Below are 58,687 nucleotides of genomic sequence, written 5' to 3' on the forward strand. Positions count from 1 at the left end.
CACATAGTGGATTTAATATAGAGACAATATAATAACACATACAACTCCAAGCAACATCTAAAAAGGACTCACCCTGCCAGGCTGGACAATCTCATGGTGGCCATTGAGACTGCACTGCACCTGAATCAGTTTCTGGAAGTTATCCTGATAGAAACAAGCAGACATGAGCAACCTATATGAAGCAATATCAACATGTTCAAATAATTAACCTGATTGTTGAATCTTAATTGGCTCTTACCCCTTGTTTCATGATGTCATTGGCATGATTGGCCACTTCTTTCACTATACCAAGAGCAGCTAAGTGGAACAACATATGTAAAGGTGTCACATACATTACATGCATGATATACATTTCTATTCTATACACTACACAGATGTAAAATGCCTCTTGGTTTACCTTGTGTGTCCTTGTAATCATCTGAGTCGTCAGACAAGTTTTTTAGATAGTCTGAAACATGATTAGAAACATTTCAGGGTCAGGGTCAACAGTCTAACAAAACCAGTCAAAACTGCTAATATACTATGTAACAAGTGCTCAGTGTTGGGTAGTAAATTCTTGGAATGTAATCTGAAATTAAAACCCCCGGATAAAAAGGTCTACAGGTGCTTACATAATACGATTATACAAGAGTGACGTGAGGAACATTCTTCACATTTTGGCACCGAGTGAGCGACCCTGATCCATTAGACTCATGGAACGGTAAGCTCACTCATGTTAGAGCTCATGTTATGTCACCAAATCTGATTTGGGCTGCACTTCAAAAATCTTATTATATGAGACAAGACAGAAATTCCAAACAATTTTCTTATTATGGACAGCAGAGGGCAGCATGATGCCTACAATGACACATCACAGCTTTGTCAAACTGGATTTAGGAGCCTACTTCTATTTTAATATGGTGCTTTTTAAGTTGAATATGAACTTGATTTCTCATGGTGAATAAATGTAATGCTGTGAATACAACTCTTCTTTAGATGTACCTGTGAGCAGCAGCTGATACTGAGGTATCCTCTGAACTGGCTTTAGTAGGTAATGCTTCAGAGCCAAGTTGGCACAGCGTGGACTAGCCTGAGAAGAATAATTTACATTCACAATTTTTAGAAACAAACTCACATATAAATCTTCTTCACTTGCATAAGCAATTGGAAACTCATTGACCCAGAAACCCAACCCTACAGACAGAGAAAACAGGTTGGACAAGCCTCATTACCTCAAATTCCCGTACCACTGCGCTGAATGCTGGGTTCTTCTTACTCTGCTCTTCCAGTAGAGCCACATTCTTGTCATACTCTCGAATGTAAGTAGAGTACATCTTTAGATAGGGGCCTTTCTTCAGGAATATGTCTGCCAGCTGGGCATTGTCATCCCTGTCAACAAAAGAAAGCAGAATGTGATAAACTAGAAACTCTGTCACCTTCTTGAAGATGTGTGCACACTACATGTAACGCCTTTGGAAAGTCTGATGTGTTCAGGATTGTGATTTAAGTATGTTAGAGGGGGACAATAGTACGAAGACACCAGGACATTACATCTATAGGTGAATGTTGAACATCTAATGTAAAATACACAGACATTAAAATACTTTATAAACTGTCTTGAACAACGTTTTGGAACCTGGCTGCAGGGATTTGCACACATTCAGCCACAAGTACATTAGTGATTTAGGGCACTGATGTTGACTAATAAGGCCTGACACTTGGTGGTCCGCTTCATCCCAAATGTACTGAGGTACAGTAAAGTAAGGTAATTCTTTATTCTTTATGTCATTTTGTGAAACGAAATGTTGTTTCTCACCAGCTTCTGACATGGCAAATAATAATGTAATAAATAGAAGATAGCAAATAAAAAAATAATAAACTAAAAAAATAAAGTAAAATTAAAAACAAATTTAAGAGTGCCTGAACATGGACACACTCATTTAGTAGCAGTCCTCTCATGGAGAGGGGTTGATAGCAAGTTCTTAATAGCAAACTCAGAAAATGATTTTGTTATGGAATCATCTTTGTGCCTGCTCAGGTTAAAGCAACTGGCACAAAGTTAGAAGCCCATAATAATCTAAAATCATTGTCAGTAAATCATACAAAGAAAGTCTCTTACTAACACTATACAAAAATGTGAAGACACCTGTGTCCACATCTTTTTGGCCATGTATTGCAGGTGCATACACTGCTGTTTGATCCAGTAAATGTAATCAATACACTCATATAAATGTAAAAAAAAAACTTGGTTGTGCAGGTACCATTTGGCCACTCTGAGCTGCAGCTCTCGGAGCAGGTCTTGGTTGAGTTCATAGAGCTGGGGGAGGTAGTACAGGATCTGGTTGAGAAGACGCTCCTCAATCACAGGCTTCTGACGGGATGCTTTGGATACTGCCTCACGGAAGTCCTATAGTCCAGATAGTCAGACAGATTGGACTGAGATGGTCAAAAACAGAAAGACATGTCTGACCGACAGGAACAACCTGGTGTTTGTCAAATATAGTATTTTCTGAACTGTTATTGTTGAACTGATTTTCTTTGCATTTTTTTTAAAAATGCAACCGTCTGATAGCACAAGATCACATTAGTCTCCCCGTCTTGGCTCTCTGTGTTCTGCCTTGCAAAATGTGTAACATGGTCCCAAAAAAAAAAAGCACAGAAAATTGGCTAGGTTCAAGGAACCAGAAGTAGAGATGTTGTCACATGAGCTACGCATAAGTAACTTGAAACATTTGCTTATTTCCAGTATACCATGAATCAGAGCCTCAGGATGATGTTTCTGCTTCTTTTTCTGATGATGTGGAACTTTTTTGGTGGTTTATGGAGACACAAGGCAAATAAAACTGCTTACAGACTTTGTACCCAGTAGAGAGCTCCTGTGGTTAACATGTTTGATCTCCTCCTGCTAAGACAGCTGACAGCGAGGGAGTGGGCCACATGGAAAGGATTTGGCAGGGAATTAGAAAAAATATGGATGTTTCATGAGATAAAAAAAAGAAAGAATATTCTGAATGAATATTCTTTTGATGATAATGAAGTGGACACAATTAGCACCAGGGCTGACAAGAAGCTGTGATGCTTCAGTTTGGTTTCATATTCTGTGTATTAGAAAATATGTAAATGTTTAACTCTGTTCTTCTTTTCCTCAATTGAAAACTCATCAGATAGACAAACAATGCCTTTTCATTAAGTTAAACATTGATATTATCAACCTTCTGTTTTTGGGAAGTTGACATTTTGGAGACAATGGGGTTTTCACCTGACAGCAACACAACATGCAAAACATAACACACGCATTGCTAAAAATATGGCTCAACTGATAACTTTCATAACAACACACAACAACCCATGTTATCATTAATCAGTTTGTGGAAAGCTGGCTGAGTTCCTGGTGGAGACGAACCAATAATAAGTCACCTACATTCTTTTGAATCATGTTATGACTGTTTCTCATTACTGAACCTGGTGCCTCTACAGTCCACAGAGACCAGCGTACTTCCTGTCTGTGCTCTTAGTCATTGCTAATGACTCATGACAATTTCATGATCTTGTGACTGTACTCATCTTTTTATGAAAACAGTGATAAGAAAGGTTTGATGTGGTTATCAGGATATTGTACTTCAGGCCTACCTGTAGTTTTGTTTAGGTGCATGGCCTTGCTCCTTCTGGCAGGGGGACTGCCAATGGAAACTAGCCTTTTGGCTACAATTGGGTGCATTGTTTTTCATACAAATGTTTATTAATGTACACTGTCCCTCTTGAACAAATAAAGATAAATACTAAAAAATACTAAATGTTGGAGGATATAACAGTTCATCACATAGGAGTTTAAATTTCCAGTGAAATACTTTAATTTTGAGGTAAACAGACAGATTGCATTACAGTATTGTTAGTCTTCCATATGTCTAATCATCCCTGTTGGTTACTTTCAGTCTGTGACCCCTGTAACTCTTTTGTGTTTCCTTATGTGTAATATCATTATTTTAGTTTAGTTTAGTTTGTGTTTTAATTGTCCCACCATTGTGACTGTGTTTGTAACTGTGATTACATTTTTGTCAGTCTGATAGTGAGTCTGACCACCACTTTAGCAACTATTGGATGAATTTCCATGAGATTTTTTTTAGTGTCATGGCTTTGGTTTATGACAAATGATGTTGTTTCCCAAACACGTTTTGTGTGACGTACAGAGAAACCAGATCATCGTAATCATTTTGGTGACTTTGACCCATTGCAGATTAAATTCTCTGAAACATAACACCATCCATCCACAAACTTCCAGACAAGCATAGTGTTACTGTCAGATCATACTACTATGGAAATTGTGGGGGAAAACCAAGAGGAATGTGAGCCATGTGGGTGAGACGGGTGTACACACAGTCTTATCCTGCATGGGGTGTGCCCCAGTGGCTAGCATAATCAAACACATATGGAGAATGTGGGCTCACACAGTGGACTAGCACTAGATAAAACATACAGAATAACACTTGCCTCTCATAAAGCAAACATGGAACTGGTTTTTGTGTAAACCAAATGTAGCATTAAGCATTATGTGCATTATGTGTGTTAGTACTTACGACGTGAAGCAGTTTCAGGACATCAACAAACCTAAGTAAACAAAAAAAAGTTCAATAATGGATGAGTAAAGTAACAAATAAAGTAACTTCACCCAATATTTTCTCTCTACTTTAGCCACACTGATCATCTGTGCTTTTTTAAAAACATTTCAATTTTAAAAAATTAAACCGCTACATGTGTTTCCAAAAACATTGTCTTTTATATAAACACACAGGAAGGCCTGTGTGTTTTCATTTTGTACCAAAGAAACAGTTCCTATAAAGCTATTATCCAGAGTGATGGGGACACTGACTCTAGACTGAGGTGCTGCTGCTGAATTTCTTTTTTTGTAAATTTTAAAGGCTCTGAGTGCCAACAAAACAAAACAAACAATAACAAAACTGCATGGCTAGATACCACTAAATTTAAGTGAGATTTTTGTAAATCAATGCTCAATGCTGGAAAAAAAACAAAGACTCTTACACACTCTCAGAGCTCATGATCTCTGTAGCGATGTGGTGTATCTTGCTCTTCTTCGGTCCACTCGGCGTCTACCACAGGTGCAAAAACACAGATTTACAATCTACTTAAGCAGACCTCATTATAAATGTGTTCACAGGAGATAGGTGCTATGCATAATACACTCACCAGCCACTTTATTAGGTGTACCTGTACAATATAATGCAATCCAATACAACAGCTCTGACATATAAATTGTACTTTTACAAAGCTTATACATTCTTATTTTTGGTTTGCCATGTCAGAAACATCATAATTCTACTTTATGTTTGTTACTGAGGTCGTAGTAGGTGGTGATAGTAGAATAGATTATTATATCATTATATGGAAAAGTGTTACTGATATTTTGTCCACTCCATTAAAATTAACATGAGGAGGGCAAAATACACTTTTCAATGAATAATCATATAGACTTTCATCATGATCAGTGAAAATGAGGGCACACGTGTCAAAAAGAAGAGCGGAAACTGTTCCCCAGTGGACTATAACCAAACCATCAGACCTCACAAAGAACAAACCCTGTGAGATAAATCCAGGAAATGTTTCCAAGCATGTTGTTGGGACTTAAGTCATGAATCTAACAGTGTCTACTCCTCACCGCACTCTCCTCTGGCTGCTCAGGTTCCCCTTTACTTGAGATGGAGCTACTATCGTCCTCATCTGAGGTATGTGCCATAATGTCATCATCTGAGAGCCCATCATCCAGGGGCGTCACCTCCTCATCCACAGAGCTTCTGTTAAAAGGGGAAGGATGTTAGGATCAGAGGAGATAAGAAAAGGATGATAGAGGATGGACAGACCATATTTTGCACACATAGAATCAGCTGATGGTATTTCATAAAAACACTGTTAGTGCAGCACATGATGACACACCTTTAAACATGCACATGGCTTACGATTAGTGTAAAATTTACAAGAAAGTGAGGATGGGGGAAAGAGTTGGGGTTTGGAATAAAAACACTCTATGTCAGCATATAGTGTGAATAAGTCCAGCAGCATTCTAACATTTCCTGATCTGACAAAGTGAGTCATGAACAAGAGCACACAGGAAGGGGGGTGCTGACACAGCCGGAAAAAAACTTTAAATGATAACCATCAGCACTGTCACATAATACTAGCCTTGGTCCAGCTGCCTGCTTTTGGCCAAATTCACCCATGTCCAACATTAACAAACTCCAAACCACAACACAAACCACTAATTATCACACATTTCACATCACACATTTTACTTTGCAGCTCTAAAATCATTATATATGAAAGGCTAAATTGAAACAGCACCAAAGAGAGACTGCATATCTAAAATGCCACAACTCCCTGTGGGAGTACTAAATGTGAAACAACGGCACCTCCCTGAATAAACTGCAAAACAAGAAATAGGCCAAACAGCCCACCGAATAAGTTAGACTCTATAGGTCTTACACATTGTGGCATGTTTATAGGGGCTGTTGCAGTTAACTGTGACTAGTCTCTGTTTGTGAGCTGCTTAAAGTGTTTTAACATGTGACTGTTGAACAGTGTAAAATGAAGAGGGCTGACACCCTAAGCCATCGAGGCAGAGTGTACAGTTACACAAACTGTAATCCTATTTTTCACCAATGCAAGCTGACTTCTGCTCACTTGGATTGTTTGCTTAAAGGAATATTACTCCCAAGAATACACACACCACACACAACTAGTTTAATTACATTAATTAAGCACAAAAATAAAAATAAAAAAATAAAAATCAGCTACCTTTAGGGCAATTGTATTTAGCCATACTTTTTTCCTTAGGTTTTTTGTTCCCAGGTTTTGGGCACAGAAAAATTCAACAGCAGTGTATCAATGTAGCAACAATGACCCTGTTTAGGTTAAAATTATTATATTTATTTTTCAAGGCCTGTATACAAAACCCATTAAAGAAGAGATGTACTGTGCCAACTAGGCACTAATTTCCATTTGTAGTCCATGGGAAGGTAGACACCAATTTTACACCAGTTAATCAACAGATCTCACTGGCAACAGTTTTCATAAGGACTCATTCTTATGATAAAAAGTAGTTCATTTTAAAACAGCTGACAGTGAGCTGAGTGGGATATCCTGAGTAACCTGCTTCTGGATAGACACATGCTCTCTAAATTCTTTAAACACTGCATTGAGTAAATGAAACAATCTACTTACTGCTAGATACCACTGAAAGTAAATGAGAAAACATGTATTTTTGTGATGTGGGTAAACTGACCCTTTAAGAATTGAAACACTTGCTGTTTCAGTGCCCTCTTAGCCTCAGATAAGATAAACTGCTGAGCTACGATGTCCCAGTGACACACGTCATTACACAAAAACAAGGCTCCAAATTTCTTGACAAAGACATTTTGAACTAATTACCCAAGCACACACTCTCGCCTTGTAGTCCAAAGGTTGTCAAGCAGAGCTGACTCTGTTAATAAGTATAAAGTACTAACTTAAATAATTCATGAGCAATCTAAATTATGAAGTCAATCCACAATCCATCAACACCTGAGAGGCTGTAAAGGCACGCGTGCCAGCATACGAGTCAAACTCCTCTAACAGGAAGCTGCAACAAAAGACACAGTGTTGCATGCTTCACGGCAAATGATCCAGAGTCACTCTCTGTAAATAGATTTTACAGATTAATAGTTTTAAAAAGATACCAGTGATTTCCTGACCTTCTTTTGAAAACAAGAGCAATCACCAGCAACATATAGATCATGATAGAGACAAGAGAATTAGAGAGATACAGAGACAGTAATGAAACTATCATAATCTACCTGTCATAGTCTCCATGTCCTAGTTGGTGGCCAGAGTCTTTCTGCAGGGACATATATGGCTCCTGCTCCTCATAAATGCCATCATCATTATACATAAAACTCTCCCAGGCTGCAGGCTGTGAGGCCTGAGGCGATGCTGTCCCCACTTGCACATTCACATAGTCTGAGATCTCCTCATAATGAGGGATGTTCTCATAGTCAACAGGTTGTTCGATTCCAGGTGAAAACTCATCTCTATCCACGTTTTGCTCTACTCCAATCAGCGGGCAGGATAATTTTCGTTGAGACCTAACATGCACGTGGACACTCTGGGGTCTATCTTGATCACTGTCCACACACTGCTCTGTTTCATTCACAGTGCACTCTGATGTCTGGCCTCCTTTTACTATCAGCTTGGGCAAAATCTTCACTGAGAGCTTCAAGTCCAGCAGTTTCCGGAAAGAGTTTCTCTTTTGTCCATTAGAGCGAATCAGGTCTGCATCAGAGAATGACTTGGCTCTCACGCTGACACGAGAAGGTTTACTGGTTCCAGCTTTTAAGAGGCATCTTTTTGGTTTTTCATCTGGAGGCGAAGGAAGCTCCCTCTTCACTCTCTCCTCCAAAACACAATCCTGCATAGGAAGATCCTGCCTCTTCTCATTATCTGCTAATCTCCCCTCTTCTTTCTCCTCAGATGATTCCTTCTTCTGCAGCCATGCCATTGGGGTGCTATGTCTCTGGGGCTTCTTCGGAGCTACCTTGACCACCCCATCTTCTGCTGCCACAGACGGCAGGCTGATCACTGGCTGACTGAGCAAATAGCTGGAGGGAGGACAGTGTGTTAGATCACTGTAAACTGCCTCCTGATCATCCCTTCCTTCCCTCTCCACCTCTTCATCCTCCTTGTCAACCGATATCTCCATCTCATTGATGTTGCTGTCCCAACCCAGGTCTTCTTCCTCCAAATCATTTGGTGGTGTCTGAGGAGCAGAGGTTGGCGACCTCTCAGGTGTAGACAGATACAGCTTTTTCCTGGGCGGAGGGGCTGGTGGGGCGCTGGGTTTCCTTGCAGACATAAAAAACAGTGGCTGCCTGTTTTCACTAACAGGTACGCTGACAGACAAGGATGAGCTGCCCTTCCCCTCTGATGACAACTTCAACTCTTTGACGTTTATTTCCCTCCCCTCCTGGCTTGAAATATCTTCCCTGTCCTCCTCCACCTTTTCCTGACGGGTCAGCACAACCTTTCTGGGTTTCCGTGGTACAGGGACAGGGATGGGCTTCCTAGAAGCTGCTGGGACTGGTTTGGGTTGGAGCACACAACGCTTCTCCTCTGAGCCAAGAGCATCTTCCTCTGGTCCTCGCCCAGGTGCACTCAGATGTATGACATTACCATTTGCCTCATCACTCCAAGTTCTGCGAGGAAGAGACGGCCTGACTGTCACCTCGGGGCTGGAGGTATCTGTGTCTGTGCTGGGGCTTTTTTCAAAAGCAAGTGTCTGTTGGAGCGATTTATGGTCTGTGAGGTGGGTATTGGATGAAGTAGTATTCATCACTTGGCAATTAGCATTGTCCATCTTCTCTGTGCTGTTCTCCAAAGTGCCTCGAGATGTAGGCATAGCCTTTCTGTTCTCTGCAGTTTTACCCCTCTGTGAGGTTTTCAAGTCTTTCTCAATTTTGTCTGTGAGTGCTGTGTTCTTGATGCACAGGCAGTTCTCCTGGCTACACAGACAAATAGGAATAATATAATCCCAATCTGGCTTTTTGTTCTCTTGCTGTATTCCATTTTGGGAATTAAGGAGACCAATGGGGACCCGTGGGGTTTCTGTTACAGGTGTTTGGTGCAGGCTCTTTGAAGCGAGGGGTTTGGACTCCACAGCACTGAGTTTGGAGAGGCAGGGTTTGGGGGCCAGTACTGGTTTAACCCTCCTCTGTGTGCCAGGCGATGGGAGCGAGAGGCCATCTCTTCTGGGGGTTGAGGGAGAAAGCCCTGGCCTCTGGGGGTGGACTAACTTTGGTTTAGGGGCCAGGGGTGGTTTGTGCATGCCTGAGGAGAGAGAGACAAAAGATAGACAGTAGAAGTTCAGATCAGATGTAAAAAAGCAAGCTGTAAGACTAATTTCACACCACAGAAAGCATGTTCTGAATTGCAGAATGGCATATTTGATGCATTTGTAGACATATGACAGATGTGGCCTTAATGGGAGTTCGCTCTTTAACTCTTAAAATCTGCTTGGCACCACTGATCCTAGCCTAGTGACAGCTTAGTATAAAACCGCCATAAAGCACTAAACCACCTCTCGGGGGGGTTCAAATATCACATGGCTTTTGTTTTCCACAGCACACAACAGCACAATAATCCGGCTAATGGTCCATGTCAACAGGCAGAGGAGGAGAGATGGTAAAATGAAGAGTGGGGGTGCAGGGGCTAGAAAAGATCGTGCAAACTGGTAGATCTGGCTGAACTGGTGTCCTAATTTTTTCTGTGACACACAAATTAGTAGCTTGCTGAGGATTGTTGTTGTATTTTTCCCCTAGTGAATCACACATCCCCCCTATTCAGCAAGTTTGACCACAGTTTGACAGACAACACATCTCCAAAACAAAAACAATACTTTAATTTGTAGATTCTAGGCACAATAATCCATTAATTGAAGGACTCAAATATGAGCGAGTTATGCTCTAAATCAGTGGTTCTTAAAGTGGGGCTCAGAGACCCCTGAGGGTCCCTAAGCGGGTTTGCTGGGAGTCCCCAGCAAAAAGGGGGAGTGATTGAATTTCACCTTAGTTCTATCCATAAGTAACACAATGACAGAGTATCTATGGCTATTTTGGTCATAGGTTTCATACACTTTCTGTAATAAAACATATAAACATCTTATCAGAGGTGGGTTCATGGGACAACATTTTTACCAAATGGGGATCCGTGATCTAATTTGTGTCAGTCCTTGACATGAAAAAGTTTGAGAACAACTACTATAAATGAGTGACACAGGTTAAATGACAGGACCTATTCCCCTGAATTGACATAATACAAACAGCAAGTACTTGTTCAGTAGTGAATACAAAGTCAGTTAAGAAACTTCAACAAGAGAAATCTGCGAGCAACGAGGGTCGCTTACCTGAGTTCATCATTGCTTGACTCTGTTTCGTCCACTCTTCATAAGTCAGTGCAGCGGAATCAAACCATCCTTTATATCCGGATACACAGAAAGCCGTCAACTCAACATAAGTTACCTGTCAAAATCAACATTTTCTTCGCTTCGTTGGAGCAACTCTGCGATCCTGCCGCAAACACTTTACTCTCTCACTAGAGCTGCACTGGCTGCCAGCGATACACCATCGAGCTTCCTCTTTTGTTTCCACAAACAATCCACTAGAGGTCCCCACGAGCCACAAACAAGCAGAATCAATGTAAGAAAAACTAAGTGTAGCTGTATTTTAGTACTACATTATTTAAGTCTGGCTTAGTCTGTAAAATCCTGAATACTTTGGCAAAATGTTAAGTTATCACTACGTAAACTACTACTATCTGCTCCCAATTATCAATATTTCTAACTAAATTGCATTAAGACGTGACTATTCATCATTACACAGGAATTTTCCAGTGATGCATTATCTTTCCACATACATCATCATCATTGCTAAAATTAACACCTTATTACTAAGAACCAGAAATGTGAGTGGGAGCCAGCTGATGCTTTGCAAGTTATATTTGACGTACCATTGAGGAAGTAAAACTCAAAATACATCATTTATCTGCGGCGCTTTCATCATGCTGTCACTTTGTCACCAGGTCAGCGGTTTTAACCCCATTTGACAGGAAGGAAGACGGATGCATCACAATAGTTGGCGAGGCTGTGGGTGTATTATATTAAAAAGAAGACCACATAACTGAAAGTGTTTTGTTTTTTTTATTAAATCCGTTCATGTTTACTTAAAATATCACCACATATTTCCGGGGTATCTCTTATTTATGTAAAAGTATATCATTCAGAAAACAAATAAACATCAGCAGTCACTGATTATCTTTGATGATGGATCTTTTGCCCTGATGCCCACAGTGCTTCCTACTGCCAGAAGATAAAAAGCATTTTCCATCTCAGTTATTGGACTAATTACTAGTGCCAACCTGCAGCATAAGCAAAGGTTTCTGCAGTTTTATTGCAAATTAACTTAAGTGTTAACCCACAGTTGATGCGATTTGGAGACTTTGTTTCTGAAATGAACACAAGTGGGCTGATGCAGATAAAATCACCCAATGAGAACATATTCAGTGCATGATAACAGGAACATGAGGAAATGCAGGAGTCTTTCTCGGTTTGATAGAAAGATCTCTCTGTCGTTGGTGTGATGCTTCAGGAACTTGATTGTTTCTTCTGTTCATAGAAAAAAATGTTTTTAGTTGGATAAAGAAAGTAGAAACACATAAGATAAAACATAAGATAAAAACAGAAAGGCAAAGATTTATGAAAACATAACAAATAATAGAAATAATATCAAAATATGTTTCAAAGCCAATATTCACACAGAGCAATAAATGCTCAGGAATTTTAAATATTATGTCAATCACATACATGTCATTGGCCTTTTCCATTTCCACTAAAGCAGACAATGTTGTGTCAACTCTGGTTAGCGTTACATCTTGTGAGATGGGTGCATCAGTGGCTGCAGGGATATTCACTGTATCACTGCAAGTAAAGGACAGAAAATATAAGCAGAGTCTGAGGTTTAAACTTAATTAAATCATCTTCCTAATTTCTAAAATGTTTATTAGTAAAATAATTACCCTGTGCTTTATTTGTACAAATTCCATGATGACCCTCAACAATAATTTTAATTTCATTCTTTGTCACTTTGACACAACTCACATGGTTAGTAGACTACCGTAAATAAGATGTGCACTGGGTGTGCTGCAGTAGTACCTGAACTTGTAGTCTGAAGGGAGGCACAGACCTAATCTGTAGTCTCCCCTGGTTCTGGAGATTTGCTTTTGAAGGTCCCTGACTGAACAGCTGTGACCACTGCATATGTAGCCAACAAACAGCAACTTCCCTCTGATGTACATCTGCCACATTAACAAGGAGAATTTACATTATATGTGTGGAAAATTGGGAAACATGATTCACATACTGATTGATTTCACATCAGAGGAACCTACAGTGTGTGAACTCAGTATCCTGTCAATCATAATGGCTGCTCTTTCTGATTTCTGAGTAACACCTCTGGGCCTTCAAGTGCAAACACAGTTCCATGTCACAGTTATTCTTGTAGTTTCAGTTTGATTTATGGACTGAAGGAGGGATTTTCATCTTACTGCAAAAATCAGTGGAGCAGCTGTCATGACTTTGGGCAGCGCTTAAAATTAAAGCTCCCTTTTGTAATTAGGAAGTGCCATCCCTCACTGCTTGTCAGCCTACAGTACCTTTATAATAAATGACTGGGTTTGTTGGAGAGGACAGCATCTTACTATAGTCTTCCTCAGCCCATCCCCCAACTGCTATCGCCTCCCGTGCTTTAGTCGAGCATTGCTGCCACCCAGTGGGATCCCTGGAAACATGCAGTGTGCAGAGGATGCAGCCTTTGGCCAAAGCTGCAGTGGGTTTACTGACCAGGATCATCCCAGGAGCAGCATTGTGCCGTTGCTGCAGCAGGATGTTCTCGACTCCACAGCTGCTTTTCCCTGTTGACATCTCATATCTCACCAGGCGAAATGAGTCCATCTGGCACTGGATTTGAAAAAACAAGAAAAACAGTTACCAGAAATGCAGACAATAGCCTGCTGACTATAGGCTGCCTTTCACTGACTCTTTGTTTTGTAGCCTATGCAAAGCTTTGTTGTCCTTGTAAAATGTGCATCAGTATCCAGACAATTCCTGCACACTTGATTATTAATCTGGATGTTATTTTTAACTGATACAATGAATAAGTAATGCACACACTGAGACAGACTGGGTATCATATATACATATGGTTGCATGTGTTTAACACATACAGCATGTGAACAAAATAGCAGAAAATTGCTGCTTTTAGCATTATATAAAGACAGCATTTACACCTGAGTGCAGGGCATTGGTCTGTGCTTATTCCTCCTCCTGTAAAGCTGCTCCAGCGCATCTTGGTGGGGTGCTGAGTGTGTATTGATGGGTTGGCGTTGTGGAGTCACACACACCACCAGAATCTGTTGACTGTGTGGAGGCTGGCCCATGACGAAGGCATCGTACTCCAGGTCTGTTACCACTGGCATCACTGTAGTGCTGCAGCAACACCGCCTCCGCCCTCCCTCCCCCAGCATGGCAGCTCTCAACAGAGGAGGGCACACTGTGAGGGGGATGGACGGGGTGAATGACGACTGGGCCGGACAGTGGGTGACAACGGATAGTCCAGACAACTCTGGATTGTTTGGAATAATCACTGACCTGGGAGGGTGAGGTAGATTGTGAAGCTGTCACTGTAAATAAGGCTTTTATGGACTGCAGTAAACAATAATGTTTGAATGAGTTGTGGCGCCTGTCAGTGATACAAGTGGATCTTACTCCAGTTTGATGTTGCCATGAATCTGAAGGGGTCCAATTTGTGTGACACGGGACTCCTCCTTTGCTCGCTTTTTAGATGTCCTGGCAACAAAAATGTCAAATAGTGAAAAGACCCCTTATTTGGTCTTACATAATGCATCATACAACCATAGAAAACCCATAAAAAACTCAAGCACATCAAACTGATAAATAAACTGCCTGTTTTATCATTATTATAAAATAATTGGTTTCTGTTTAAAGATAGATAGATACACAAATACTATCCTATATCTATCTACTATCTTATATCCTAAAATATCCATAATGCCATTCTTTTGTTTCACATTTTCTGCCTGTCTTGTGCTTGTCTTTCATGCCCACAGTTTATATCGCTTGTGTTAAAAGTTTACAGTCCCCAATCCCTGGCATGGTCCCCCTTTAAAGGAATAGGTCAACATTTTGGAAAATGTACTTATTAGCTTTCTTGCCAAAAGTTAGAAATTGATACTACTCTCATATCTCTCATGTCTTAGAAAGAAAACAATCATTGGTCAGAAAATGTCAAATTATTCCTTTAACATTTTTTTTACTCTAAAGACCTTAAATGTTGACACAGGACTTTCCTCAAACATCCTGGTCCTAAAGTAACTGAGCACAGTGTGCACCTTGGCAGCTTGACTGAGGAGTCCATTGGTCTCTCTGCTGGTGGGCTCTCTGCAGTGGTCTCTCTGTGCAGCTCCTGTAGCTCACTCCTACTCTCCTCTTGCTTGACAGGCTCAGCATCTGCACATCTAGGTGGGTTCAGGGAGGGCAGAGTAGCTAACTGTACCTCTCTCCTCAGCCTGGTCCTCAGTGGGGCATCTGGCATCCGCTTCGTGTTAGGACACTTGATACCTGAAGGAGAGAAAAAGGTCAATCAGAAATGCACAGAGATAGTGAGTGACACAAGTGACCGTGAACAAGATCCTGATGGAACTATTCAATAATGTTGAGTTTGCAAGATGAGGTGATACTGTAACTTTTTGCTTCATTCAACTACTTGAAACAACCTTAGCAGGTCAGATTGGCTCAGAGTTACTTTTATTTGCACTGCGAATTTCACCATGAAGTATTTCAGTTTGATCACATATTTCAATAAAGCTTGAAAGGCTGTGTTCACAAACTCAGAGCTGGTACATACCAATAGCCACACGATAATAGTCCAGCCAGTCATCCAGGGCCTTTCGTGCTCTCTGCTGAAGTCTCTTCAGATCCCTGCCAGCATGTCCTCCTCTTCTCCACTGTGCTGACGGCTCCTCCAGCCCCTCCACCTCTCTGACCATCTGGAAGGCATCCTGGGAGCACACAGACACCTTTCAAACATCATTATATGCATGGTAGCTTACATGATATAGAACAACATAAGACATTTAGCATTTTTCTCTGCAGAACTGTTAGATGCTCCAGATTTTAGTTCTTTCTTAACATCAACACACCTGATCGTCAAAGGACAGTCTAGAACTGGCCTGATGTCATTAAAGTCCTTATCCTTAATACACTCAAACATTAATATCATAAAAAGTCTCTTACAGGCGTTAGAGTCAGGTTCCTCATGCTTTCTATGACCACAACAGGGGATTTCACATTCCTTGTCTGCAGGTCTTGAGCAGTATCGGAGGTGAACTTCCCATCTGTCTGCAAACAAGTCTGCCAAAGCAAAGTAGCATTGTTTGTCATAAATCTTTTAGCTTGTTTTTGTCATCTATTAGACAGTCTTATTCTCACCATTTCCTTTGATGGATTCATGTTAGACAGAGCAGAAAGAGGGAGTTGAACGCTTTCATCGTCACACCTGAAGCTGAGCGTAGCAGAAGTTCCACTGAGCAACTCCACAGAGATCGGATCTGACAGCTGTAGCAGCCAAAAAGACACATTTACAGGATACTTTAAAATGGCAACAATCTTGAAAAAATACTTTTCAGTATTCTGAGCGCTCATAAACTGTGCTGAATTCATTCATTGCCATCTAATCTGCATGCAGTGAACACGCTCTAAAACAAAGCAAGCAGCCATGATGAACGATGATGAGATCTCTTGAGTAGGTCATGCGTCATACCCAACATCTCCTGCCTAAATGTGACATTTCCCACGCATACATCTTACATACATCCCACATGACAGGTGCGCCTTAGATCTTTAGTCCTACTGACTAGGCTTGTCACTAAATATCTTTCTTGTCTGGAGATTACCTCTGGCTTGTTTTCAATGCAAGATATTTTTAAGTTGATGCACAGCAGTTTAGACACTGACACAGAGTCGTTGCACGAAAACAAGTGAAGATTTGACTTCACAAGAGGAAAGAAATTCTTTCTTTCTTTCTTTCTGTCTAAACTTTGACTTTATTTATAACACAAAGACAGTGGACATAATTCCCAGCTGCTTATGTGACTTACATATTAAAAATGTAGTGTTCTCAAATGTTAAAGCACTGTGACTGCTCTCTCACGTGTATAACAATCTTTTCCCTCGGTGAACGGTCTGCCTGCCAGCTCCACTCCTTAGTTATGTTCCCACAATGGTCACAAATGAATCCACCATCCTGGTCCCACACTGCTGTAATGGCGGAGCTGCAGGAACAGACAAGGAGGGATTACATTGTAAAGCTGTCACACATAAACGATTAAAGACAGGATGTTTAATTTATACAGAAGATCTCATATATCAGCTATGAACTCACCTCAGAGGATGTGTTACAGACCCGCACCCAAAGGCTGTGATAGTAGCCAGGATAACGGGACATTCGCTGTCACTGAACACGTTGGTGTATAAGCCTCTGCAGGGCAGACCTGAGTGGCTCTGGCACACTGCCATACAACCAGATGGGTAGCTGAGAGACCAGGATCAAGGGTCAAAGGGTGAGGTGCAGTGACACATTTCCCATATGCCCTACACAACATTTATTTCTTGGAAAACTACAAGAAAAAATTATGAATAAACATGATGAGAGAAGGATACTATATGAATGAGGAGCCGTCGTTGATTCTATAGTGTAGTTTCTTCCGGGCTGGATCCTGCTGCTCCGCTTCTGGTATCTGGGGCATCCCGTTAACTAGAGTGGAAGGTTTACTCCTCGTTCTCTTGTCCTTCAATTTTTCCTTTGTGTCACCATAGTGACGGAGTATGAGTGGTTTGTTCAGATCCTCTTCAGCTGTGTGCAGTTTTCTGTGTGAAGATTAAGTCATGTTTATGCTTAAATCACTGCTTTCCCACAGAACTGAGTAAGAGTTAGCATTTTTGAGAGGTATATTGCAAAATGAGACTTGCAAATGTAAAAATAAGTAAGGATTTCTCATGTGGTAACTGAGAGCCATCACTCACCAAAACTGAGAGATGAACTTCAGTTAGGCATTATCAGGTATCATGTTTATCATCTTAGTTTGTTTTAAAGCACTTTGTGATTTTCTAACTGTGAAAGGGGCTACACAAATTAAATTTTACTTACTTACTTAGTTCAGCATGCTAACATTTGCTAATGAGCAGTAAGAAAAAAATTACAGTTAAGATGGATGGGTCCTGCAGATATTTGATTGGAAAGTCTTGGACAAATTGATGTGATGATGAGACTAGATGAAAAGTCAGGGGTGGGTGAAGTTGAGGGGGGTTACAAAGGTATTATAATTTGTCCTGAGGGGGACATGAAAGTCTTTACCAAATTTCAAGGCAATTCATTCATTAAGACATTTCACTCAAGACCACAAATATCAACCTCATGGTGGTGTCAGGATCAACAAGTTAGGATTCATCATCTGGCAACATGAATACAAAACTGTTGTGTCAGTCCATCTACTTGATGCTGAGGCACTGTATGTCACTGGATTAGAGACCTGCTGTGGGCACTAGAGAAAAAGATAGGGCATCATCAAAGTCTGTAGGATCCTCTGGGAACTGCGAATATATGTCCCAAATGTCATGGCAATTTATCAGTTAGTTATTAAGATAATTCAGTCTGGACTAAAGCTGTGGACGAACTGTCTGATTACATTACATTTTGGAACATAACCCCTTATTTGACACACTTTTATAATGAATGCAGCAACACAGGTCAAAAACATACTCTGGATTTCTTGCCGCCTGCAGTCGCTGTACCACCCACTGACATAAGCTCATCCTCTGACGTGCGTCACAGGAGGGCTGTTTTGGCTGAATGATCCACCCTGGACATGACTCAAATTCAGTTGAAACAGCAGGGGCACAGCAGTCTGTAGCTGTCATTAACACAATGCTTCAGCCCATTGCCATACCTGGATCCTTACAGCTGCTGGATGAGATGGAGAAGCTGATGGTTGTGGAAGTGTGAGCTGTTAGGAAACAAAGAGAAATATGGCACAATATATCACCCATGTCTTAAAATCAACTGTATCTTATATTTAGTCACAACCTGTGACATCAGGGAACTTAATAATGTAACTCAATAGCTCTGTAGCTGATTAACAGGCTGAAGTACATCTGTGCCCATGCAGCTACCAGCTACTTTGTCCTATCCGGTAAACCAATCCTCTCACTTCCCCAAGCAGCTCTCAAGTTCAGTCTTAAAAGGTCGGGAGAAATTACTTTTCATTGTCATTTTCTGCCTCGACTGAGTCATACAGAGACATATTTTCAGTCAAAATGGGGGACTGTATAGTTCAGTCATACTCACGGCTAATTTTCCACCTTTGAGGCAGCATTTTTCTAATAATATATTCAATATTAACGGTGTGTCTAATACAGATTATTAGTCATTAGCAGATGCTTTATCAATACTTTATACATTAAAAAGAAGATATTCATTCGTGAAAACAACTTTTAGGTTGCAAGGTTATGAAAAAGCCCTTGGGTTGATGTTTATTCTCTGGTGTTTTTATCTAGCCAACAATTTATTAAAACAAACAACCTGATTGATTACTGCAGTGGGAGTAGAACCGAGAATTGATTACTTACAAACATTTATACCTGCAGATCTGATCATCTGTAGTTGTTGAACTTGTTCATTCATTGGCAGGACATACACCAACCAAATTGATTTTTCACAATCTGACAAAACCTACCCTTATCAGTGGCTTATTTTTTATGTTTGAGGAATTAATATATTATTAACCATTAAAGAAGCCATAGGTTGCAATGTATACCCTTTATAATGTATGTGTTTTGAGATGCAGGCTGTGAGGCCATTTGTCACAAGACAAGAACAATTATTATTTAATTAATTTCAAGCATGTCTCATCTATTGTTTTGTTGTTTTGTTTTCCTGGCAGAAGTGGACTTCCATAACTTGGAACCAACGACTAATTTACCTCTGCTGGAGTTTGATTTGCGCTTTTTCATGCGTGGATTAGAGCTGTGTTGTGTTTTTCTCTCAGGGGGAGCAATATTTCCAACAGATGAGTTACTTTCTCCAATCTCCATCTCGTCATCAGCAGACACCTGACGAGAAGCTTTGTTCAACTTTCGTCCTCTGTCAGTCCATCTCGGACTTTTCAAGTGAGCAGCACCTGCAGTCAGATCCTGCCAGGAGTAATTCAGAATATTTACAATCCCATGTGGAAGACACCCCTCCTCGGTCCACTTGTGTTGGCAAAGTAGGCGAGCCAACTCATTTAATAACTGGGGGGCTGCTCGCTTGTATGCGTCCATCGGATCGTGGTTCTTCATATTTAGTGCACCACCGACAGCCGAGGAGGTATCAGGTTTACCATCTCCACATGTTTCACCTGTCAGCCTCTGTGTGGGCTCATCACTTTCACCTTCTTTGTTGCCATTGTCTGGATCTAAACTAAATGGGGGGGAGGAAATAGAAAATGTAATTGACAAATTGATCAGAAACAAAAGTGTAGAAGAAAATTTGTTGCAGGTGAATTACCTTTTTATTGCTTGTTCCAACTGTTCTCCCTCATTGGCAACATTAAAATATAAAATGCTGCTCCTTGTCCTTTTAATTCGTTTGCGTCTTGTTGGCTGAGGAAAGGTTAATTAAATGGTTAATGTATTGCAGGTCCAACCCACAGTCAGCAAAATGAATCATTAGCCCACCTGGTCAAAGAAATACAAAGGACGAGTGCTGCATTCTGTCAGCGCAAAAAATGAAGTCATTGCCCCCTCTCTCTCTAAAAAAAAAAGAAAGAAATCCACAGGAATTTGTTGAAGATTTCCTACTGTTGCAAAAAAACACAGCAGGCTATACTATACGTCCTTGAAGCAACACAATAGATAACCCAACTGAAGTGCCTTAAAATCTACCTTTCACTATACTGTCAATGTTCACCTGTCCACTCAGTGTGCTGGCTCGTTGCTTAGATACATTGACTGTTCTACGCCCGCTTCAAATACTCGCGTTACACACCATTAATGATCGACTCCGGGCATCAAATTCAAAGCCCCATCTGTGACACAATACAAACAACAAAACATCACTCACCATAAGAACAGATAAGGTTTCTAAGTGTGTGGCAATGTGGACAGACAAAAGGGTAAGTAGTGACGCTCACTCACAAGTAGCCACTAAAGTCACAGGTGCGCATAGCCAGGTAACATTTGATTCAGGAATTGAATGGTCAGAGAAAGTGATTATTTTTAGCATGTGGTGCAGCATGTATCAGGACATGATGGTCACATAAAGCATTTAACCTCCATACAGAATACACAGGGGTAGGCTAGTGCTGCTGCCCTATTACAGTTTGTCCCACTATGCAAAACGATGATAAATGAAAGTGTTTTTTTTCTCCTCGTAGGCTCGGAACAGGGGAGGATCTATTCGGGTCAAGTTGTTGCACAGAGATAGTCTAATAGCTCATTATTGGCTCAGCTGCCCCCAGCACACTTTTCTGCTTTGACCGCTGGAGGCTCCCAGCAGCTTATGCGTCACTTCATCTCTCAGTCGCTGATCATGGCGGAGCTACAGCTACAGCATGAAGTAGAGCCTCAACTTCTCAATGGGGACGACTTGAACGAGGAAAGAGAAGATGCAGATACTTCGGAATCATTAAAGAAAAAGAGAAGAAAGAAGAAGAGGAATAAGGCATCCGCACCAGGTAAGAGGCATCACTTTGCAATCAGAAATCGCGGAGGAAATAGCGCTAAATTTTCTCCTCTAGTGCCGCTCGATAGGGAACAAGAGCATCAAATATGCGGGACAGGAGACTTTTCAACCTGTCAGAGGGTATTCCTGTCCAGCTATCCCAACTCTGAGCGGCTGCTGTTGGATCTGAAGGCGCTCATCTGGAAACGGGACATTTTCTCAAAATCAGAACATCTAAACTGATAGTAAGCTGACATATGAAAAATATGGGTGGAATACATTTTAATTTTACTCCAGATTAAATATGTTCTATCCTATAAATCCCTCTAAGCTGCATGAAATTATGCAATAGAAGTATCCACAGTGTTAGTGCAATAAGATGACAACCACTCTCATGCAAAAAACATGCTGATTATTGCAGTCTTGTTGTCAAAATATAAAATCCCAAAATGCCCCAGTTAGTGAACCTGCCCTAAGTCAAGTGTGGTCCACACAGCACTGTCTCTGAAGGGCTAAATGTCATAATGCTGCAAGGTACATATGCCCTTGAGAATATTGACTCCCAAGGTATAGAAAGAAATTATGCACAGCCTCTGCCAAGTTCAGAACATAGTGGATGCACTTTCTTGAAATGACTCTGAACCACAAATAATTTACTCACTTTGAGTGTGTGTATGTGTGTGTCTCTGTGTGTCCATGCATGTGCATGCTTGCCACTGGTGTACACGTGCGTGTTCACCTGCACATGCATGCACGAGGGTGTGTGACTTTGCAGCAGGGACAAATGAGGCTGAGGGGGATGGAGATGCCGGAGGTGTTGGTGATGTGACAAAACAGTTGGAGCAGCAAACACTGGAGGACAAAGAGAGGGAGGAAGATGGAGAAGAAGGTAGCTCCTTGCCACTACCCTCATCATCATCATCATCTGCAGTGGTGATTGTGCTGAACTTTCAGTACACACAGTGAAATTCAGCTGGTCATATCTGCAATGTGATATCTGATTTTCAGGAGCACAATGGGAGTTCTGCCCAAGCCCCTGTCGATATTTCTCACTTTACAAACCGTATTGAAACTAATGATGCTTTCAACAGATGGGGAAGAGGGGGAGAACTCAACTGGAAAGAAGAAGAAGAAGAAAAAGAAGAAGAAAGGATGTAAGCAGTTTTTCCTCAGTGCAGCAAAAGACCTTTGTACAGATGCTGTTTTGTCAGGTCAAATTAAATTTGCATTTACTTGTTTCAGAATTGAAACGGAAAGTTCACATCACAGTGTTTCAGTTTTGTAGATAAATTTGATAACTCCTGAAAACCTTGCTACAGCAAAATATCTTCCTTGTCTACATCCTGAATTGATTGCTCAGAATTAGTTGAAATCATTAGTTAAATACCACAGGTGCACAATAACAGTGTCTCTTGGTTAATTGGTGTCGAGGTTTACAAAATGCAGAACTGACACAAGAGGTGCAGAACAAAATGTGTCGAGCAGACAGGACAAAATTAATGACAGCACAGTAATGTCAGTGTTACAGCAGCAGAAAGTAAGTGACCCTAAAATACCCTGCATACACATCAATATGACCCACTATTTGTTTTCATATTTTCACATTTTTATAGTGATATAATTCAGTGTGTCTTCTTTTACTCAAAGGTGGCTTAATTGATCTGTAAGCTAGTGGATGCACAATTATTCTAAAGATAAGATAAAGTATAAATGTCATAAAATGTAGGTGAGGATAACTTGTGATTTCTTCGCTCTCTCCTGCTGCTTTCCTCTGTTTCTCCTTCTCTCTATCTGGGCCATAGTGAAGGGACAGACTGACCCTCCCTCAGTTCCTATTTGTGAGCTCTATCCCAACGGAGACTTTCCAAAGGGAGAGGAGTGTGAATATCCCCCATCAAAAGACGGGTGTGTGACCTCCATATTGTCCCTCACACTCAGCAGTGGTCTTACACTGTGTGACATGCCTAGTTTTTATTTAGGTCCCTCTACTTTGTACTTATTTATATATTAATGTTTCAGGAGTAGATGGATTAACTGTGTCAGATTTCACCCATGTTAAAGTATCAATACCGCTTGCACCTGTGCAGAGTTTCTGCAAGAGTGTTGCTGGATACCATACTTTCATTACAAATATTTGTATAATGAAAAAATGCCTGTCGTATGCTTGTCTACCTCTCACCAGGCGCAGCGCAGCGTGGCGGACCACCAGTGAGGAGAAGCGGGCGCTGGACATGGCCAATGAGGAGATGTGGAGTGATTTCAGGCAGGCAGCTGAGGCACACCGGCAGGTCCGCTCCTACGTCAGGAGCTGGATCAAACCAGGGATGACTATGATTGACATATGGTGAGGCATCCACTGACTGATTGATGGGACTTTAATTGTGCCCTCTCATACTGAGTCTGGAGATTGATATTAATATGGTTGCAGCATGTCTTTGTTGTAATAATCAGGGAAAGCAGGAGAATTGCTTTTGGCTTTCAACGTTTTGTGGGTGCTTTGTCTTCGCTGACAACAGTCTCATTGTTCCTGTCATCCATTGTCCCTTTGTGCTGCTTTCTGTCTCTGACAGCGAGAAGCTGGAAGACTGCTCCAGGAGGCTCATCAAAGAAAACGGGCTAAAGGCAGGCCTGGCCTTCCCCACTGGCTGCTCCATCAACCACTGTGCTGCCCACTACACCCCCAATGCAGGAGACCCCACCGTGCTACGCTACGATGATGTCTGCAAAATTGACTTTGGAACACACATCAATGGTGAGAGCTCACTAATAACTTTTTAAATGCTTTTGGAGTTATGCTATGCTGTTCCACACTTGGCATTTATTATGACACAGTAAAACGATGATTAGATTATAATTCTTAATGCCTGAAATAAACTGTTCTCGTAAGTTAATTAACTTCCTCGTTTTCTGAGTTAATGCATGCTGAACAGGGCTGCGAAATTATCATCTGATGTGGTTGGATTTGTTTAAAATTAACATTAGAAACTACTGAATCATTTGCTGTACAAATTGAAGGGGTCTCGTAGCCTTTTGCATCGTTGCATTAATGCACAAAATTAGATGTCTCAATTCCATAAGACAAAGCAGTGCAAAGTGTCACCATAACCAAAACAAATTAAAAGCACCACTGCACTCTCCTCGATCAAGCAGAAGAAAATACATGTATATATATATATATATATATAAGACAACGGAGGCCAAACTCAGACAGGTTTCTTCATCACCGTGTAACACCTGTTACGAATAACTAAGATGTTTGGTCTTCCAGGTCGGATAATAGACTGTGCCTTCACCGTCACTTTCAATCCAAAGTATGACAGGCTGCTGGAGGCTGTGAGGGATGCAACTAACACTGGCATCAAGGTAACACTTTCTTCTACCAATGTATGGTGTTTACATTTTTTTTTTTTTTTCTTATTCGAACAGAGATAGAGACTTAAAATTTTGGCAGTACTTTAAATTAAGATACACAAAGTAGCTACAGAGAAACAAGAATGATCATATTCAGAGCACATTTGTATGTATATCTATAACCTCTAAAATAACATTACGGTGACGAAAAAGTTTTTAAAGCTCTCTCTGGCTTGTCATTCAATAACTAATGAAAGATGGCCAGACAAATAAATATTATTAATTATTATTATTAATATTAGTGATAGTATTAGAAGCATTACCCAGGTAGCCTAGTTAGTACTACTTGTAACTTAGGTAGGATGATTTTATTCTTCACTTGATGTGAGACAAAAATGAAGGCAAAATCATGAAGTAATGATTCCTACTAACATAATGTACTTATTTAATATAGTAACATATGTATATGCTAATGTATATGCATTATATTGTGTATACAATATTATGTGTATGCTCCTTAATACTTGTTTTTACATATAGCAATGGTCCATACTCAGTGTAACTATAATACCAGGGTCAGTGTGTGTTCATGTAAAGCACCTCATGTAAAAAATGTAGCCAGAAACTAATTATTTTACGCTGCAGCCATGTTGTGGAGCAACTATCCATCTCACATCACAGTTGTTAGAAAACGAAAGACATTTATAGAAGTTAAGTTAGGACTTCTTTCTGTAATAGAGTCACAGACCTATAATGAAATTTGCAATCACATTTTTACTTTAGCCATTAAAATTGTCCTTGTACTTAGGTGTTTTGACATACAGTACAAGTAGAACATTTGGACACACTTTGTCATTTCCTTGAACGAGAAAACGTTTGACTGGAACTGAAGGTTTTATTAGGCTGTTTTATTTACTGTGGTGTGGTGATGTGTTTTTAGATTGAAATGTATTTTTTTATGTTTTATATTTTTTTCAGATTTTTGTCTTTTACCATCTTGGGTGTAACATATAAGTGTTTTAATCTGATCATGTTATCCCTTCAATTTGGTTTTGAGTTGAGTAAGCAATAATAAAAATAAGATACACTTTTTTGATCTCACATTGGGATATTGAAGTGAAGCAGTAAAAGGAAGTAGTCAGATGTGTAGTATAGATAATAGACGTTGTAAAGACCATTTATATGCTTTAAGTATCAGTTGATCCCCTAGTACTGATGAGACTAAATATACTAATATACATTATGAGCATCTACTGTTTACAATATGGAGCATGAAAAAAACAAATATAATAGTAATATAGTGCTATATATAAACTATATACACCATAACTATCAAGTGCACTGAGAAACAAATAATCACAAATAAAGTGAGGAGATATGAGCAATGCAATAAACGTAACACCTGATTCCGAGTTCAGGAATGATTCATTAAAGTATTCAGTGTACAGATTTATGTATATTTAGGAACAGATCATTAAATATCTTATCTTATCAACCTGTCAAATAACCAGTCATGATGATTTATTTTATAGGACATTTATTTATTGCTATACAGGAACTGTTTATCAGTGGTTAGTTTCTGATTTATACCTTATTCATTCCTTGGTAACAACTCTGGAGTTTGTGCATCTTACTGCAACTTCTTTTGTCACTGCTGCACAAAACGGGAGAGCCAAATAGTTCTTACTATCCAGGATGTCTGTGTGTTAGGAATGTAAATACGTCTCTTTCCCAGTTTGCAGGAATTGATGTGCGCCTTTGTGATGTTGGCGAGACCATTCAGGAGGTCATGGAGTCCTATGAAGTGGAGATAGATGGGAAAACATATCAAGGTACTATGAGGCAATTCATCACCTTTTCTTCATGCCCAGGTTCAGTAATGCCTCCTTATTTATTAAAGCTCCATTTGCTGCTCTCTTTACAGTGAAGCCTATCAGGAATCTCAATGGCCACTCTATTGGACAATACAGGATACACTCAGGAAAGACCGTCCCTATTGTAAAAGGTGGAGAGGCCACGAGGATGGAGGTTTGTGCAGCAATCTAGCACAGCTTACCCGATTCAAACTGGTATTTCAAATTAGCCAAATGAGCCTGGAGCACAGGAAAACATTGCAGTCTTTTTTTACTGGAGTGTATGAAATGAAACCGTTCTTAGCTGCTTGACCTTGCGTATAAATAAACCCTTTTTAATTCTTTAGTGTAATTGGAAGAACATGTGGCTGGTTAGGGTTACGATGGGGTGTGGAGAAGTGTTCCAATTCACTGCTCTAACAGCTTCTTAGTCACCCTCGTCAGCACTTTAATTACAACTTTAATGGAATTACCCGCCGCATCGAGTAGCAACACGTGTTAAAACTCTAGCCCATCATTTCACTGTAAGAGCAATGTATTGTGGCCATCCAGAACTCGTTAATAGGCTTGTGCTTCAACAAGGAGGATCACAGCTTTGCACTATCTCCCATCTCCACCAAACAGTGAGGCCCATGTTTGCCTCACGTCCGCACAGCTGCAGTACATGACTGTATTTGGACAGAAGTGAGCATTTTAATTGGCAAGTTGCTGCGTCAAGCTTTTTACGTGATGGCACCAGGAAGGAGCGTGGAGGGGTTGGGGTTGTGCTGCTGATGTTGCAGGTTTTGTGTGTTGTATTTTTAGCTGAAGTGTGTTGGTGTAACAGGGCCATTACCCTCTTTGTGATCAGAGAGTGCGTGGGTGGAGTGGCAGCTGGGCGTGCCACTGGGCTGCTAGCACTTTGACTGATTATCGGTGCAGTGAGAGAGGGTGTCGCAGTGTTATCAGCTAATACCACAGGGACTCTAACAACAGCCCAGCACTGATAGAGACACAAAATGCCAATGAAATTCAGCCAATCAACCTGCATGAAGCACAGCTCCAGAGACGACACCGCTGTCCTTAATATACTACTCATGAATATGTCAGTTGCTGACATCTTGAGGTTTTTGTTAAATTTACTCTCTGTCTCCCTGAAGTGATTTAGCCCCTTCTCATGTTTCCATAAATGTGCATACAGAGATGAATTTAGACATTTTGTAATTTATAAAAGACTTTCAGGGTCATTTTTTCCCCCCAGCAAACAAAAAAAGTCTTTTTTTTCACTGTTTCTCTTCTCAGGAAGGTGAAGCTTATGCCATTGAGACATTTGGCAGCACAGGAAGAGGTGCAGTCCACGATGATATGGAGTGCTCACATTACATGAAAAACTTCAATGTGGGACACGTGCCAATAAGGTCTGCTCTGCTGTTTTCATCGCATCCCTCTGTTAAAAAATACTGAATACTGATTCTAAAGAAAACTATTTATACATTGATCTGCTCCTTATTGTCTGTCTTCTAATTCATCATCCTAACCAAAGCAATTGTGAATAGATCATCACACCTGCATGTTAGTTTACATCTACAGATTCATATCTAGTTTGTCAAATTTGTCTCCCCTTTGACCCTGTGTTGTCACTGTGCTTCAGACTTCCAAGGGCTAAACATCTGCTCAATGTGATCAATGAAAACTTTGGCACCTTGGCATTCTGCCGCCGCTGGTTGGACCGCCTGGGTGAGAGCAAGTACCTAATGGCATTGAAGAATCTGTGTGACCTTGGCATCATAGACCCCTACCCTCCTCTCTGCGACATCAAGGGCAGCTACACCGCCCAGTACGAGCACACCATCCTACTCAGGCCCACCTACAAGGAGGTAGTGAGCCGGGGAGACGACTACTAAGCATGCCTCAAAACTCAAAGCAAACCAGCAGGAGCATGACAGCTCAGAGACAACAAACCTCTTCAGACCGATAGCAATTATGCAATATTTCTCTGACCTAAATTTCCACTGCTTGAGTACCTTTAGGTAATCATTTTAGCAAGAGCAAGAGACTTGTGTCATGGCAGTAGCTTACTAGTTTTTTTTTCCAAAGGTCAAAGCCAATAGATAAAAGGGCATATCTTATATAACATATGTAGTGTTGTCATTTTAGTTATATTTTGATGTGCTGCTTTTAGAAAATATGCAAAAGAAATATATGCAAAAGATCCTGCAAAAAAGGTTTTGGTGAACAAAAACGCTTTGCTTCATTGCCTTGTTAAGACCTTGTGAGGAAAAACAACTGCTATGAAATATTTATATTTCTATATTTCTTTGCTCTATTTTGATTTTAGGCAGTTTTATAATAAATAAATTGTTATAAATCTCGCATTGATGGCTGTGTCTATATTTGTACAGATCTAACAGTTCAGCATGCTCTAACGTGAAAGTGTATTTCTCTGTTTCAACCAAAGGAGGGCGACACTGAAACATGGGTCAAACATCCATCAGCCACTTCTACCAGCAAAGACAGTGAAACATGCTATTCATAGCCTTGTGCTTCAGCATAATTTGACCATGGAGTGAAATAAGACTTTTCCCAGAAGCATTAAGAATAAGCACACTGCTGCATGGTTTATACAGCTTAGATGAAAAAAAAAAGCAAAACAGGACACAGCAAAGCATAAGAAATATCATATTGACGGCAGATAACATTAGTGTACCTTAAATCAACACTTTGTCCTTTATGAAAAAAAAAATACAGCCCATTTTCTCTTATTTGGGTAAAGCCTTTGTGACAAGGACATGGGCAGTGATGTCATGGCTGAGGAATGCATCATGTCTCCTCACAGAGTTTGTCCTTCTCCTTGGAGACAGCAGACCAGGCCTATTCTTAACTGGACCTGGCTCAAAAATGGCCTGTGGACAACACTGTGATGTCAATGAATACCCAGGCTTTTAATACATATTTATTTTAAGGCAGCAGGAGTCACAGGCCAAAAAGAGAAACATATGTTAGGAGTGTGTGTGCTTTCACTCGCTCTCACACACACAAACACAAACTGGCTCCCACAGGATCGGAAAGGCCTTATCTAGTGCATCCTCATGGAGCAGAGGTGCAGCAGGTCTTACGAGAGCAGCAGAAAAATCCTCACAGAATCAAGCAACCTGACAACAATCCACTCGTGTTACTGAACTCTCTGCAAGGGAAAACTCAATCTCAAGTGTTTGTGCCAGTTGTGTGTGCTTCAGACCAGAGAGGGTGGAGCAGAGTGAGCTTTGCTCTTGTCAGACAGCAGGCGGGCGAGTGTGCTGGAGCAGAGCAGAGCTGTTCAGATTAAGCCTCCTCCTTTAATGTTCCTTTTTTTTTCATCCTCTCCCCTCATCGAGGAGTTATTTGTTCTGACCTGCACAGTCCCAGACTCCCTGCCAAGGACATCAAGCATATGCATACACGCACATTCACACACATTCTGATGTTGACTCATTCATGATTTATCACCAATATCTGTGAGGCGAAGAGAATGATTCAGGCTGTGTCTTTGTAAGACTTCAAAGTGAACAGCTCTCAATGAAATAGAAACAGTAGGATATGACTGTGTTTTGGCTCATCAACTCTGACAGCAACTTTGGTTAGGAAATAAAATATAATTGAGTATTTACCTGCATAACGTATTGCCTTATAAATAACCTGGAAAGAGTTACGATCTGAGGCATGTCATAACACAGGAATGAAACATCAACTTCTTTGTCTTTGTCTGGATGAAAGTCTTTGTGGCTTGCTTTGCTCTTTGATCCTAAAGTGACTGTACTCTGGCAGGGCATCTGCTTACAGTATCTGCTTATTTCTGCCACAGCTTACCAACAAAAACAGCCTTGTAGTTTTTGGGGGCTGAGGACTCCACTTTGGAAAGAGAAGAAATGGTGAAGTCCCTGTAATAGGCACTGGTTTTGCTTTCACTTTAGTGTCCAAGCAATGCTTATATCAGTGTCCGCCCTTGTACGTCCAACAAATCATCTTGTCCTCTGCAGTTCTTGGCGATGCCCTACCAGCGGTCACATTCTTTCCTGAGGATGTGGAGGATTTTGCGTCCCAGACTTGACTTCCATGGTTTCACAAGGCTCTTGGTGTTTACCATTAGTCGGCCAGTCTTCCAGTCCTCATGTCCAGCCACTAAATATTCAGATCCTGGAGAGGAGACAAAAGAGCAAAGCATAAGTTTCACTGCATTTAAACTCTACAGGGAATCTCACTAAAATACACAGAACAGGGGAAAGGTCACTGTGAGACATACCTTATGTAAAAGACACATTATATAACTCTGATACTGTGCTGCTATGACTGTTGTGGATGAAATTATTATTGTAAGTGTGAGATGTGAAATAGTCTCATAACGGGAGCGATGGCTCTAATCTTTATACTGTAAATGTCCAATTTAAATGAGCAATGCTAGGATGTTGGCGCCCACTCAAAACCTCTATGCGCAGCGACAAAGATCTTCTATTCAGCACAAAGCCGGCAGATCGTCCACTCAAGAGTTAGACTAATTATAAACTTCTGCATTGTGAGCAATAAAGTTTCTCATTGGAGCTGGCGGCAGCTGACCTGGGTTGAGGATGGGACAGGTACAGCCTTTGATGGTCCAGGACTCGGGGTAAAGGGTGACACTTCCTCTCTGGATCTTCATCTGAGGGCTCTGGTGCAAGACCTTCTTGGCCTTGACCTCCACCTCGGCATGGGAACCTTTATCATGAGCTGCCATCACCCTCACCACCAGTACTGAGAGAGCAAAACAAACCGTGATTAAAGAAATTAGCAAAGTTCAGCTGCAAAATACAGTACTGACTTTCCCCTTCTCAGAATTTAGATATTTTGGAAAAACACATTTTTAAGGTTGAACATGAACTAGTTTTAGTTAAAACCTGAGGATTTACTCATAAGGATGACTACCAAGCCCTTGAAACAGTTGTATAACTTCTGTGGTTATGAAGGGGAGCTTTCTAGTTTGAGAAAATAAACCCAATGATGTCATCTGGATTAGGGCTGGGTTATGCTTGAAATGAGCTAATTCGTATGCTCAAGCCACATCTAAGAGCAAAAGTCTTTATAGCTATGACAAATGGCCACTTTTGAAGGCTGAGGGAGGGGTGAGATGCTAGTGTAGTTTAAATGGGAATAATGGTGCACACTTTCAGGCAGTCTCTAACAGATTCAGCTGTGTGAAGAATGAAAATAGAGAGTTTAGGAAAGAAGTTTAAATCCTTCCTAGTTTGTTACCTCCTGCCAATGATGTGTGAAGTGAGTATGTTTGTCAGATTGTCAGTTTTTAATAGTTATAAAAATTGTCACACAGAGTCTGGTAAGAGAGTGTGGGAGGAAGGGGTTTATGACACTGTTCTACAGTCTTACAAACGCTGTGTCAAAACTTTCTCCCTGATTTGGCCCAAGACTTGAATTTTTTAACAGAAAATCTTTATAATAGACTCAAGGTGAGGACTTTGAAAGACACTCTCTGCTGTATCGATTTGATCTTTTTTATGTGTCTTTTAACTGCCACTTAATTCTCTATGTGAAATAGCACTTACCATAGTCATACTCCGCAGCACAAAAGAGTTTAGGGCTGCCAAGGGTCCCCTCTACACATTCACATTTCTCTGGAAAGTAAAAATCACTAAATCAAGATATATCCATTTCTAGATCAAAACAACTGCACTTTATCTATGTGGGATTGATGAGTGTGTTGTGAATTACAGTGATATGACCTGTGACTCACCAGAGTGGTGCAGTGCAGAGAAAAGCTCCTCTACCCTAAAGAGTGCCGTCTCACTATTATTGCTGCTGTGTCCCATGTGGCCAGTGGCTGTATAGAAGACCTCCACATCTGAGCTGTGCCGCAGAGGTAAAACAAGTCAGAGGCAGGGCTCCACTCAGTGTTAATAATCTAGAATGCACTCAACTTTTCATCAAAATATCCTGGTACAGTTACATATGGATATGGTATTAAGTCTTGGCTCTCACCCAGAAATGCAATCACCAGTGTATGGGTCACAGTCTCCTGTACAGTCACATGGACGGCAGCCGTATTCACCAAGCCCCCAGTATCCCATCATACAGCTGTCACAGCGGGGGCCTCCGACACCAGGCTTACAAGTGCACTCCCCACTGCTAGGGTTACAGAGAGCACTACCACCTGAGAAGACTGAGCCTACAGGGTGGCAGGAACAGGCTGCAGAGGAGAGGGGTGACACAACAAGAGCGTTAACATCTCTGTAGGTCAAAAAACATGTCCTCTTTTCTGGAACAGACCTACAAGCACTCAGTATACATTACGAGTATTCATGTGCGCAAGGGACAAACACACTCACAGAAACACAAACAAACATTGGTGTTGGAGTGGACTCAGAGAGCTGCGACCGCGGCATGACAGTTCAATCTATTTTATCATCCTCCTGTAACAAACCCAAAGTATGTACTCAACATGCTTTTTGCAGCTGCAAGCCAAAACAAAATGTAAATCACTCCCTCTCTACGCTGTCAGACTCGCTGCCGGATGGTCCCTTGTGATGGCAGATGGATTTTTGTTACAGATCTACTTCATCTGTTTCCAAAAATGGCGTGTTTGCTCTTTAAAATGCTGCAGTGTGCCTGGTGGAGGGAAAGGGCAAGAATGGGAAAAATGTGCTCACATGGACCATGGGAAATTCCTCCATTGTTTGTAATTACAGTCACATTCCAACACAGTAAGGTCTTCGTCATTCCTGCTAAGGAGTCATCTAAATATTTCATCGCAGGAAGAAAAGTGACTCAGAGAGGTGCAGAGGAAATGCCCTTATCAAAGAGATCAGACTGATTTACGTAATATGGAGGGTCAAAAGCCAAATCAAATCTACATTACTCCCCTTTAAATATCAAAGGCTGCTGCTCTTAATTTTTTTTCTCTTTTTATATACTATGGACCCTCATGTGAGTATGAAATTAAGTTTGAATTTAATTTAGTTTAATTAATAGGAATTCTCAGCTGGCTCTCATCCAGACAGTTATGGTTTAATGAAAAGGCTACACTCTGTTTTAAAGTAAAATTGCATGTAAGGCCTTACGTTTGCAGGAGTCAGGCGCAGTTTTTGAACGACTGGGATCTCTGAAGAAGCCTCTCTTACAGTTCTGGCAGTGACGGCCCTCAGTGTTGTGATGGCAGTCGTCACACACGCCTCCGCTCCGTCGCCCTGATGTTTGCCACAATCCACGATCGAAGTGACAGCTCTTGGCATGACCGTTGCACTTGCACTCTGTTTTGACAAAGAAAGACATGCTGAAATCTATTACTCAGCTCAACTCTGAATATTCAAAGCCTTTGTGATAGCTTTTAGTAGCTGACACAAAAAAAAGCTCACATATCAGCATCTAAAAGGTTATATGTGATTTATGACACTAAATTCATTTTACAGATAAGTGTACATGCTGTGTGTCCAGCTCTGCATTTGACTCTTCTGCCCCATCACTCACTCTGGCACTCATGCGGTGTCCCTATGATGCCATTGGCAGCCTGCCAGGGTTGGTCATTGTAGAGTGGTGCACAGCGCTCACAGTGGTCGCCAGCTGTGTTGTGTCTGCAAACGCACTTGCCATGGACCTGCCAGGCAAACAAAACAGGCAGATATGGCCTTTATTTGACATTTTATTGTATCTGTAAGCATCTTTTAATTGTTGACTGAAAGTTTTTTCAGGAACATTGCTTAGAGGAAAGTGAGAACGTGGTTAGTAAGCACTGCAACATAATGTATATTCAAACATATTGTGCTGTACCTCTTGAATTGTTAATTGTTTTGAGATACTCATCACCCTAGGTGAGTTGGATGGTTACCACATCTGTTATCATACAGCCCATCAACCTAGTGGTAAATGTATATATGACTATGGTAACCATTTTTACTGGACAAAGATAAAACTGGGACCAAATCACCTGTCCATTTAAATAATGTTGTGCTTTAAAGCTGATTTCAAGTAGCCGTGCACCTACATGTGATGTCCATATAACTATGTTCACCATACTGCAACATACTGACATCTATATGCACAATCACAGTGGTTATGCACTGTGCAGCTTACAGTATTATAGCATGTGTATCATGTCCAAACCCCCCACAGGCCATGTTGGAATTAAACCAGTACTTCTATCCTCCATTTACAGTAAGGAGAATAACATGACAGAGACTATATGTTGTTAAAGCATTAGGCTGAATACCATAATTAAGGTTTCCACATCCTTAAATCCCTGTAATGGTAGGTAAAGCTATGGCCTAATATCCAGTCTTCACTGCAGCCTTCAGTTTTAGTAGCACATACCAGCACACAGCTGAGTAACAAGGGAGTGGTGGGAACACAACCCTAAACCCTCTACTCCAAATCTCACCACATGAACAAGAAAAGACTGGAGACAAACAGAAGGCATCGGCAGGTTTGGTGTGACGCAACATTTCTTTACAAGTAGTTTTCCATGGTGGAGTATCGTGCATCTGTAAACCACGAAATACAAAATACTCACCATGTTACTGGTCCTCTGCTGGCTGGGATTGTAACCCTTGGCTGGTACACAGTGGTCAGCATGTCCATTGCAAAGGCAACTGCCTTTAACAATAAAGTCGTAGATGGCGTAATGGTCTGTGGGCACATCAGAAACACCTGAATGTTTGGACTGGCAGGGACATGGCTGGTGCTGCAGCAGACGGACTCTCAGGTTGGTGATCATGAGCTGGTCCTGAGCATCTGGTCCATAGGGATCCACGGAGTGCCAGGGTGACAAGGCTCGATAGATCACCTGTAAGATTAAAGATGAAGAAACATGTAAGAAAAGCTCTCAACGTCTATGCAGTTTCATTTCAAAATTTCTCTAATAGATGGAAAAAGTGGTCCTTAGAGACACTGACAACATGAAAACACAAATTATGTCAGTTTCTCTTTTTTCTTGGCTTTCCAAATAAAAAACAGGCATCAATGTGTTTCACCTTTCATGCTCCTCAAAAAGCTGCTATTCTAGGAAAATCAGAGCCACTCTAGAGCAAACGTGGACAAATGGTCCCTGTGCTCACTTTCTTCAATTGTGCAGTTTAGTTGAGTGTTGACGTTTCAGACAAACTCTCATGAAACATCTATGAAACTGTACACAGATATAAAAAAAAAAAAAAAAAAAAAAAAAAAAAAGCTCATTGCTCTTCATCATAACATCAGAGTGTTGGACACACAGTAAACATGTGAAAGGATTCTTACTGAAATATAATTGAAAGCAGGAAGTTAATACATTCAAGATACCAAAATACATAAATCTTGATAAAACATTGTTACAAACAATCTTATTTTTTTATTTTCGATAAAAATCTTGTAGCAGCCCTGTGTCTCACTGCCATTAACACTTTACTTTAAATGCCTTTTTCTTAAAGACTTTGCACCCTTAATCACATCTTCATTGAATGTTCCAAAGCACTGAGAGAAGGCTGATACAAGTGGAGGCACAACAAGGTCAGAGGAGAGGGTCAAAGCCAACAAACACCATCGTCAAATAGCATCACCACCTGAAGTTGTCAATTTCCAGAGGGAAGGAAATAAGAACAACTACCAAGAACCTACTTTCTATTTTGCATTGAGCATCCCACTTGGGGATTCAAATGGAACTGAAGTGGAGACTTGTCTTTACAGGAGAGGTGACAAAAAACATATTAGTAGCCAAACTCACAGTGCCTTGGAAGGACAGTGTAGCCATCTTTCACCAACTGGTAAAAGTTCAAGGATTAGATCGATGAGGCGGTTGTCAAAGGATGGCACGCAGCCTTTTTCGCCATTGAAATCAGCTGTTGCGGTTTTCCAACAACATCACTGCAAACCCAAACAACTGAAAAAAGCGACTGGGAAGATAGCCACGACAGCTGAGACCAGCTCAAGATAATTGTGGTTGACGGAGGCCGCAGTTGGAAACCTTTTGCACATGAAGATTAATTTAGTCTTTGCTGCCCCACACAGGCGAAGCACACAGGCTGAGGGGCTGAACGTTTGTGACCCTGAGATACCTGCTGAAGATGCCGAAGGGTTTCCAAAAATGCAAATGCTCGGACCACCCTACCACCAAGGAATACCATCAAGAGGAGTAACTTATATCTAAGTATCTTAAGTAGCTCCTGCAGTTTCTGCCTGTAACAAAGCATGATCTTATGTTTATTTCACCTGTAAAGCTTTAGATCACAGACAACAGACAGCCTAATTATTCCCTATTTACAGTGTATTTTTTTTATGGTGTGCCAGTGTTCTTTAAATATTTCACCCAAACACCCAAACTCAGTAGTTCATACTGTACCATATTACAAAATTCCCTTATGGCCTAAATTCAGTACATACTGTACTGGTACACTGTTTTTACAAAAAAATAACGCTGTAAAATAGGAGTAATTAGGCTGTAAATTGCAGCCTGTAATCTAAAGTGTTCTATTGATGGAGTCATGAACAAATATAACTACACTATATTATATTATATAACATATTAAATGTTAAATGCTAAATAAGAGAACTTAAAATACAGTCTACCCTTTTATGATCTTTTACCTTGAATTGAACTGCCACATTAATCTATATTTATTTAAAAGCTAGAAGAGTATTTAACCATTACTGAAGAAAAAAAAAGGTCTCTGACATTTTAACTTTATGGTCTACAATCCACACTTCGTTAGTAAGTATCGTGCTGATGTCAACTACAAGAAGATTTACTGTATAATGAACACATATAATGATTCTGTTTTACAGTAGGAAAAAGTTCAGCTGTGGTGACTTTATGCAAACTTCATTTCATTACATCAAGCAGAAGGTTTAAACAAGTATATCATGTCTGTAACGTTATAACCCAAGTCCCCTACAATTTCATGCAACATTTAGGAGACTTCTTTGACTGTTGAGCAATAGAGACACTAATTATGAAGAGTGAGGGGCTTACACAAGAGAGCTGACACACTCAAGACACATACTTGTTGCAGATACACTGCAATTATGAGATCAGTCAAAGCCATATATTCATTCAGACATTCAACCAGAACCTCCCAATCTAGGCTGAGGCACTTTGGGGGGGAAACAAACCTTTCTCTCTCTCTCCATATGTGTGAACGAATGACCCGCTCATGAATAAACCATAGCTGACTGTCAGAGGTAAAAGTGAACATTGATATTCTACCCATAAAGCAGCTCGTGGCTTAGAAAGCTGGCCTAACAAAAAAGGTCTGCCACGGCCCATCAGAAGAGATCAGTTTACAAAGCTTGGTCAACTGTTTGTTCAGTGGTTTCTGTGATATCAGCTTAGTAATGGCATCCTGGTGCCAATAAATAGACAACAAGAGTGAAGCAGACGGTGTGTGTTATTGCTGTGAAGTGCCGGGAGGATGTCTGGCAGAAAGTTTTGATGTGGTCACTCTCAGATCTCTGAAATAAAATAACACTCCAATATTGAAAATTTGCCTTTCTTTCAAAGCTTTCTCTGAGCCACATCATCATCCTCATTCCTTTTTGCTGATGCATTTAAAAGAATAATCCAGTGATTTTGTATTTCACTTCAATAGAGCTGTAGTACTTGTGAGAGACACATTCTCTAAAATGTGGATGGCAATACAATAAATAACTGATGCAACTATTTTCACAGGCTGAGTAGGACTGCCTAAGGAGCACACCAGTCTTGAAGTTTGCATTTCATGGAGTGCACCTTTAAAAGGGTCATATCAGTGTTTGTAGAATTTGTTTGCACAATTTTTTGCAGGCATTCTTCCCAAGTTAAAAGGTGTTTACTTGTTAATGACAATCATTGTTAAGTTCACAAATTGTGTGTGGAAAAAACACATTAGAGAGCAAGGGGTCAAAATTGTGCTTGAAATCAGGCTTTATCTAGCTGATTCTATATCATGATATTGAAAGTTATTGGGCAATTTGTGGTGTTTCTTTTAGAGGGGAAAGCCTTTAAAAACTTTAGCTGACTATATGGTGATGGAATATGAATGGTGCACAGCATAGATATGACAGCATCCTGCAGGCTCATTAAGGGTTAAGTTTACCTGAGGGGTCGTTAAGCCTTGTTAATTATGTTTTTACAGTCTCAGTGTTGTTGCACACTCACCTCTCCTCTTGTACAAGGAAAACCTCCGGAATACTTGGAAGAGCAAGTTGCCCCACTGTCCCCGGCTGGTGACCCCTCTGCCAGGCCAAACGCCTCCTCACAGTCCCTGGCAAAATACTTAACGGTCTTCCATGTGTGCCCATGGTCCTGAGAGCGCTCCAACACCATGGCAGCGGGCCGAGGGGAGCGAAACACCAGGATGAGGTGGGTGAAGAGAAACTCAGTCTCCAAGTCCAGCTGGAGTCTCTCTTCCTTCACCCCCTCCGCAGACTGCCACCAAGTCTCGGGGTTGCGGAAAGAGGAGTCGGTCATGGCAGAAGGAGGGTGCGCCTGGCTGGGGATGGCAGCGTTGCACTTGCTACATTTTGGTGCCGAGCAGGACTCCTTACTGCGGGGGGCAGCAGTCTGCCTGTAGGAGCAGTAGGGCTCGGAGACATTGGAGCCGCAGACCGACAGGGTGGTGAGCACTCTGCCCTGTGCCAGGTTACCCATACGAGGGTTACAGGCACGTCCGGAGCAGCGGTTATCCACAGCTGGACCTTTGAGTTTAGACGTTTCTGTTAGGAAAAGGGTGTGTTTATTTTAATACAGGTGAGAGAAGACGTGCAGTAGTGAATTATTTGCGACTGTGTTGAGGGTTCAACTCCCGCTTCCCCACCTAACTTTAGTGAAATGTCAATTAAATGTTGCATCTCAAGGCAGGATAGATACACGTGTTTCCCAAGAACTTTTTAAAACTTTAAAAAATATATATATTCACATCTTCAAAACGCGTGCGTAAAAGTCTCAGAGTTTCAAACTCACCGGTCAAAAGAGGGGAGGATGCGCAAAAGGGGATAATGACAAGTAAAGTCCAGAGTCTCATCCTGAGTTTGTTGCTTATAAAGTCATCTGTCGTAAATTCTTTAAATGCAGGAACGTGCTTTCAATAGCTTGATCCAAGGATGATTTTCAATAATCCAGCATGTAGTCTTCCGATTTAAAATAAACTTCTGAAAAACGGCACGACGCAGAAAATAAGAAACACGATAGTATTGAATTCAGGGTGATTTTTTTCTGTCATGGTGTAGACATGCCTCGTTAGACTTAATTTGTGTAATCTGAGAGCTCTGACTGCGCTCATTATCCCTAAATTATTCCATCCACTCGCACTCCAGGGTTCAATTTTGCAGTGGAGAGTTCATTGACATTTGGGAATATGAAGAGGTTAGCACCGCCCTCTTCTGGACTTTTCTTAGACCCCTCCCACTGCGATTCCTAAAGTCAGACTTTTCCAAAGAAGCAATATCGAGACCATTTCTGGACATTTTCAAATTTTTTATCAGATGTTGTCAGAAAAGATAATTATGATGATAGATATCTTGTCATGATGAAAGTAAACATGGGACCAATTTTGGTAACCAAACTCTTTTTCTCTATTCCTAAATGAGCACAGACAATTGTAATGAAACTGTTGATGGTCTAAAAATTGCATTCTTGCCACATATCACTTATTTTTTAACCACGCTTTACCTGCCTCATCAGACAGACAACAGCCTTGGACCTGAGGGGTCACACAACCCTTGACACCAATAATCATCCAGTTGCATGCCTTTCCCCCCCCCAGCTATATCTCAAAAATGACTACCTCATTGAGACAAAAGAGACATTCTAAGAAAAGAAAAAGCTATGTGATACTGAAGCTGTTCTGCCAATGGCTAACAAGATTTATCATACTCATTTGATACCGTGGAAAAGCTTTAACATATGGACAGAGTGAGGAAAATGGAGAAGGGAGCAAAAGACAGGGCAGGTTATTTAGTGAAGATGAAAAGAGAACCATGTCTTTTAGTGCATACATCATACCTGTGAACACAATGAGGTCAGGAGTTGTCTGTTCTTATGGTGTGTACAGCCTGTCGAATGAGTCACCCTCTCTTGTCATATGCGTGTATATGTTATAGAGCAGACATGTGTCATGAACATTCTCAGTCTCTTCCCTAAGGCATCCCGGCCCTGACGGATCAGGACATTCCTGGAATACTGCGACTCTCGTCACACTGCTGGCCTTTTCTGTTTAACAGGGGACAAGGTTTGTATCTGTGTGTTTTCAGATTTGCATGGGTTATTTCGGTTGTCTCCAGATGATTTGCAAGGGCAAGGGTGATGCACCTTGAGCTGTTCTCTTTGTACATCACTTGCATGTTTTTCAATCCTCAAATCCCAGGAGTCACCATGAAAAATGCTGCAGGAAGGATGTCTAATCTTGGCCAGTCTGTGGTGTATTCCCCTAGCAGGATGAAAGCAGCACACATCACAAACAAATTCCTTTACTCTCTTTTAACTCCAGCTGTTTGTTGTTTTTCTCTGTTACGCAACTTGAATTCTATTGAGCCATGTCCTTAAAGGGTCAGGCTGACAAAATTCACAACATTTTCCAATGTCAACCATAAAAAGATAAACCAACAATGAACAGATCATATGAAGGTTTTGCTTGTGTAGCGAGAGGCTGATATATCTTATTTCTCTATGCCATGAGGTTCCATTATTGTCCAAAAACTATTAAAGGCACATCAATAAGCCACACTGTTGCTCTGGGCAACATATTTCTTTGTGAACATAAACACTGCATTGTAATTTATTTTGAGTGTGTCCCTCATGCACTTTCTGTTGCTGTCAATACTCAGAAACACACCACCATTTACTCCTGTCTGAGTACAGTTACAAGACTACAATGTCCATCTGTTTTAAACTAAATGTAATATATAAGAAAAAAAAACAGTCGCACGTACACTAAAATTCATTTTCCTGCTCTGTCTTAAAAAAACAAAGGAGTGCCTATATTCTCCAGAGCAAAATGAGAAATTACTGTCAAATATTTCTCAGCCTGTGGAGCTATTGTGATTCCTTGCGGTTTTTTTAACTGTAGTGTGCCACCTATTTCCTGACTTTGTCCTGGAGAATATAAACAAAATATATGTGACTCATTCAAAAGATGAAACAACTGCATACCACAGGCAAAGAGTCATGTATGAAAGTATGTGGGAGTACAGCAGAAAAACATTGTGAATGTGAGGTCAGTCACTACAGCACAGTCAGAAGAGTTACTTTGGGATGAAATACTCCTCCTCTCATATTTAATTACTTCCTTGCCTGCAATGGTTCCAGTGATGGACCTCCACAGCCAGTGGTGCTGCTGTAGCCTCGTCATCTAATGGCCCAATAAGATGACAGACGCGCTGCCGTTGGACCACTGCTGGCCTGTTTTATTTCCAGACTGTAAAAGGATATGGTCCCCCCCCCCCCCCCCCCCCCCCCATGCTGCCATGTCACCTAGTACCTTCAGCTCACTGAACCGTCTCAACCCTTGCAAGTAATCTGTCTACTCTCCTGTAAAAGCCAGACAAAAAGCCAGACATGCTTCAGGCAAGGAGGGTAGGTGCCTTGCCCACAGGCTAGGCATTAAACTGAATGCTCCATATGCCCTCTGTCACTGATTTCACTGCTTCCATTTTTATGATGTTTATCACCGCTATCTGTCTGCTTGTTCCTAGCCATAACATTGCCCTCATCCACATTTCTTCAGATGGTTTTAGCTGTAATGACAAAAGAAAATAAACAGGGTCTGTGTTATGTAAATATTAGTCCTAAAATGCAACTCTTCCCATGATGTAATTCATTTGGCATGAATGCTGTTAGTTATTAATGTTATACAATGACAGTAGAAAGACTCTTGATACTGCTTCACACAGCGAAAGAAATCTTCTACCGCTCCTTGCAGACATCCCCCTCGTGGGCCCCCTCCATCCAGACACTTCTGGAAGTTTATACTCTATATTTTGCATCACCTTTTGACACAGTCTCTTACTGCACAGGAAGCGCTCAACAGATGACTGAGCACAAGCCTGAATTAACAGCAGGAGTGGACACAGCAACAGGGGAACTGTGGGAGTTTCACCTTCATAAAAGCCAGGCAGGCGGATGTGTCCCATTTTTATTTTTTCGTGTTATGGGATGGGAACGGAAGGCTTGCAGAGGGCCTCACATCTAAAGGTGTACCTGTGTCATGTCATCTGCCACATGACGTGAATAAAAGCAGAAAAGCATACAGTGTCATTAACAGTGGGATTGACACTTTGTAACATATTGCTAACCACAGGTGTGAATTCTTCTTTTGTAGCCAAAGGGGTGGAAATTAAATCTGTTTCACATCATTTTCACTGTATCCATGTTGAATAGTATAATGAAACATGTTTTAGTATTGGAAAATAACCAGATACAGTGTCACTCTTTCATTTTATCTTTAATTCAATTAAAGGTTGAATATGTAGAATATTTATTAAAAGCTATATTTTAAAAAATAATAATACAGCCACGGGGCATTTTGAGGGGTACAGAATGAAAGTATTGCTTTTCCATAAAAAAAAAAAATTTAGTCTGAATTAATATTTTTTTTAAATTTTGACGTTCTGTGTACATTATACCAGCCAATTGGCGGCCGGAATTGCGGGTTGCCAGGGTTATCTGTTGTTCCGGCGCAGCTACTGTAGGCTGGCACTCGGTGAAATGGAGTTGTAAACAAGCAGAGCCGTGTTGGACTTACTAAAACCAGCGTTTTTTGCTCTCAAGTACAACTTTTCATCACAAAACTTCGAAGGTAAGACAGAATATCTGTCGCTGTAAATAAGTGGTTGTTTACCTTTGTATTCTTTGGCTGCTGGTTCACTGAGTTTTTAGCGCAATAATAGTGGTATTGTTGAACTCGCCAGGGTCTTAGCTTTCATATGAGATGCTATTTGTTTGTGTACCATGAAGTATCAAAACGGTAGAAATGGAAATGTGGAGAGTGGGTTGACTTTCTGACACTATTCGGATTTTGATATTTGATCATTAACCTCTTAACGCACGCTGTTCCGTTCACGGGACAGGACGGATGTTAGGAAGTAGCCACACGTTCTTCTGAATGTTTTAAACACCAACCCTTAAACATATATATTCATGCCGTACATAGTTGGAAAGCTTAGATTGACCTGATTCATTCAAGACCACTCACGACTTATATGGTTGCTCACAGCCGTAATAGTATTAGCGATTAGCTCGGCTAGCCCCTGAGCTAAGTAAGAAAAGCTATAATGCCTACATACCTTCAAAGTCTTCCCTTTATCCACAACGTTCATCTTATGACTCAGGACTTTCTGTACAGCTCGCAAAGTATCCATTCTGCTGAAATATGAAATCCGTTTCCTTCTAACCGGAATACTTTCCTCAATATGTCAACATGTATTTAGTCCAACACGTAATGTAATAACACAAATAACAAACCATATACGGTCCGTTTACGTCATTTCCTGACCTGCGCGTCCATCTCAGAGTACACGTGACTAGATGTTTACGACCGTGAGCCTCTTCTGCTTCTGACGACACCACACACAAGCCGATCAGTGCTTAGGATTAGGCAGTACATGCAGAGACATTGCTGCTACCATAGACATATATACGTATATATGTCTATGGCTGCTACTCCCACAATGTAATGTACCTCTGTGGTTTCAAGTCAGTTACAGCGAGGGTATGTTCGCTTCCTGTTTTCAAAATAAAAGCACCAACTCTATCGTTATGGTTTTCTTAATAATAAAAGGCAACGGGTGTTTTATTTTGTGAAAATTACCGGAAGTGCGTTACTCGCTACGGCTAACTTGAATGGCTCCGAATTCGCAGGAACAAAACTTTAAGCAGATGTTATTTGGACAAATTAGCGTCACATTGTGGATCTAAAAGGCTACTTTCTCGCCTAAAAAGGTTAGACATGTGGATAAAGTGGTATATTTACAGAGTTAGAGCTAAAATAAAATCCGGCACCGGACCTGGCAACCCAACTGCTGGAATTACTTTTTGGTTGTTGCGACTACGATCTCGAGACATTAGATGGCGTTGTTCTGCTCATTCTACATATTCTACCTTTAAGGTTTTTGTGTTTCTTTTTGCTTGCTCCCTCTTGCATCATTTGTGGAGAGAACTCAAGTTTACATATCATGTGTATGTGGTTTGACATTTTGCTTTTGTTTCTTATGATCTGTGTCTTGATGTTGTATTATACCAAGATGTAGTCAGAGACAGATTTTTACTGAAGTCATAATAAAGTTGTAGTTAACATGTTGTGCTCCTAAAACTACCAAATTGCATAATAAGCCATTGGAGTTGAGAAGAAAGCTCCTCTCATCACCTAAAATTGGTGACACTGCTGTGATGGATACATGCAGTCTATCAGTACAAATATCTTCTTTTTTTTAACAAACATGACATTGATTGTACTGCACCTCGGTCACAGCTCTATTGACATTCACTGGCATTCAGCTTGTGTCATTTACTATCAGAGCAAAAATGTTAGAGTGAATTGATTTATTGTAGGCTAACTTCCAGTAGGGTGTGCTGCAAAGATTACTACTAAGTGTATACTTTGGCATTGGCGTGCAGTACGAAAATGGGACATGATGTGCTTGGCACAATGTCAGCATGTTATGAATAAGTGTTATGAGTTTTGTGGGGCTCATTAAATATGAAACATCCGTGTAGACAGCTCAGAAAAGCTATTTTTATTGGAACACTTACGTACACAAAAAGCCAAGGTCACATCTGATGGCCTGTGAGGATGTGACGGTCAGACCGACCTTGGCAATGTCTTTTGTCTGTTCTAAGCTTTAATTTTGCTGAAAGAAAATAGCACCATTCATTGGATACTTTCAAAACTGCACCTTCTGTACCATTACTGCTTTTAAACATACCTCATGGAAGAAAATAGATTGCGGATAACTATTATATTTGTCTTGAGAAGCTGTCTATTAGTATGTGATTGATGGCAACATGTCTTGGAGCTTCACTCTTCAAACCTTTACGTTAGGCAGGTGAGTAGCTGTAGGGAAAGGGGTTAAGCAACTCCCCTCGGATACTGAGTTGAGGGGCAGACAGGATGATAATCTGGGTAAAGGATGGAGAAAAGCTGGGGTTTGGAGCTTGTGTTATGAGAGGAATGTCTGCTGCCTTGCTGGCGTGACCCTGCTTTAGTCTCCACGTCTATCCCATGTTGTTATAATATACTGTTCGTAGGCTGACTACACATGTAACACACTGCTTTGCTGTCTGACAGGTCAGGACAAGATGAATACATCTTCATTCTGGATGAGTGGAGATATAAATGGAGCTGCCTGACAGTACGTTATCATTACCAGACTTTAATAAAACTGACAGGAAGTAATTATTGTCGTCACTTTGCTGTTTGACAGACTCATTGATTTAAACATTTCAGCAACTCTGTAGTGGACTCAAATTCTTTATTCAAAAAAAAAGAAGAAAAAAAAAACATTAAAAATTGAATCCAAGCAAAATACAGAACTCTTATTGGGAAAATATTCAAACACAAGTAAAAGTACTCCTATTGCAGAATTTGTACTACTTTAGATCATCAGAACAAAGCATAATATTGTATTTGTTGATCATATATTTTGCATGTAAAATCTAAATCTGCAATGTAATGAGCAACTAAAGCTCTCAAATGAATGTAGTGGTGTGACAAAAAAACATGCTGGAATGTAGTGAAGTAGAGTAAGTAACGCAGAGTAGAAATACTTTATACTTAAGTACTGTACTTTCTGCAAATGTATTTTCTGTCAAACTGCAGTTTTGTGCAGCATGAGGCTCTGCTGTCATGAGAAACCAGTGTCTTTCCAGCAGAAACAGATGGAGAGAGTAAAATTCTTCTGTTAATGAAACCAACACCTTGTTAGACTGTGCTCTCCCTGTCTTGTGAAAGCACAGTGGGTTTAGTGAGCCTGGCTAAGGGTTAATTCTGCAGATGGCATATCCCGTGATTGGCGCTGGCATGTCAGTGTGTTTAGTTGTTAGAGGGCATTCAGAGAATCATAACAGCAATCACGTTACAAGCGAGCTGATATGTCAGTGTGATAAAAATGTAAGAGGATTGTGATACATCACTTAGAAAAAGTCATCTGAATAACATTTTCTCTCTGTCACAATTCTAAATTACTATTGGTTTAAATGAGGTTTGAGCATTGTATGCTGCACTTTGTTGTGTGTAGTAAGCAGAAAATGAACAGACTCACAAATGTGTGTGTGTGGGGGGGGGGGGGGGGGGGGGGGGGGGGGGTGGGGGGGGGGGGGGGGGGGGGGGGGGGGGGGGGGGGGGGGGGGGGATTTTTACAGAAAGAAATTATATGTCTTGGCATGGATGTGTTGTCTTGACTATTAAAATGCCTTAACATGAGTGAGTATTGCCACCTAGTGGTCAAAATCTAGACACGGTTTGAAAAAATGGTGAGTGCATTCAAATATACTTTATTTAGACTAAAAATTACTCTGTTAAAGGACAGTGCAGTAATTTCATTTGTGGAAAAGGTATTACTTGTGAATAAAAGTTGTTGAGGTTTTAATAAAAGTCGAAAGATGCAGTTTGTTGTACCTTATGAATTTGCAACTCTTAAGCAATCCTCTCCCAGAGCAGTCTAGATTTGACACATTATGAATTGACTAATTATGAATAGGAGCATCAGGTCTAAAATATACATGCTAAATCTAAAACATCAATATGTCCACATATGAAATCCTGCAGAGATCTTTCACCGCCTGTTGTGGGATGTCTTCATCCTCATAGAAAATGAAGATAAAGTAGTCCTGGCTGAGAGGAAATTTTACCATTCAGTGCAATTCTTTTGATGTACACCAACACCAACGTTTGTATACAATAAATCATCCTACAGTAAAATGCAGTTTTCTTGAATTGCAGTCATTTAGACCCACAGCAGCTATCAGCAATGCAGGAACAACAACAAAGGATTTTCAGCTCTACAGAGATAAACCCTCCGCATACATAACAACAGTACTATTTCCTGTTGTTTAGGGAACTGAAAGAGATGGCAGCGGTGATAAGAAGATCTAAACTGCCCTATGTTCAGTTGCTTAACCACTGTTCAAATGTGTTCAAGGTGTTAAACTGTTGCCTAATGGCTCATTCGTCCTCCAGAATCAACCCCCTGTAATCGCTGCATTTAGGGGATCTTGGACTGATTGATTACGGTTATTTTTGTTGATTACATTTACAGTAACTCCCAAATGATGCTGTCTGGCAACAATAATGATGTAAGATGATAATCAGTGACACTTGAGTGACCTGGCATGGTCTTTATGTATTACTTTGTACTGGCCTCAGTCAGACATGGATTTTTCACTTACCTCTTTTCTTGTTGTAGCTGGACAAGGTCTTTCTTTTTCAAATTAAGCAGCTTCTGTGCATTGCATCTCAGTTCTTAACAAATCATGCACAAATATACACAGAGGAAGAAATGACTTAGCAAAGAGCCAGTATTGGTTCACTGCAATAAAAAGACCCCATTAAAATGTGATTAAATAAGAACTTGAAGCTATGATCAGAAGAGTAAGTTCGATTCCTGGCTTGGCAACACAGTGTTTCTGTGGACGGCTTTTAAATGTGAATATGCACGTATTTTGTGCAATATTTTGCTGACCCATGTACAGAAGATAACATGTATTTATAAACAATGCCCCTGATTGCTTCATTTCCTGACAATTTATCCAATGACACGGGCCAAACCGCTGTGGCCTACTTGTTATCAAAGCTTTATCGCTAATTATTAGATATAAATCATAACGTTGTAACATGTAACATTTAAATATTGTAGTGTGACTACCTGCCACAGCGTCCCTTCGATAGCTCAGTTGGTAGAGCGGAGGACTGTAGAGGCAATATGCTGAAATCCTTAGGTCGCTGGTTCGAATCCGGCTCGAAGGAGACACCTTTTTTTTTTTAAACCTGATACAGATACAGCAAATCACACAAGTTCGTCGTTTGAGAACCAACCGTCTAGCGTGATCCGTCTTTTGAAAGCAAATCAGATGCACAAGTTCATAATTTAACTACTAATCACGCCGCGTATGTTTAACGTCAATCAAATCTCGAATACCAATTTTGAAAAGCGCTTCAGATTTCTTCCAGCTGTTCCATAACTTAACACACTACCACCGCCATTATTCGTCGTGTTTACGATTTTAAAAAGTCGTGTCTAAATTAAGGTGAATTTGAGTCTTATTATTGCCATCCACGTAAACACCGCCCCCTCTGGCCATCATGACATTTGCAGGGCCAACATAACATCTATGGCATTAACCAGTTCAATAAATCAAGCGGTAATTTTAACTTGCTGACTATTCCAGACCAGGGTGACCAGTTTTTCAGGTGTGCAGATCATTCGAGAGAATAAATATATCCCAGTTATAGGTATGTAACACATGCTGCACCAACTTCAAAACGATACCAACAATAAACCTTTATCGCTTGAGGTCTGCATATTTTGATTCAGTGCTGATTGTGCAGTTGGTACAGGTGCATTAAGTATCATGAGTTCAATCATTGTTTGCACTTCAGCTGAGGAGGTCATGTTTGTCCTTTGCTGAGTGAGTTGTTTGCTCCATTTTATTTGACATAAGTCATGTTTACTTTGTCAAGTTTGCACATCTAATCTGACATTCTGGCATTGTTATGATCCATCAAGTATGTGTGGGACCTATGGATGATGTGATTATGTTGTGTGTTGTTTATTTATTTCTGTATTCAAGATAATGGGATAGAATTTAATTTGGGCATATACTTAAAAATAAAACCACCGATTATAATATACCTTTTATGAGACCTGTCATAGGCTAACTGCATATTAAATTGTAATATGCATGGATTGTATACGACCATTGAATCATTATAATATAATTTATTGCATTTACTCATTAAAAAAAGTAGGGTTAGGGTTAGTAAAAAGTAGTTTTCATCATTACTGAATGGATATAAAATAATCAGCTATTGAAAACAAATAACATTTAGGGAAAAGTAAAGTACATGTTTCTTGTACCAGTTGAGAGTTGCAGCACTGCTGATACCTGTAACAGACATTCCTCTCTGTGTAATCAGGAAGTACTGAACTTTAGCCTATTGGTGTGCATCTTTGTGGTGTATAGGAACTCATATTTGCTTTTCATCACGTTTGCCTTTCATTCATTCATACACGTTTGTTTAAGTCACACACTACTGCAGAAACCTAAATTTAGCAGCTGTTTAGCAGTTTGTTTTTGAGAAAGGCCTGAAATTGCAACACAAATTGACATGTTTTGATGATCCGAACAGATTCAGTCGAGGTGAGCACAAAGCTACAGTATTTTATTTTTTTTTAAATTTTATGTGAGGTTGAATCATTCATGTGCACATAGATTTCTGCCCCACATGTTTCTATCTGTCGAGTTGTTTGTGTAACCTTTTGAGTTCATTGACTAAAGCTGCCTTTCCAGGTCTGTGACATACCACTTCCTCAGGTGTTTATTCAGAGCACCTCAAGGTGGCAGAGCAGCATCTCAACCTGGACAGAGCAAGAGCAGTGTGACTTTAGACTTAAAGGTACATTCCTCCCTGTTTACACTGAGTGCCATTGTATTGCAGATATTGGACTGACAAACAAATGGCTTTTGGACTTCAGTCTCTACATCACTGAAAATGAAACACTCCACATACAACACTGATACTGAAACTTATCATAATTAACACACTAGATGGTTTAGTTACAGACACATTAGAGCTGCAATGATTAGTCAATCACTTGCCAAAAAAGCAATCAACATTTTGAACATTTTGATAATCAGTTCATTGTCTTGAGGCATTTTTTCAGGGGAAAAAAAGATTATCTGGTCCCAGCTGCTTAAATGTGATTCTTTTTTTTCTTTTTCTTTTTTGGTCTCTTAGTCTTTTTTAATAAGACAAGATAAACCTTTATTGATCCCACAGTGGGGAAAATATACCGCTACAGCGGCTCAAAAAGATAGGGATATGAGAAAAAAAACAATTAAAAAAAAATGTATAAAACAATCAAATTAAAAACTAAAAAAGGACCGTAAGGGGAATTATAGTGCAGCATTTTACAGTCTGACTGCAGTGGGAATGAAGGAGCTGCAAAAGCGCTCCTTCTTACATTTGGGGTGTATTAGTCTGTCACTGAAGAAGCTGCTTAAGGCCCTCACAGTCTGATGCAGAGGGTAGGAGGTAAACTGAATCCCATCTTGGGATTCATGAAACACTGATTGACATTTTCACCATATTCTGACATGACCAAACAGCTAATCAATTAATCAAGAAAAAAACCTGACATATTAATTGATAAAAAAAAATAATTGTTAGTTGCAGCTCTAGTGGTGATGTTTAAAGTGATACTGGAAGATCATTTCACTACTGCTATGACAACTACTATTAACTACACTACCAGTACCTAAAATGAATCAAATAATAATAAACAAATGAAACCAGAAATAAGTCAGTGTGAAGCCATAACTGTCCTAAACAGACAGAAATAAAAACATGTCTCATTGGCCTTGTGTGTTGCCAGGAAGTGCATCGCCATCACATGGAAGTCTGTCTCCCAACTACAGAGATGTGGCAACCCTATTTGGTATATTGACACATTGTCAGCCTCTATGATGGACGGGTTGTAGATTTACAAGCTTCTGTCTACCTTGCCTCTCATTGTTATTATTTATCTTTTTTATTTTTATTCTATTTTTTTCCTCTCTCTCTCTCAATTTGTTGGCGGTTGGGTTGGGGAGGGGTTTTGAAGCTGTGTTTGTGTTTTCATATATATCCTGGAAAATACTGAAAATAAAATACGCTAAAAAAAAGAAATAAAAACATGAAGCTAGTGAACCCAACGCAGGCGTACATCACTAATTAAAGAATGCAGCTTTAAAACATTTTATTGTTTAAGTTTTACAGATGACAGTTATTAAATATTTCATAAATTACTCAAGAGAAATCTACATATAATCATAATGTTTGTGTTATGTCATTAAAAAGATTTGATAGATAGGTTGGTGCAGTGGCTGAGGTAGTCATGAGGCAATAAAAACTTAATTAGACACATTTTAAAGCGACGACAAAAGTGTTGATAAATACAACTCACACAGAGATGTTTGGTTGGTCATTCAAATCCTTTAAAGTGTAAATAAATGATGGTTGTTTTGCTTTAGTTTTTTTTCATTTTAGTTGTTAAATAATTTTCACTTCAATGCTCAGTTCATAGACTCATGACGAAGGCGCTTCCTTGGTGATGCTGGAGGGTCCAGAGAGAAGGCAGTAGGAGAGCCGGGGCGTGACTCGGGGATGTACTCTGTCTGATACTTGTCGATGTAAGGTTTGGCCACATGCCACACCTGAAAATACACACACGTCATTCAGAAATCACCATTTCTCTTCGGTTTGCACCCCGATGCAGCTTCTATGTACACTGGACACATTTTGCAGTAACACAAATTAAAATAGCTTCCTTCATCACAACAGTTGGCACTTGCCTTCTGGTCGATCAGGAGACGATGTGCAGCCTCGATGTCTGGAGACATGAATCTGTCTTTAATCCACGGTCTGTTTAAGGCAGAATAAGAGAGGGGCTGAGAGAAGTGGACCAGTGGCTAAATATTAACTATTCTGTACATCATTTCATTGGACTGGAAGCTGTGTACATTGGCCACATCTGTTTGACTTACTTGACCACACTGCGCACAAGGTCATAGACCTTCTCCAGCGGAGTGGTGGTACGGAGTGGGCGGAGGAACTCGATACCCTGACAGGCTGCCAACAGCTCTATGGCCAGAACTGATTAAAGACAAATAAAATCAGAGGATGAACATGTAAAATATTATGAACTACTGTTTTACTAATTTACAATCTTCTTTAAGTGGATCCTCTTTTTAGTGATAATTACTTGAGTAACCAAATTATAACATTAATGAAACACCTGATGTCACTACTGTTATATGAACATAGCCCTGTTTTTGCAGTAAAGTCACAATGCTGCATATTGGACACAATAGAATAGACTATACTACATATGGGACTGGACAAAATATCTGACATGACATCAAATATAAAACCCTAACTCACAAACAGAGCATCAGAAAAAAGTCAGCACTCTTGTTTTTTTTTGTTAATTCAAACTATGTGTTCCTCCACTTCTTTGATGAGGATGTAGACATTGTGAAGATGCTCAACCTCATCATTGGGTTAGTTAACTGCTCCTGATTTCATTTTGCATGCATGCAATTATTTAGTTTTTATTTTAACATATTTGTCTTTTCTTGTACACATTTCCATGAAAATCCATTCAGAGAAAATCCATTTTGCCACAGAGGTGTTGATTTTAAGTTTTAGTTTAGTAGTAAACATCCATCTTCATGTGGCTGACTCTTTCTGTTAGTGTCTGAAGCCATGTAAATGTTTGCTGTTTCGGTGTCATACATGGTTGTCTGGTGTACGCTGGCATGGCTTTCAACACTGCTACCTTTGCACATCTTGGCAGCAGAAGCACCAGGAAGTCTCTGAACTTTTTTTCCAATGTTAATAAGCATTGCATTACATGTGATGCTTCAAAAATGTTGTCCTTTTGACTTATATAGTGTATTACTGTTCCTACATTAGCAAACCGTAGGTGATAAAATTGTATATTTTTCAATGCAATCACTTCACCATGGTGATCAGCTATATTTGTGTCTCACAATTTGTGTTATAGAAACATTTAAATTAATAATAGCAATAATCCAGTCATGGCATGTATTGCCTTACCTTGCTCCACATGTTCGATAACTCTCAGGGCCTTCCTAGCAGCCCAGCCCCCCATGGACACATGGTCCTCTGTGGCAGCACTGGTGGACAAGGAGTCCACAGAGGATGGATGACACAAAACTTTGTTCTCTGAAACTAAAGTTTAAAAAAAAAATCACAATATTAAAAGTCAATGTTTATGCTCACATGTAACGTTAAAAATGAAATATAAATTCACACCAACCCAAGGCAGCAGCGGAACAGTGAGCAATCATGAAGCCTGAATTGAGTCCTCCCTCATTGACAAGGAAGGCTGGCAGCTCACTCAGAGATGGATTACACAACCGCTCAATCCTCCTCTCACTGATAGAGGCCAGCTCATGGACTGCAATGGCTAAAAAGTCCAGAGCCTATGAGGAAGAACATAACAATGAAACAGAGGGGAACAGAGTCTACAACAAATACCAAAAAGCGATGTACATACCTTAGCTGGGTATTCTCCATGGAAATTCCCACCTGAAATAGTCTCACCTCTTTCTGCAAACACCATCTTGTATGTCCGTTAAGAAAAATGTATCACTGAGATTAAACAAAAAACAATACAATTTGTGGCAGAACCTAGTACTCATGGTTGGAAAATGGCACAGCTGGATTTACATGACAGACTAATCCTCTAGTCTGCAAATTAATGAAGGATACAGGGTTGTCAGTGGCACTGTTGATTTCTGTATTGATGATGCTTTGGACAAATTTTATGGTGTCATTAGCGATTCCGTGAACCTGTGTGCAAAGAGAGAATAAAAAAAACAGCTGAACAATACTTAAACATAGTCTCCAATTCCAGCTCTTATGGGACCCTTCACATGAGCCTCAACCTTTTCCAAATTTGGAAGGAAATTTGGAAATTTGGGAGTCTGCAGTAAACAGGTGTGTGAACCTGACTTCACTTGAGGTTACCTGAGGACAGCACCGCATGGTGTAGGCATCCTGGACTCTGTCACAGAACCGGTGGCTCTCTGGAAAAAACACACATTACTAAAAGCTATACTTTATTAATGCCTGCAGGGGAAAATATCCTCTGCATTTGACCCATCATAACTTTTTATGAGCTGCAGAGCTGCAATGAAGTGAATCAGCTATGAAGGCAGTGATGGTACATACAATACAATAATACTTAACACAAGATGTGACATGTATAACAGTAATTCCACAATTATTTATTGCTCTATAACTTCTCTGTTTCAGAATATGGGTGTAACCTCAGACCTGCAATCTCAGATGGATGGTGATCAGAGTCCAGCAGCGAGCGGAAGCGTAGGGCCACCTCTATCTGTCCTGGGTGAGGCCGCAATGCATGGATGTCTACAAAGCAGGCAAGAGAAAGGATGAAACACATCTTGGAAAATCTTGGGAGTTGAAGGTAAATGATCATATCTAGTTTTGGGATTTTTTTTTATCATTGCTGCTCACCACTGTCAAACGCCTTGGTGGTTCCCTTCAGCACCTCCAGGGTGAGAGCTGCAATGATGTCTGCCTGTTGGGCGATAGACTGGGCTCGCTCCACGGCCTCCGCCCCCAAAGAGGTGATCATCTGGGTCCCATTGATCAAAGCAAGGCCCTGTGAGGGGGAAAAAATGTGATGAGGTTTTTTATAGCTTCAGAATCTGATTGGAGAATGCCAAGTGAGTTAATAAGTGCATGAAACAGTTAATTCAATGGTTTATGGTGCAAATAGCACCAATATGTTTGTCCTGTACTTGAGAACGATGACAGAACAGGTTCCCGATGAATGCTGGGTTGATATTTTTAGTGCAAGCAAATCAAATATAAAAGAGCATGGTCTGATTTAAACATTACCTCTTTAGGCCTTAGTGATACTGGCTTGAGTCCATGGGCCTCCAGGACCTGGCCAGAGATGAAAGGAGAAACAACATGTAAAAGGTCATGGGTCATCAAAAAGCAAACATGTTTTCCTATTAGACATTGCACCCTTTCACCGCAAGCAAAAAGAACAATTCCTGTTGCATTTAGGAAGTAGTTATTGTTGTAGAGTCAGGGAAAAGTCATGACAGCTCTATCTGTAAGCTCTTACATATTTGGCATCGGCCCATCCACTCTTGGGAGACCACATTTTACCCTCTCCCATCAGCCCCAGGGCCAGGTGAGAGAGGGGTGCCAGGTCACCACTAGCACCCACTGTTCCCTTCTCTGGCACAAAGGACAGACAGGAAGCTGCAGGGACAAAGTAAGTTAGCGATTAAGATTAGTCATTTGATAGTCTGCTTCCCCAATACTGAACTGAACGATAGTGAACTGCAGCAGATAGCCCAGGTCAGCTCAGGTAAAGTGAGGCTGGTGTGTCCAGCTGGGGCTCACCGTTGAAAGCCTGGATCATGGAATGAAGGGTCTCCAGAGAAATTCCACTATGTCCTTTAGCCAAAACATTGATCCTCAGAGCGAGCAGCATGCGGGTCCTCTCTGGGCTTAGTGGGTTTCCCACACCTGCACATCGCATCATAATGTCAGTGATACAGAAAAACCTAAAACACCTTGTCAGTAACACCAAATGTACTGTGATACTTTAAAATCTAGACTGAAATATATTTTATTACCTGCTGAGTGTGAACGCACCAAGTTCTCCTGTAGCTCCCTGTGGAACAAAAAGTGCCAAAAAATCAGCACATTAAAGTGTTCACACTGAACTTTAGGAGATCCACAGTTGACAAGAAAGAAAATGGACAGTAAAATATTGTTTTATACTTGAGTTTGCTGACAGGAATGACAGTTCGGGCAAACTTTCCAAAACCTGTTGTGATTCCATAGACAACTAAAGGAAGAAGGAGAGAGAAAGAGAGCTGAATGCATGATGTAATTCATTTTAATGTACTGTAGTTTCACAGTACTGGTTAATATTAAGATTTTTGCATTTTATATCTTTGTAGACAATCATGTTATCTAATTTTGAATCATCTTAACCTTTGTTTTCTTTAACTATGGTGTCCAAAAGCTCTCTGGATTGCACAACTCCCCTTTCTGCCTCCGGAGTCAGCTGAAAATATTGGTAAACAGAATGATAACGTGAAGACAAATATTACCACAGGAGAGCCATGACAACAAATAACAGTGTGTTGATCATTACCTTTATCTTGTAGAGTCCTCTGCCTAAGTTAACCAGATCTGTCGATGTCAGGCTGTTTCCATCCAGTGCAATATACTACACATCAAGGCACATGTTACATAATACCAGTCAATATATAGAAGCAAAATAAATGCAATCTTCAAATTTAAACAGAAAATAGTTCAAATATACACTTACCTCACCAGGTTCTTTGTATGCTGCCGTTCTATTTTACATAATTTAATTAAGGATAAGAATATTTAGTAAACATTCAGTGTTGCCATTTTTACTGAGATTATAAAACCCCCCAAATTGTCTCGATGCGTTTTATAAACAACACAAATTCGTATTTAGCCCTTAAGAAGTAATTGTAGTTATTTGAGCAAACTAAATAAGTCTGACTTAATTACATCAAAAGTTGTCACTGTCTGTTTGGCACCAATAACACGTTTAAGGATACAGATGAGAAACGCCAGGCTGACACGGTATGAAGTCAGGAGACATGGTATCTCCTTCAATAGCTGTAAGTAGAATATAACAATATATTGAACACATTTTCTCTAATACTGTAAAATCATTTGATGTCTGGTGTGCTTGAAGCATGACTCCCCATGCACCAATACGCACAAATTACGCACAGCTAGTGGCACAATATCTCCACTGTCTTCCAAATCTGATGTACAAGTATATTTTATATTTGCATGTATTGAACCATACCAAGCTCGACAAAGTCATTGTCTTCGAGTACATCATCGATGGTGTCATCCGCGTCCAACAAACCCGAACCCTGGCACCTGCGCACAACAAAACGAGTGTCTTTCACAGCCGTGATGCCGCCGTTGTCTGGTTTGTTCTTCACGTAACGTTTGACCGCCTCTTGTCCAAGCCATCTTATAGTGTTGGTGGTATCTCGGCAGGGCACTGCCAACCACTCATCTCGGATGTGGACAGTAAAACGAGGCATTGCGCTTAAGCAGGACTCTGTTGCACTGAGAGCTGCTCGCCTCTCTCCAAGGTACCACCTTCAGTCGCCGGTAGTTCCGCCACCAATCAGGTGCAGCGCTCGGGAGCCACGCCTCACCGGGGTCACACCTCGGACCACTGACCTCCCAAATCCAAACGTGATGAGTGAGGTCTGTTGTACTTTGACTGCAGTTTATTTTACACAAGCAGGCAGGTTGTCTACATTTACTGATCGTGTAATAAACCAATCATTGTTTTAACAGCAACAAAATCAGTCAGGTAGCTGCTTGTTAACATGGTAATGATGAATGAGAGGACGTTTATCATTTTGTAGTGATGCTTTCACTTGCCGTCAGACATTTCAAGTGCAAGTAAATATGCAACCTAGTAAGAAAAGCGTGTGTGTGTGTCACTTCCGCCACACTCAGTCAACTCCCTGACCTAGACAAGTTCTGAAATACACTTTGTGGGTGTTTTACGTCAGATCTCTGATGTAACATCGCCTCTGGCCTACTGAGAGTCTGTACTAACCTAACCCTAACCTTAACAAATTGACCAATTGAGGAACAAAAAAGTTATGCAATCTAAACTCAAAACCTTTTGTTTGATGGCAAAATCTCATATTCAGCATAAAACAGTAGATGGGTCTGATATAATGCTACTAATAACTGGTGTAAATCTTGATACCTAAATGTAACCAGCTTTTCGTGTCACCTCTGACTCTCCTTGAGTATTTAATGTCTGATTACTGTCATACAGAAGTTGCATTTCTTCATCACAATGTACGTAATTGGTTTCGTTCCAAAGCGCTGTATGACGTGTCTTGTTCCCTGATGTTTATTTAACCCACTTCAGTGTAGTAGCACAAAATGACCCGGGTTATGAAAGATCCCCTTCACACGTATGCTTGGAACAAAAATTAGTGTCTGGAGTATAATTACCACATTAAAATAATGTAAATGATATCAACTCATTCTCCCTCCTTAAAAATGTCAGAATTTCTGAATATGCAAATTTAGTGTTTATTTAGTGCAAATTTTAAGTTTAACTGCTGAACACAAGAGGTCTCCTACTACACTGTCAAGTTCATACTCAGTGTATGCCCGCTGGAGGCTTCAAATTCTACATCACACTTTAAAGGACCAGTGTGTGGGATTTAGTGGCATCTAGTGGTGATGTTGCAGATTGCAAACAAATGAATACACCTCCCTTTAACCTCCCCTTCCAAGTGTGTAGAAAAGCCTGTGGTGGCCTCTAAAATCACAAAAAAAAACACGAGTGTTTGATGTCTGTTCTGGGCAACTGTAGAAACATGGCGACCTC

General features: G+C 40.5%; 4 protein-coding genes and 1 non-coding gene across 6 annotated transcripts in view; 2 read left to right on the plus strand and 3 right to left on the minus strand.

Moving 5' to 3' along the window:
- Nucleotides 1-9,844, minus strand: part of LOC128359376 (FYVE, RhoGEF and PH domain-containing protein 6-like) — a 12,981-nt gene extending 3,137 nt beyond the window's left edge. The window contains exons 1-10 of the mRNA XM_053319869.1: nt 7,821-9,844; nt 5,651-5,786; nt 5,017-5,084; nt 4,554-4,584; nt 2,241-2,386; nt 1,212-1,368; nt 982-1,069; nt 398-448; nt 239-297; nt 73-144 (exon numbers count right to left, since the gene is read on the minus strand). Of these exons, the coding sequence (XP_053175844.1) occupies nt 73-144; nt 239-297; nt 398-448; nt 982-1,069; nt 1,212-1,368; nt 2,241-2,386; nt 4,554-4,584; nt 5,017-5,084; nt 5,651-5,786; nt 7,821-9,844 (2,832 nt within the window). The remainder of the gene's footprint in view (nt 1-72; nt 145-238; nt 298-397; nt 449-981; nt 1,070-1,211; nt 1,369-2,240; nt 2,387-4,553; nt 4,585-5,016; nt 5,085-5,650; nt 5,787-7,820) is intronic.
- Nucleotides 9,845-21,145: 11,301 nt separating this feature from the next.
- On the plus strand, nt 21,146-28,808 carry LOC128358402 (methionine aminopeptidase 2-like). Of its 2 annotated transcripts, none has more exons than XM_053318659.1 (11): nt 21,146-21,360; nt 22,123-22,236; nt 22,439-22,501; nt 23,150-23,252; nt 23,530-23,691; nt 23,918-24,099; nt 24,616-24,710; nt 26,434-26,530; nt 26,623-26,726; nt 27,833-27,948; nt 28,182-28,808. In XM_053318659.1, exons 1-11 carry the CDS (start codon nt 21,186-21,188, stop codon nt 28,432-28,434), a joined length of 1,464 nt encoding a protein of 487 aa, XP_053174634.1. In that variant the 5' UTR covers nt 21,146-21,185; the 3' UTR covers nt 28,435-28,808. The 2 variants fall into 2 exon arrangements, with proteins under 2 accessions (XP_053174634.1, XP_053174635.1); XM_053318660.1 differs by lacking the exon at nt 21,146-21,360 and adding an exon at nt 21,598-21,965 and having other exon boundaries at nt 22,015-22,236.
- A 344-nt stretch (nt 28,809-29,152) lies between these two features.
- Nucleotides 29,153-39,801, minus strand: LOC128358398 (netrin-4-like). Its single transcript, XM_053318651.1, has 10 exons — nt 39,456-39,801; nt 38,652-39,208; nt 35,058-35,330; nt 34,019-34,145; nt 33,613-33,801; nt 32,534-32,741; nt 32,289-32,401; nt 32,101-32,169; nt 31,121-31,294; nt 29,153-30,703 (listed from the first exon to the last, which is right to left on the minus strand). Exons 1-10 carry the CDS (start codon nt 39,514-39,516, stop codon nt 30,561-30,563), a joined length of 1,914 nt encoding a protein of 637 aa, XP_053174626.1. The 5' UTR covers nt 39,517-39,801; the 3' UTR covers nt 29,153-30,560.
- An 8,561-nt stretch (nt 39,802-48,362) lies between these two features.
- Nucleotides 48,363-48,450, plus strand: trnay-gua (transfer RNA tyrosine (anticodon GUA)). The gene is given in 2 exon segments: nt 48,363-48,399; nt 48,415-48,450. It is a non-coding gene; the product is annotated as a tRNA-Tyr (tRNA).
- Nucleotides 48,451-51,425: 2,975 nt separating this feature from the next.
- On the minus strand, nt 51,426-57,400 carry hal (histidine ammonia-lyase). The gene is made up of 20 exons (XM_053318650.1): nt 57,119-57,400; nt 56,862-56,922; nt 56,600-56,627; nt 56,423-56,497; nt 56,260-56,332; nt 56,044-56,110; nt 55,896-55,933; nt 55,660-55,785; nt 55,376-55,515; nt 55,141-55,188; nt 54,754-54,901; nt 54,550-54,645; nt 54,241-54,299; nt 53,983-54,063; nt 53,768-53,833; nt 53,528-53,693; nt 53,305-53,439; nt 52,230-52,338; nt 52,038-52,107; nt 51,426-51,899 (listed from the first exon to the last, which is right to left on the minus strand). The coding sequence occupies exons 1-20, from the start codon at nt 57,363-57,365 to the stop codon at nt 51,759-51,761; spliced, it is 1,974 nt and encodes a 657-aa protein (XP_053174625.1). The 5' UTR covers nt 57,366-57,400; the 3' UTR covers nt 51,426-51,758.
- Nucleotides 57,401-58,687: the final 1,287 nt, after the last annotated feature.

The sequence above is a fragment of the Scomber japonicus genome, chromosome 5 (assembly GCF_027409825.1).
Source record: "Scomber japonicus isolate fScoJap1 chromosome 5, fScoJap1.pri, whole genome shotgun sequence".
Lineage (NCBI taxonomy): Eukaryota > Metazoa > Chordata > Actinopteri > Scombriformes > Scombridae > Scomber > Scomber japonicus.

Coding starts and splice junctions, on each gene's coding strand:
- LOC128358402 (XM_053318660.1), top strand. CDS start 21,872: ATGCTGCAAGGTACATATGCCCTTGAGAATATTGACTCCCAAGGTATA. Junction 22,502..23,149: donor GAAAAAGAAGAAGAAAGGAT/GTAAGCAGTTTT, acceptor TCTGGGCCATAG/TGAAGGGACAGACTGACCCT. Junction 23,692..23,917: donor ATGACTATGATTGACATATG/GTGAGGCATCCA, acceptor TGTCTCTGACAG/CGAGAAGCTGGAAGACTGCT.
- LOC128358398 (XM_053318651.1), bottom strand. CDS start 39,516: ATGAGACTCTGGACTTTACTTGTCATTATCCCCTTTTGCGCATCCTCC. Junction 34,146..35,057: donor AGCAGAGGACCAGTAACATG/GTGAGTATTTTG, acceptor TTTGCCTGGCAG/GTCCATGGCAAGTGCGTTTG. Junction 32,402..32,533: donor ACTGGTGATTGCATTTCTGG/GTGAGAGCCAAG, acceptor TCTGCGGCACAG/CTCAGATGTGGAGGTCTTCT.
- hal (XM_053318650.1), bottom strand. CDS start 57,365: ATGCCTCGTTTTACTGTCCACATCCGAGATGAGTGGTTGGCAGTGCCC. Junction 54,902..55,140: donor TATCACTAAGGCCTAAAGAG/GTAATGTTTAAA, acceptor TCCCCCTCACAG/GGCCTTGCTTTGATCAATGG. Junction 54,646..54,753: donor CACCAAGGCGTTTGACAGTG/GTGAGCAGCAAT, acceptor CCTGCTTTGTAG/ACATCCATGCATTGCGGCCT.